At 38.9% G+C, this 70,726-nt stretch overlaps 8 protein-coding genes and 2 long non-coding RNA genes across 11 annotated transcripts in view; 5 read left to right on the forward strand and 5 right to left on the reverse strand.

Moving 5' to 3' along the window:
* Positions 1-10,421: 10,421 nt before the first annotated feature.
* Positions 10,422-13,579, reverse strand: LOC131012568 (uncharacterized). Its single transcript, XR_009097387.1, has 3 exons — positions 12,749-13,579; positions 11,306-11,384; positions 10,422-11,166 (listed from the first exon to the last, which is right to left on the reverse strand). It is a non-coding gene; the product is annotated as an uncharacterized LOC131012568 (long non-coding RNA).
* A 14,070-nt stretch (positions 13,580-27,649) lies between these two features.
* Positions 27,650-28,801, forward strand: LOC131007591 (putative pentatricopeptide repeat-containing protein At1g12700, mitochondrial). Its single transcript, XM_057934498.1, has 4 exons — positions 27,650-27,887; positions 27,936-27,988; positions 28,108-28,363; positions 28,617-28,801. Exons 1-4 carry the CDS (start codon positions 27,650-27,652, stop codon positions 28,799-28,801), a joined length of 732 nt encoding a protein of 243 aa, XP_057790481.1.
* A 908-nt stretch (positions 28,802-29,709) lies between these two features.
* On the reverse strand, positions 29,710-31,195 carry LOC131012567 (uncharacterized). Its single transcript, XM_057940549.1, has 2 exons — positions 30,951-31,195; positions 29,710-30,869 (listed from the first exon to the last, which is right to left on the reverse strand). Exons 1-2 carry the CDS (start codon positions 30,956-30,958, stop codon positions 30,299-30,301), a joined length of 579 nt encoding a protein of 192 aa, XP_057796532.1. The 5' UTR covers positions 30,959-31,195; the 3' UTR covers positions 29,710-30,298.
* Positions 31,196-35,600: 4,405 nt separating this feature from the next.
* Positions 35,601-36,161, forward strand: LOC131007593 (putative pentatricopeptide repeat-containing protein At1g12700, mitochondrial). The gene has a single exon (XM_057934499.1). It carries the CDS (start codon positions 35,601-35,603, stop codon positions 36,159-36,161), a length of 561 nt encoding a protein of 186 aa, XP_057790482.1.
* A 3,599-nt stretch (positions 36,162-39,760) lies between these two features.
* On the forward strand, positions 39,761-42,268 carry LOC131012565 (putative pentatricopeptide repeat-containing protein At1g12700, mitochondrial). Its single transcript, XM_057940548.1, has one exon. The coding sequence runs from the start codon at positions 40,188-40,190 to the stop codon at positions 42,021-42,023; it is 1,836 nt and encodes a 611-aa protein (XP_057796531.1). The 5' UTR covers positions 39,761-40,187; the 3' UTR covers positions 42,024-42,268.
* Positions 42,269-44,063: 1,795 nt separating this feature from the next.
* Positions 44,064-47,426, reverse strand: LOC131012564 (protein STABILIZED1-like). Its single transcript, XM_057940547.1, has one exon. It carries the CDS (start codon positions 47,239-47,241, stop codon positions 44,167-44,169), a length of 3,075 nt encoding a protein of 1,024 aa, XP_057796530.1. The 5' UTR covers positions 47,242-47,426; the 3' UTR covers positions 44,064-44,166.
* A 13,630-nt stretch (positions 47,427-61,056) lies between these two features.
* On the forward strand, positions 61,057-64,204 carry LOC131012570 (probable polyol transporter 4). The gene is made up of 2 exons (XM_057940553.1): positions 61,057-61,583; positions 62,502-64,204. Exons 1-2 carry the CDS (start codon positions 61,349-61,351, stop codon positions 63,863-63,865), a joined length of 1,599 nt encoding a protein of 532 aa, XP_057796536.1. The 5' UTR covers positions 61,057-61,348; the 3' UTR covers positions 63,866-64,204.
* Positions 64,205-65,937: 1,733 nt separating this feature from the next.
* Positions 65,938-67,845, reverse strand: LOC131012572 (uncharacterized). The gene is made up of 2 exons (XR_009097388.1): positions 67,724-67,845; positions 65,938-66,680 (listed from the first exon to the last, which is right to left on the reverse strand). It is a non-coding gene; the product is annotated as an uncharacterized LOC131012572 (long non-coding RNA).
* LOC131012569 (G-type lectin S-receptor-like serine/threonine-protein kinase At4g27290) lies at positions 66,112-69,152 on the forward strand. 2 transcript variants are annotated; one of them, XM_057940552.1, is made up of 7 exons: positions 66,112-67,387; positions 67,479-67,616; positions 67,697-67,815; positions 67,876-68,086; positions 68,158-68,395; positions 68,486-68,636; positions 68,715-69,152. In XM_057940552.1, the coding sequence occupies exons 1-7, from the start codon at positions 66,112-66,114 to the stop codon at positions 68,757-68,759; spliced, it is 2,178 nt and encodes a 725-aa protein (XP_057796535.1). In that variant the 3' UTR covers positions 68,760-69,152. The 2 variants fall into 2 exon arrangements, with proteins under 2 accessions (XP_057796535.1, XP_057796533.1); XM_057940550.1 differs by having other exon boundaries at positions 68,726-69,152.
* The window catches only part of LOC131012571 (lanC-like protein GCL2), a 3,257-nt gene continuing 1,542 nt past the window's right edge, over positions 69,012-70,726 (reverse strand). The window contains exons 3-6 of the mRNA XM_057940554.1: positions 70,220-70,331; positions 69,946-70,062; positions 69,537-69,854; positions 69,012-69,470 (exon numbers count right to left, since the gene is read on the reverse strand). Of these exons, the coding sequence (XP_057796537.1) occupies positions 69,132-69,470; positions 69,537-69,854; positions 69,946-70,062; positions 70,220-70,331 (886 nt within the window). The 3' untranslated portion in view covers positions 69,012-69,131. The remainder of the gene's footprint in view (positions 69,471-69,536; positions 69,855-69,945; positions 70,063-70,219; positions 70,332-70,726) is intronic.

The raw sequence follows: 70,726 nt of genomic DNA on the forward strand, positions 1-70,726 counted from the left end.
TAAATGACACTATCTGCATTAATAAATGATACTGCTATATTTATATTTAAATAACATTAACATTATTATAAATGATAATATATGATACTATCATATTATATAAATAACATTATATAGTTCCATAAATGACACTATTAATTTGTAAAAATTACACTATCATATTATATAAATAACATTATATAGTTCCATAAATGACGCTATTAATTTGTAAAAATTACACTATCATGTTATATAAATAACACTATACAGTTCTACAAATGACACTAACACTATTATAAATGACACTATTATTTTATATAAATAACACCAACACTATTCTTTTTTATAAATAACACTATATAAATTGCATTATCGTGTTATAAAAATAACACTATAGTTCTACAAATTACACTATATGAAAATAACATATAAAAATGACATTATCATGCTATATAAATAACACCATATAGTTGTATACATGACACTATTAACTTATAAAAATGACACTATGATTTTATATAATTATATAGTTCTACAAATGACACTATCATGTTATATAAGTAACATTATATAGTTGTACAAATAACACTATTAACTTGTAAAAATGACACCATCATGTTATATAAATGAAATGGAAATTTTATTAAAAAGAAAAGGAAAAAAGAGAGACCAGATACATAAGGAAACAAGCAAAATAACCCGCAAGAAACCCCGGGTAACCAAAAAAGAAACCAAGACTAAGAGAATATTTTAAGCGGGTCGCCCTCGTCTAAAACATCGTCCTCTTCATCGTCCAACCAATCGCCCCATTTTTTCTTCATTTTTGAAGAGGCCACAACCGACATAGCATGGGCTGCATCGGTAGAGTTAGAGGAGTTGATCACAAAGTTTTGCAGTATCTGTCCTCCAGACTGAGCAAACTTCACTTTATTCAGGAACTCCACAGGCGAAGAAGTGTCAAGACCAGGGCCATGCATATCATCACTGCGTGCTGAATTTTGGAAATCCGAAGACATGCCATTGATTATGAAACGACAGAGCCTGTGCTTGATAGAAGAATCAGAAACTCTCCCCTTCTTGGTGATAGCCCCTTTCGGACGCCCTCGTGTACGAGAAATGGGTCCTGTCGTCCCAGTCAAAGTTAGCACAGCGTTGTTGTCAGTCATAACAGCAAGCGGCTGAACAACCAGAGGTGCAGAAGTCCTCTTGTGTTCCTGCTCAACTATCTCAATTTGGCTCTTTTCGTCATCTGAACCAGACTGTTCTATATCCTTTCTACCCTGACTGTCCTGAGGGATGCAAGCATCTGAAGCTCGGCCTCCATCAGAAGGCGGCTTGTCCATGTTATCATCACCATCAAGAGAAACCAACACAGCAAAGGGATTGGATGAGGTAGGATCTGAAGACTGTCCAATCTCAGCTAAAGCTTGTGCAGCCCTTGCTGGAGATTCCTGATTTCCGGTGTAGGGACGAGGATCAACCCTATGGTCATCCACCTTGTAGTGAACACGTTCCCGGCCCTGATGTTCCGAAAAGCCCATCGTGGTCGTTTTACTCTTTCTGCATTGGTTAGCAGTATGTCCCACAACATTGCAAACGGAGCAGTAAAAAGGCAAATTCTCATATCGAAACTTGACAGTAAAGTCAGTGTCGCCACACTTAATATCTAAAGCCTCAGGAATATCAGCCGAAACATCTAACTCAACCAGAATTCTAGCAAAGTGACCCACATGAGCCTGTGCAGACTAACCATCAATCAAGATAGGCATTCCCACTTCTCGTGCGACCCCGGAAAGAACCTCTGGGTGCCAATATTCATGCGGCAAGTTAAATATTCTAATCCATACCTGAACAAGGGTAGAAGGCGTTTTGTAGGGATCAAAATTCGGCACCCAAGCCTGGAGATGTAGTATACCTGAGCGTAGACGCCAAGTCGTTTTAGTGAAAGCCGCTGCCTTATCCTCGTCGGTTGTGAAATTAAAAGTGAAGAAACCTTTTCCGAGAGGATGAATTGACCAACCGGCAGACGGTTTCCAAAGCTGCTGAAGTTCCTCCCAAAGATCCGCTGCAAACCGAGGTGAATCACCTTTGCGGAGGATCAGTCGGCCGTGAACCGCATGGGCGAAACGCCGGACTTGTCGTTGGTGGAAAGAAGGGTCCAAAACAAGGCAACGCTTGAGATCCACCAACTCCGGCCGGAGGATTGAATAGTCATGAGCGGGGACGTCCCTAGGTTTGGAAACTTGCTTGGTCGGACTGCCATCCCTAGCCTTCAGCTTATCTGCAAAAGAGGCATTTGGCTGAGGAGGAGGCGACACCTTCGGACCAGACGGGGGGGCCATCGAAGGGTTCGGAAGAGCAGCAACACCCGAACTTCGATCCAGAGGAGCGGTCTTGGAGTTCTCTCCTACAACGAAGGATGAGCGAGGAGTATTTGGGAGAAAATTTGTAGAGACGACCGGCAGGTTGAGCGCACCTCTGTCGCTCGGTGAACTGAGACCACCGGAAGCCAAAGATGGCGGCGGGAACCAACCAATGCTGGAGGGGCCATTGCCGCCGTTTGACGCCATCGGAATCAGCGGCGTGAGGTCGACGAGGTCGACTTTTTCAGCCGTTTCCTCCTGCAAAAAATTCGGCTCCTCCGCCAAGGCTCGCAGCCACCACTATGTGAATCTACCTGCCGTCACCGCCGCCTCCGTCTCAGTCGCGAATCGGTCCAGATTCCGCCGTTAGAAGAGGGCAGATCGGGCGAAGAGGTCGCGAGGAAGAGGTGGAGCACGCGAGGAAGAAGCTCGCAGCAGCTGCTGCTGCGCCGCTGTGAAGAGTGCACAGCAGCAACGGCCAGGCTGCGGTTCTTCAGCGGACGAGCAGCAGATGCGGCGGCGCGGCTGGCGTCGCTGCTGTCAATCCGCGGCGAGGTTGCACCGAGCGCGGATGGCGGGCTGACGGGAAGTCAACGCCGGGCTTGTGCTGATTGCTTCGGTTGAAAGAGAGAGAGAGAGTTGAGGCAGAGGTGTTGCTGTCACGGCGGCAACAATTCTCGCCGTTAGAAGAGAGAGGGACGACGGCGGTGGAGGCTGCCGCCTGTTGCGAGATCGGACATCATGTTATATAAATAACACTACACAATTCTACAAATGACGACACTATATCAAAATAACACTAACACTATTATAAATGACACAATATACTTGTTATAAAAATAACTCTATATAGTTCTACAAATGACACTAACACTATTATAAATGACACTATATAATTGTTTTTTTTTTTTTTTGATCGGGCAAAGTCATGTTAGATGTTAGTAATTAGTTCCCCATCCACTCCAAGAACCACCTTATCTCTCCATTCACCAAATCCACCTTATATCTCCAATCACCAATTCGCTCCCAAGAGGGATCGAACCCGGGTCACTTCACTTAAGTGAGGACCCGGTGGCCAGTGGGAAATAAAAGTAACACTATTAACTTGTAAAAATAACACTATCATGTTATATAATAACACTAACACTATGTAATTATACAAATGACACTATCATGTTATCTAAACGGCACTATATTTTTAATAAATGGTAGTTCAAACTTTAACACATTGGTGAAAAAACTATAACAAAATAACCAACAAATTCATAGAATAATAATTGAAACTCCAACAAACAAATACATCTTCACACAAACACAACTAAAGATGAGAAGTTAAGAAGGTAAAGCATAACTTCATTCTTGTATATTTTTTGTGGACGTCGTATACCACCAAATAATTCTTGCAATCAGCTAAGAATTAGAATAGTATAGCAACAAATAGGGTCGAACCACAGAGAATGGGTAAAAGCATTCAAATTCCTAAAGATTAAGTTTGGTGTAGCCACCACGCCTTAAATTTGAGAGATTGATTATAAACTAAGAAAAACAATAAATAAACTAAAATAGCAAACAAGATAAAAATCAAGAATAAAATAAACTCGTCTTCGAATAAATCCACACTAGTCACTACTCTGATCATAGACGCAAAGATAAATTAATTCTCATGGACCAACCAATTATAGGATACCGTGAATGCAGCAGACGTACCCCAATTCCACTTACTTTATCGATAGTTAACTGTAGACACTAGACCTAGATTTAATATTTTTAATAGCATTAACATGAAGGAACCCAATTTAGACAAATTACCCAAGAAACACAATTAATTATTCGTTTACCAATTTATTCCCTACTACCGGTACGATCGTTTCGTCACTAATTAGCCCAATTCCAACAATTACGGATTAGAAGAACTAATTGACACTAATCTGAATTAACTTAAGGTGATCAGGCTCAAGAAGAACTAATTGACACTATGCAAAATGATTATTTATCAGCTGGGCAGAGGACGGCGCGGCTGGATTCGAGCAGAAGCGGAGGACGGCGCGGCTGGATTCGCGTAGAAGGCGGAGACGGTGTCTGAATCGCGGGAGAAAACTTGAAGACGGAGGACCGCGCCGGAGGGTTGAGCTTTGGGCTGGTCTGGGCAGGGAACAGCGTGGCTGGATTCGCGCAGAAGGCTGAGACGGCGTCTGAATCGCGGCCGGGCGGAGGACGGCGTTTGAATCGTGGAGCAGAGGACGGCTTTTGAATCACGGCGGTAGGATGGCGGCTGGCGGTGGTTGGCGGGGAGGTGGGCAACTGTGTGTGTGAGGAGCTCCAAAGATTAGGGACTTAGGGTTTGCTGCCAACTTGTGAATTAGGTTTAACTTAAACCGTAATAAAATAATTTAATTAAAGTGAGAATAAAATAAGTGATGTGGATGTAAATTGCCGCATAGATATATATTTTAAAGCTAGAAACTCTAGAATTATAGGGATTTCAAATACTGAATTTTGACGATGCCACGTAGGACCTTAAAATAAGGGGAGCGCAAGAATCTATAATCGTATTATATATTGATGTTATATGAGTATATTGAGAGTTGAAAAAGTGATTGACTATATTAAAAAATAAGAGTAAGAAATAAAAAGTTAATAGTGGAGTAGTGTCCAAAAATGACAATGCACACTCTTATATGCCGGAGGAGGAAGTAGTCTCCAAAAATTCTAGGCTCACAAGAACAGTTTTAGATTTGAATATAAAGGGCATTTGTAGGCTTCTAGTCTCTAAAATTCTAGGCTCAAAATAAAATGCTAGCTAGGCATTTTCTTTTGAGAGGACAAATAAGCATATTTTAAATCAACTATTACTCTTTTTTTTTATTAAAAAAAGAATAATAATGATTTCTCATTTCTCCATTATGGTGATTCAATCCCTAATTTATTAATTGGAAGTGAAACACTTTACCAATTGAGTCGCGCTTCGTTACGAGATTAACTATATATAACTTTGCATTTTATAAATTCTTGCACATTAATCTTTTTGCAATAAACCGTATGCTTTGATAAAAAAAAATGACATTTTAATTTTATTTTAACAACTTAATACCAATTTGTAAATATCAGAGGGCCCACTAAACTTACGATATTAACTATATATAACTTTGCATTTTATAAATTCTTGCACATTAATCTTTTTGCAATAAACCGTATGCTTTGATAAAAAAAAATGACATTTTAATTTTATTTTAACAACTTAATACCAATTTGTAAATATCAGAGGGCCCACTAAACTTAATTGATATTACTCATGATTTTAATACCGGGGTAGACTCGAAACCGAATTAGGGACCACGGAGCCCAGATACAAGAGAGACGGCGCAGGAGGACGGGGGGGGCGCGAGGAGAGGAGGGAGGAGGAGGAGGAGGAGAGGAGGAGGAGGAGGAGGAGGAGAGGATGAGTATGGAGAGGAGGAGGAGGAGGAGGAGGAGGAGGAGGAGGAGGAGGAGGAGGAGGAGGAGGAGGAGGAGAGGAGGGGATGAGGAGGAGGAGGAGGAGTGAGGAGTGGAGTGAGGAGTGGAGGAGGAGGAGTGAGGAGGAGGAGGAGGAGGAGGAGGGAGAGGAGGAGGAGAGTAGGAGGGAGGAGGATGGAGGAGGATGAGGATGAGATAGTGGATGAGGAGGAGGAGGAGGAGGAGGAGGAGGAGGAGGAGGAGAGGAGGAGGATGAGGAGATGTAGTATGAGTAGGAGGAGGAGGATGTATTATTATTATTAGTATTATTATTATTATGATATTATATATTATTATTATTATTAGTATATTATATTATTATTATTATTATTATTATTATTATTATATTATTATTATTATTATATTTCTCTCTTTTCTATACTTGACTCGGTTACATCGATCTAATTAAATGGAATTATTTACAAATTAGCCCATATGACAATATATATTCACTTTCATATAATTAGAAAAAGCACACCACTACCTAATTTTCTAATACTAATTATGAGTTTAGATTGGTTAGATTAACTATATATGACTCTGCATTGAATAGGTTAGATATTAATTCTTGTACATTAATCTTTTAGCAATAAACTATATGATTTGATAATAAAAAAAATGACTTTTTAATTTTATTTTAACAACTGAAAACCAATTTGTAAATATCAGAGGGCCCACTTAATTAATTCATTGCCAAGACTAAATTGAACCGAGTCAAAATTATTTGGATTCAACAATTACCATTTAATATTCACCTAATAATGTATTCAAATTAACAAAAACGAGCCATAAAATATAGTGTTCTAATACTTATTGTTTTTGTGGTCGTGTTATAATAATCAAATCAATTTTTTTTACGACTTGGCAATTATGGAGGTGATATTCCAAAAGAGATTGATTATGTATATCTTGGGAATAAGAAATTCCACAATGCTATGAAAACTTTAGCAAATCTTTGGCCATCTTTCGTTCAATTATAAATCAGTTTAGTGGTAAAAAAAATGAGATGGAACATTATATAAATTTGTTGAAAAGATATTTCAAATTATTTGTCAAGTAATTCTTGTGAAGGTTTGCTACTAACTTTCAGGTACAATTCCATCCACCATTGAGGATCTATTAAATCTGCAGGAGCTACATCTCAATGACAACGAATTAAATGGTGAGCTTCCACTCTATCTACAACTTGACATCCCTTGCTATCTGCAACTTGGCAGAAACGCTTGCAAAACTTGATAAGATCTTTAGCCTATTTTATTTTCTCAGCTTGTTGGCTTGTTCTCATATAACTAATTTATGCTTAGTTAGACACATACTGCTGAAATGGAAAGTTTATTGAAAAAAGAAAAGCTGAAAACCCTTGAAAGCACAGGCGCAGACAAAGGAGTGAGCCTCAGGAAAGAGAGCTCAAAAAACAAAAAACCCTAACAACTGAAAAGAAGAAAAAAGAGAGAAAGGGAACAAAAAACCAAGAGAGAAAAAAACCAGACGAAGGACACCAGCAAGAGATCAACCAAAGAGATCGTCTCCATCCAAAGAATCTTCATCGTCCAACATGTCTCCCCATTTTTTCTTAGGCCGAATAGTGTCAGGAGGAGAATGAGACATTACACCTCCAGCCACAGCCGACATAGCTAGAGCTGCATCGGACTGAGAGTGAACCACAAAATTTTGCATGATTCTGCCTTCAGATTGAGCATGTTGCACTTTGTTCAAGAACTCAGTCGGCAAAGGGGTGTCCAGAACGGATCTCTGCAACACGGCACCCGCAGCAAGGCCAGCTGCTTTTTGAAAATCCGAAGACATACCATTCTTGATTATACGCCGTAGCCGGTGCTTGATAGAGGAATCTGAAACTTTCCCCTTCTTGGTAGTCCCCTTTGGACGCCCTCGGCCTCGATGCTCCACCAACGTCTCTGGCGTCACAATCTTAGCCCTATCTTGGCAGACAGTATCAATCTGTGTAACTGAAATAGTATTCGTAACCATCGGTTGTGGGGAAGGAGAAGCAACCTCTGTTATAGAGCCCATGGCAACCGTGGATGTTGCCGGAACCGCCGTGAGAGTTGCCCGTTCAGTCGAGGAATCACCACCATCTCCTAGGGTGTCGCCAAAAAACTCTGGCTTTTGAGAGGCCTTTCCCTGGTCAATCGCAGTGTCATCTTCAAGGATCTCAAACTGATTAGACGTTGCAATACCTGAAGTAACCGCTCTCGAGTCGTGATCAGCCTCAACCCCAGACTTCTTAGGAGCCTCCGCAGTCATCACCTTCTTATCATTAGTCTCCCTAGGTCGAGGCCGCCAGACCGAGCGACTCCTAGCTCGCTGACGTCTTGACCTGTTCCTGCGTCCCCTACCGCGCTGGCCAAAGGCCGGACTTGAAGGTTGAGTCGGAGAAGACGGTTCCATCTTACTGGCCTCAGACTCCGGGGAGAGTTCCCGGTAGCTATCTGTAGAATGCCCGATAGTAGAACAAAGACTACATAAGAGAGGCAGATCTTCATATCGAAATTCAATTTCGAACTTGTCCTCATCACATTTCACATCAAGGAACGAAGGGTTATCAATAGCAGCGTTAATTTCAACCAGCACTCTAGCAAAGTTACCCACTGACCCTCTAGCAGACAGCCCATCAATAAGAAGAGGGGTACCGACATGTCGAGCAATACCAGTTAAGACCTCCGGATGCCAGATCTCATGGGGCAAATTGAAAATACGAACCCATACCTGAGCCAAGGAGGACTCCAGCTTGTGCGGATTGAAATTCGGGGTCCAGACTTGTAGAAAAAGTATCCCAACACGCAAACGCCAAGCATTCCTAGCAAAGGCAGTTGCAAAGTCTTCTTGTGATGAGAATTTGAACGTGAAAAAACCCTTACCGAGGGGTATCACCTCCCAGTTAGAAGAAGGCTTCCAGATTGTCGAGAGCTCCACATAAAGGTCAGCGGCAAATCTCGAAGACTCCCCTTCTTGAGAAGGATTCGGCCGTGTATGGAATATTGAAAGGACTTGATTTGACGTTGCCGGAAAGCTGAGGAAATAGTAAGACATGGCCGGTCCTCCACCATAGTCGGTCTCAAGACCGCAAAATCGTGTGCCGGAACATCGGGAGGCCTTCCAGTAGCAGTCCTAAGGGATTCGGCAAAAGTCTTCCCTTTAGGCAGCGATCCCCGCGTATGTTGTTGCTCTTCCTGTCGCGTAGTAGTATGTGTAACCTTAACAGCAGGAGTAAAGGTGGAGATCGTCTCTAAGTTGCTCCCTAAGCCCGTCCGCGAAGGGAACTCCAGCCGGGGAAAATCAGAAACAAGAGTTCCATTGATAGGAGCAGTCGTAACCCTAGAAGTAGGAGGAATTGGTGAAATCTTCTCAGAGATTCCCGCTGAGCCCGTCAGCGAAGAGAACTCCAGCCGGGGAATTTCCGAGACCAAAACTCCAGTGGGATTATTGCCCCGAACCGAAGTGGAACCAACAAGCAAGGAATCCGTGGAGGCAAAACCCTGGGGTGGCTTCTCAGATTTAGTAGCCGCCGCCGCCCGAACAGAAATAATATCCGCCGCTGAAGCCCCAGGCGGAGGTTGCGCGGCAACGTTCGCCAAAAAGAAACTCCAATCGAACACCAACTCCGACTGCGCAGCAGAGACACCATGCAACACATTCGGCAAAACCCTAGCTGCATTCGTCATGGTTGAAGCAAAAGAACTATCCAAAGTTATCAACTGAGAAACCCTAGGTATAGATTGAAAATTTGCAACATCTTGAACTTCCGGGAATAAGGAACCATCCCGAACAGCCGCCTCGTCGACGGAGTGAAGAGAAACGTCCGTCAAGAGAGCGCGCGAATTGTTATAGTCGAAATCATGGGAGGAAAACATAGCCCCGTTAGAGACAGCACGAAGGGGGAGAACCCTATCCGTCATGTGTCTTCCCAACTGAGGGAACTCGTAGATGGTAAGAGCAGACGTCCCGCCGGCCAGAGAAAACTAAAGCCGGCCGGCCTAACGGAGAGAAAGAACTGCCGCCTAGAAGGCGGCGACAGTAAACCCTAGCCGCATGTAGCTCCCTCAAAAGAGAGAGAGAGTGCAAACTCGTTATGTTCGAGTGTTTCTTAGTTAGACACATACTCTAACAATAATAGTTGGATTTTCTGTTTTAAGCCATATTGGATCTTCTATTTTCGCAATGTTAACATATGATTTGTTAAATTATGATGTCATCAAGTATAGTTGGTGTGTCTTCGGATACATGGAAATATAAAATTTGTAACAAAATATCTTGTGTGCATTGCTAATTGATTTATACTTTAAAGGCATTTAGCAAATAATAAAGTTTCAGTGTATGTTTTCAAGGTACAAAACAAAATGTCTTTCTTATTATGCTCCATATTTAAAGTGATTGAAATGAAGGGTTCTTCAATTTTTAGGTCCAATACCATCTATCATTGGGAATCTATCAAATTTGTGGTTGCTAGACCTCTCTTCCAACAAATTAAATGGCGAGCTTCCATTCTCCATCTGCAACTTGATATATCTTCTGTCACACCCCAATTCTTGAAGGAATAAATACAATCGAGGTGCAACCAATTCATGAAAATAATACAAGGGAAAATCCTTGTTGAAACCGAATAGAATGTAACAAGTTGGGCTAGGCCCCTTTAGATCACAAGTTTTGTTTCATGCTTCTGATAACCAACATTCATTAGCATAAAACTATATGTAATTTGAAATAGAATATGAAAGTCTTAACTTAGGGAAAACAAAAGACAAGATATTATTTAGTGTTACAACGGAAGTCTTAATAAGAAGTTGAACCCTAACCTCAGCTCAGTCCCGTCAGCACCGACCAGCCAACCTGAAAATAATTGAAAGTATTTTTGGGCTAAATAGTAATGTACTCAGTGGGCATGCATTTTCTGAAACATTTCATATTTTCGTAAAGACAGTTTATCCAATCATAATTGACATAACTTAGAAGGTTTTAAATTGAAAGAACTTCTAAGCATGTTAAAATAATTTCTTTCATTTGTGCGTACATGTCACACTCCCTTTCCGTTACTCGCTGTGATCCCGGACCTTTTAGCCACCGACGGATCCATTTCTCCCATTGCATTTGCCCTGAGGACGTAACTCAGACAAGTTGAATTGACCTCGAGACGCTATCCAGGCAGGCCTTACATTACATTCTTTGGAACACATCCAGCAAGCACCCTTATAACGCCTCTTAGTTAGTGCCCGATGGAGATCAAACCCACCAGGCCAGCTAACGAGTGTACACAATTCTCAAATAACGTGGTAGGCCATAAGAGAACCTCAATTGATTCGTTGTGGCGAGCCTTAAACAGAGCAGAGTGCACATAAACATTTAATTGGATAAACAGTTTGCATCTCATTGAATAAATAATTTGCATTTCATTGAAACATTTAGAGCTTAATAACTCAATCATACTTTATACATTTGGAAAGTAAGCCCACCTGGATAGGCAAAGCCTGAAGATCATACACATATAAACCTGTCTTGGGAAAGCAACGCTAATCCCCTTGGTCACAAAGCCTACAAGAAATTCTATTCTTAATAGGTCTCGTGAAGCTAACTTAAGTCGTAGTGAAAGTGCTTAACATTCTATGATTCATCACGCCGAGTTTCCAAAATTTTTAATTATAAAAATTAAAAATTGAATTCTTGAGCTAAAGACACCAACAACTTTGCTCGAGTTTTCTTTGATAATTGGATTTAATTAAAAATCAATTTAAATCATAAATACTTTTATTGAAGAAAAAAAATGCTAATGCAATTTCATGACATGCTTAAACATATAATAGGTATTTATACTTAAAATATGCACATAATAATATGATATTATTATGCAAATTATTCATTAAAATAATTATTTAAACAAATAATAGTCCAATTAATTAAACTAGGGTAGCCCAATTTAATTAATCAAGGCAGCCCAAAATAAATAAAGCAAGGGCCCAAACAAAAAAATAAGTAAGGGGCCTAACTAAGAAAATTAATTTCAACCCAAACCAAACAAAAATTCGGCCCAATTGAGAAAAATGAAACAGGCCCAACTGCTCATCAGCCCAACTCAACCCCTTTCTTCTTCTCTTCCTACCTACCGTTCACACAAACCAACAAATCTCTCTCTCTTTCTCGCCTCTTTCCCTCTCACCGCTTACGCACAGACGCACACACCAGAGATCGGTGCGGTTCCGCCCTCTTCTCCGGTGAAGAGCGCCGCCGTCAGCAACGGCCGCCGCCCTCGCTATCCCCTCTCTTCTCATCTCTCTCAAACAGATCCGCCCCCTCCCTCAAAGTTCTCAACAATGAAATCCACTCACCCTCTCATCTCTCTCAAAGCCACGCCACCCCTTCGATTCCGGCGACCGCAGCAGTAAATCCGCCACCGTCGCCGACAGCAGCGGACCCCCGCCGCTGCCTCTCTGCTCCCTCGACACAAACACAGCAACACCGCAAGCCCTCTTATCTCCTCTCTCCCGTTTTGGACAGAGCAGCGGCAAGGCCGCCTCCTGAAATCCCTAGATCCCCAAACCACTGACCCTATTCCGGCGAACGCGCCCCCACGCCGTCTCCAGTCTCCTGCTCCTGGCGACGGTAATGCGCCGCCGTGTCCCTCGATTTCAGTCTAGAAGACTCGCCCCTCTCTCGATCTTATTGACAGCAACAAGCCGCCGCGCTCCAACCCAAAAACTACCGACTCCAGGATCTCCCTCCGGCGACCGCATCAGCCGATAAGGCTAACCGCCGCCGTCGTGCTTTGAATGTTACTGAAACTTGAGATTTATGCTTTCGGAGTTTCTTTACTGGTGTTGGTGTTTTGAAGAAAAGTCTTGAGTTCTAAAGGAAAGATTGCAAAATGTATTCAAAGCATGAAGTAAAGATGAGGAGAAAACCTGAAGAATGCTTGAACTGATAAGTGTTGTACTCGCTTGAGCCTTCTTGCGAGGGAGAAGTTGATAAGTTGATGAATTGTGAAATCTATATGGAGTATAATATAAAAGACCAGTTCAACGGTCATTTTTTCCCGGCAATTTTTTTGACAGTTTTCTTCCCAAAATTTTAGGATTATTTGAACGAACGTGGGGTAGATTTTTCATGAATAAGAATTTACATCTTCGTGAAGATGCAGCAATAAATTTCCATAAACTTCCATTTCCATAAATTTCTCATTTCAACATCACAAAACGAGCAGCACACCAACAAAAAGTATCTTACAAAAAAAAAAACAAATGAGATTCAATTTAACATAAAAACCTTTTCTTGAACTCTCAAAATAAAAAAAAAAAACTTTTCTTAAATGTGCTTCTTAATGTACGATAAGAATAAGCTGTTCTGAAATAAACACATTTAACTTTTGATTTTTCTAACGAATGACAAGGTAGACGATGCAAAAAATCGAGAAAAGAAAGAACTTTCAGAAAAGTGAAAGAAGACTCGAGAAAGAAGAGCTTTCAATGAAGTGTCAGAAAGTGTAGGCCTTCCCCACAAAAAATCTCTCCTCTTTGGGTGTGACGCACTCCTTTTCGCAGCGTATAAGAAGAAATTTCGTTCTCATGGCCATCACAATTCACGTTCACTGAATTTCGTTCTCTACACCTTCGTGAATTAATTGGACCTTCTGTTTTCTTGCTCTTCTATGAAGCCTCCGAGAAGAAGAAGCGAAGGAAAACAAAAAAATAGGGAGAAAAAAGATGATGATCAGGAAAAACTATCCACATAATTGAAAAGAGAAAATGTGCATATATGGACGAAGCGGCGCTAGATAGATGATAAAAGAAACTAGGGATTTTGATTGCATATAAAATTGTTGGGCTAATTAAGTTTGGGCCTTTGGACGAGAGAAAATAATTTTGTACATTTTCAATGCTTAACAACTTATTCATGTTTTATTCGGTTTGATCTGTTTAAATTTTGCACATCTGCACACATACACGGGATATATATATTTTTTAATCTTTTGATCGGTTTGAATCATGCACACATATTAATATTATTCATCGAATTCTTAGAAAGTTAAATATGACATTATATAATTCAAATGTCATATATTATACGTGATTAATTAGCAATGTTATATATATTTATATATATATATATATGTAAATAATTATTTTCATTCAAAAATATTAAATGTAACTTTATGGTGAAGGATTTTAAATTTAGTTTTTTTTTTTCATCTTTTGATGTCTAGAAGGAATTTTATTTTTAAAATTTGTATTTAAACAAAATGACTCGATAAGTATGATTTGAATATGCATTCAAAATAATATAGATGATTTTGTAAATCTTAGAATACATATATGATAATACTTATTATAATTTATATTTGCTTTGATTTTAGATGAATTTATGTAAATATATAATTATACACATTATCAATTAAAATTAATTAATTAATTAATATTTTAATTATTCAAAATATAAATTTAAAATTAATATGTTTTCATGTTCAGGTTCTTGATTGAGTAATTGTTGTGATATATTTTATTTTTAAAATTTATTCATATTTACATAATTTTGATTATATTCAATATATATATTAATTTATTCAAAATGTAATTTATTTTGATACTCACCGTGCATCGCACGGACGGGCGTACTAGTGTGAAGTAAAGTGGAAGACTGGGCTGTGTGCTCTGCAGTGGGCAAAGAAGGGCTAATTAGGTATGGGGCTGCATAGTTGTTGTGAAAAATGTGTTTATAATAGGACAATTAAAATCTTTCAAATTGGTTCATGTAAATGTTAATTACTAAATTTTAAATAAATATGCAATGCATTAGAATTTAAATAAATAAAATGTTACAAAAGATTTTTGCAAATCACTTGTTGAAATTAAAAGAAATTCATTTTGTTGGAATTAAACTCGTACCCAAAATAGTACTATATGAGTTAGATCAGCATATGAGTTCAAATCAGGGTGCGAGTCAAAGTTTAAGTGAAGGTGTAACTTGGTTGTACGGTACAGTTGAGTGTACCCAAGTCCACCTCATTCTGTAATGCTTTTGAAACTTGAGCAAATCTTTGGTCATGTTTCATTTAAATGCAAATCACTTTAGTGGCCCCATTCCATCAATATTTATGAGAGGGTGTATTTTTGAGTCTATCAATTTGAGTGTCAATAAATTGCAAGGAAATTTGCCTATACGTGTGTTCATATAAGATATGTGATTTGTCTAATTCCTTTGTCACTCCATGTGCAATATGAAATAGAAAAGGACGACTTCTCTAATTTTGAATCTTTGATTTCTCAACTTGCTAGGTTGTTCTCATTTAATTAACTCGTGCTTAATTTACTAAATACTTTAACAATAGTTAGATTTGTTGTTTCCAACCATATTGTAACTCTATTAATTTTAAGGATCAATGTTAGCAAATGCTATATTAAATTAAGATGCCATTGAATGTATGAGATATGCATGGGTGATATAAGAATAGAAGAGGTAATTTAATTTCTATCAAAATACTTCACGTGCATAAAATGTATTTCTTCATTGTCGTGTTTTTTTTTTTTATGTATCCAGATTGTCTCTAAAGCAATATCTATGTTCAGCTGCTGCATGGCGCTCGTTTATGTAAAACGGCCCCGAGTGTTAGTCATCTACTCTTTGCAGATGACTGTATAATCTTTGGCAGGGGAAATGAAACAGAAATAGAGGCTGTGAAGAGCATCATCAGCGCGTATGAAGGGGTTTCGGGACAACTTGTGAACCTTGAGAAATCTTCTTTTGCGTTTAGTAGAGGTGTGGCTGAGGAGAGGCAGGTGGCGCTTGCTGGTCAGTTGGGAGTCCAGAGAGCGGGTCAAAGAACTACTTACTTAGGTATTCATAGTATGGTGGGCCGTTTGAAAAATGAGATCTTCCAGATGTTAGTGGACAGGACCCGCAAGAAGACTAAAGATTGGAAGCGGAGATTTCTTTCGGGCGCAGGGAAAATGGTGCTAATCCAATCGGTTTTACAGTCCATTCCTTCGTATATTATGAGTTGCTTTGCTCTGCCGGCTCAGATTTGTCAACGTCTAAATAGTGTGGCGGCGAGTTTCTTCTGGGGTCAAAAAAATGAAAAGCGACGTATCCACTGGAGGAGTTGGCATAAGTTGTGCACATCGAAGGGAAAAGGAGGTTTGGGTTTTAGAGACATCTCCCTCTTTAATCAAGCCATGCTCGCTAAGCAAGCGTGGCGCTTTCTTATTAATGACAACACTCTTCTTGCCCGGTCTTTGAAGGTGAGATATTTCCTGAGGAATGATCTGCTTTTGGCTAGTAATGCACACAACCCATCCTATGCATGGAAAATCATACTAGTAGGCCATGATTTACTCGTGAAAGGTATTGCTTGGAAACTTGGTAATGGAGCACGTATTAAGATTGGAGTGGATTCGTGGATACCTGAGGGGAATGGACAGTACTCAGCGGCAAAAGTGGCGGATAGGCATGAAAATTTGAAAGCTATGGAGCTGTTGGAAGAAGAGCAGAATTCGTGGAATGAAAGCATCCTTGTTGATATCCTGCAACCTTGTGATCGTTGGAAAGTTCAAGCACAGTTCCGGATTAATCCAATGGAGAATGATAGGTCGTTCTGGCCTTGGGGTAAATCTAATATGTACTCGGTGAAATCTGGATATAAGTTGGCCCTTGATCTGAAGCAGCGGGCTGAGGCTTCGTCTTCTAACCCCTGGAGTTCCCTTCCAGCTTGGGTTTGGAGTCTTGATGTTATCCTAAAAGTGAAAATGTTCATGTGGAGATGTTTAGTGAACGCGCTACCCACGACTGAAGCACTTAAAAGCAGAGGCATTGATGTTGACTGTTTATGCCAAAGATGTGGAGTTGGAGAAGAATCGTTAGAGCATGCTTTGCGGGATTGTGGCTGGGTTAGTACTCTGTGGGCTATCTCTCCTCTTCGACTTCAACCTTTGAGTCAGGGAGAGTCTTGCTCGATTTTGGATTGGTTCGAGAAAATTAGAAGTGTTCCTCAACGAGAGGTTCATGCCTTATTCGCAACGCTCGCTTGGTCGACTTGGTATGCTCGGAACTTATTAGTTTTTCAACAAAGGGAGCTCTCTCATATGGACTGTCTCGGCATTGCAAACAGGGCGCTTTGTTCGAATCCGGTTAGTGTTCAAACACAGCAGCAGCAGGCAACTCATTTGGATTGTAATGGAGCAGATTTGTTCAAAATCTCTTCGGATGTTGCTGTTGATCAGAGCAAGGGGATTGGAATTGGCGCGGTTCTTTTTACTGGGGATGGACTGGTGGTGGGGTGCAGATACGGTTTTAAACAATGAGTATTTACGGTTGTGGAGGGTGAAGCTTTGGCCATGGTTGAAGGTCTCAAACTTTGCCATGAGCGTGGCTCGACAAATATCATTGCTGAAACGGACTGTCAACAATTATTTTGGCTGCTTCAACGTCAAGAAACAGACCTCTCCTATTTGGGTGATACTTTGAGTGAGATTTCTGAGATGAAACGGAATTTCCAAAGCCTTGCTTTCAGCTGGACTCCGAGGGAGGGAAACGCCATTGCTGATAGATTAGCTTCTATTGCTCTTAGCTCTTTTTCGCCCCTGTCTTCTTCTTTGGGATTACCCTTTGATGTGAACTCTGCTCCTTCATTTTAATGCATTATTTGGTTTGGGTCTCAAAAAAAATATATATATATATATCTATGTTGTCTTCTCAAACTTTCATGTACAATACCATCGATTATTGGAAATTTACCAAATTTATATTCATTACAATTCTCTTCCAATAAATTAAATGGTGAGCTTTCATTCTCCATCTGCAACTTCACATCCCTTGGTGTTCTTCTACTCTCAAATAAGTGAATAACAGTTTGGAAGGATCAAGAAATTCTTGAAATATTTTTGAGGTAAAGACCCCACAAATTCGTTCTCTGATATATCTAAAACTTGCAACTTAGAGAATGGAAGGCTGCTTCGTGAAGCCAACGATATGTTACCATCAAACTTGTTAGACTTCAAGACGAGCACTCAAAGCTCAGGAAGACCTTCCATCCAAAATGGAAATTCATCTTGTATTCTATTATTTCCAACGTCTAGACCCTTCAAAGTTTTGCAATTGATTAAGGATTTAGGTAATCTTCCTTGCAATTTATTACCACTCAAATTGATGGACTGAAGACTACACCCTTCGATAAATATTGATGGAATGGGGCCACTAAAGTTATTTGCATTTAAATGAAATATGGACAACGATTTGCTCAAGTTTCGAAAGCATTGTGGAATTCTGCTTTCCCATATTCTTAGAAGGATGAATTGGTTAGGAGCTTCCTTAGCTCGTCTGTAGCTCTGAGGAAGAGGAACATTTCTTCTTTCCATCAATTTTCGCTTCTGAATTTCTTCCATATCATGATCTCTAGACTCTTCTGAAGTGTTGTCTTCATAAGTGTCAGTTATTTCCTTGATCATGATATTTTTTCCTTTATCGGCAGGAGCCACCTTTCCTCCGATGCTTTCCACAAGAGCTTTTGAAGGAAAGTTAGTTATCATGGGAGATTTCATCATACAGTCTTTGACTGTTTCCTCCAATTTGTGATTGAGCCTCTTGATTTCATGAGATGCTCTGTCATATTCTGAGTAGGAATTTTGAGCTTTTCTTTCAGTCGACTGTTCTCCATGATCAGTCCATCAAGACAAGTTTCATCTGAAAAGTAGATGATCGTCTGATTCTTGATTCGTTCTTCATTGATCTCCTTTTCCATTTTCTGATTCTGCATGAGAAGATCTTCGAACATTTTCCTTAACTGAAAGTGATCAGTCATGAGCTGATCGAACTCTTCAGTTTCATCAACTGAGCTATCTCCAAATTCTGAGTGGTCTCCTATGAGCAACAAGGAGTTATCAGAATAAGAAGTTTTTGAATAAGAGTTTACCTCTGGCCCATTCATTCCGTTGTTGTAGCTGTTGTCGGCCACGTTTTCGGTGTCGTTGGCCATGAGGACTTGGCTCTCATCATCTGAGCTGGTGGAGTTGAAGGCAGATGATTCTGATGCATATTCGGAAGATCCTGCATCGTCAGCAACCATCACTTTCTTCTTCGCATATTTGCGTTCTCTCCTAGCTTTCATCTCTTTGCGCTCAGACTGCGACACTTCAGGGCATTCAGATCGATAGTGCCATTTCTTCTTGCATTCATAGCATTCCACATCTTTTAGATCAATAGCGGTTGACTTTCTTTCTTCGCTTCTATCAGTGCAATATCTGGACTTGCTTTCTCTTTCTTTTCCTGCTGCTTGTGGAACTTCCTGTACTTGCGGAATTTAGATTTCATCTTGTTGAATCTTTCAGTCAATAGAGCATATTGACTAAAGAAGTCTTCTGGTTTGAGTTCCGCTGGTTCCTTTGACTGCTTCTTGTTTTCTTTTGCTAAAACTTTCAGCGCTAGCTGCTCCTTTTGAGGCTGATGGAACCTCTTCATCTGATCCTCCAGCTTTCTTTGTTTCAAGGTTTCTCTGGATGTCGAACTCATTCGCCACGAGATCAGAGAAAAGCTTGTTCGTTGGGAGCTGATTGAATCCTAGCTTGTTCTGATGAGCAACTGCGTAGATCTGCCAATCTTCTCGCAGAAGTGCTCGTAGAATCTTTAAGTTGATCTCTCGTTGAGTGTACTTGTCCTTCAAGATGGATTGAACTTCGTTCAGGATCTGGTTGAATCTGAGTTCCATCTCGTCGACTGATTCATTTTTTAGCATGACGAAGGAGTCGAATTTTTGACAAGCTATTGATAACTTGTTCTCCTTTGTCTCCTCTGATCCGATGCACATTCCTTCAAGAATGTCCCACATCTCCTTTGCAGTCCTGCACTTGATGATCTTGGTGACGTGCTTGTCTGGAACTGTGCCGGAGATGATGCTTTTGGCGAGGTTGTCGAGCTCATCTTGCTTCTTTTCTTCCGTGGTGAAGTCAACTTTTGATCTGATCTGGACTTCATCAAAAGGATCTCTAGTTGTGTCTAGAGGAACCTTTTTTATCACCTCTGTGATGATGATGGGTCCTTTGGTGATGAGTTCCCACATTCGGCAATGTTGGGCGGTAAGGAAGCTTTCAAGTCGAAACTTTCGTATGCCGTATTTTTCAATAATAAACATAGGTAGTGAGGATACTCTGCTGTGGTTAGTCTCCATAGAAAGGGAAAATAGAATACAACAGATAAGAAAAGCAGTAAGCACTTTTTGAAAAAGAAAGGTTTTCGAGACCTTTAAGGAAGAGGATCTAGTTCTTTAGAACCTAATCAAAGTAAAATTGTTCTTGCGAACAACCTGCTCTGATACCAATTGTTAGGTCCGGACGGTCTCGAATAGGTGTATGGGGGGGGGAATACACCTATGGGCTATTTTTTTCTTTTCTTAGTGAAAACGAAACTTCAAATACAAACTGACTCAACCTGTTTACTGAAAAGAATTTTGTCAAAACATGGTTGACGACTGATACTGAATACTCTTCAGTAAGGAGTTATCAGTTAAGTCAAAGACTTTAATTGATACAAGTAAGGCTTCAGTCGAGTTTGATAAACAGAGATATGTTATGAATCTTACTGACTATCAGAAGATAGATCAGTTAGACTGATAACACACGCAGCGGAAAACTTTTATTTCGTAATAGCCTGTGAAATTAATCACGTTGTCAATCAGGTAAGTTTCTCTTTGCAATTAATCAGTTTTCAGTTTATGAAGGTAAAATCACAAGTAAATATGTAAGTACTGAAAGCTGTAAATAACACAGAGATTTTTACGTGGTTCGGAAAACACTTCATACATCCATGGTCAGTTGATCAGACCAACAACTTCATTGGGCAAGTGCTTACGGGTGCACTGCAAACCGATGCGTGTGTTTACGGGTGTACAGCAAACCTGAACGTGTGCTTGCGGCTGCACACAAACTGAGACAACTAAAGATCTTATCTTCAGTACCAACCTTACGAGTTGGATTTCTCACTCCTAGCACACACTGGGCACTAGGACCTCACGGAGACAGAACATTGGTCTGAACTCTTTTTTGACACAAACACTCAATTCGGTTGATTGAAGAGAGGTTTGAAAACTTGCCAACTAGACCACAAAGAACAAGTTCTTTGCAGTTAGTTTTACCTAGGCTTTGGATATACAGAGTTTGCCTAAGGTGTAAGAGAATGTATGTAATCAGCAGTGACTGATTTTTGGCTTTGTGATTCTCTTCTTCAATTCAAACTTTGGGGAGGCTTGGTTTTGCTGAGTAACGAATTCGGCAGCGTTTCAGCTTATGTTGTTGAATCGGTGAAGATTGAAGTGATCCTCGAGCGCTATTTATTGGAAACATCTTGAATAGATCCGTTGGCGGAGATGGTCTTCAAGATTTCTTCCATTAGAGAGTAATTTGAACTTGGGCTAAGACTTTAATCTTCGAGGTTCCTTGTTTGGTGAGAACGACTACTTTGAAGAGCAGGAGATGCGACATCTCTGAAAATGTAATGACCGAAAAGGAATGGCCTCTGCAGAGAAATGACGATTTTGAAATCTCTGCATTTAATGCGGCTGTACTTCTGGAGTGCGTGGCTTCCTTTGAACGTTGGAGGTTCAGTCCGAGGAAGAATGTTTAACTGATACTTGACTTTAGTATCAGTCCGCTGAATTCACGTGGCGCGTATTAAATAATCAGTCGAAACTGATCCTTCGACTGATAAGTCAAATATCAGTATTTGACTTTGCCTTAATCGTTATGTCAGTTGGCATCTTCAGTCTTCAATCTTCAGTCCTTCGTTCTTCAGTCTTCAGTCTTAAGAACAACAACTAAACTAGAGAAAGAACTCTAACACTTGAGTTTGAGCAGTTCTAGTCTATTACAATTGAAACCTATTAATTTTGGTATCATCAAAACTAGGATTATGATATTTCATTAAGTTCCCAACAATTTAAAAATCACTTTTTAATTGAATTTGAGATGAATATGAGTATATAAATTATATATGGATATAAATATATAAATTTGTAATAATTTATATTTATAAAATTAAACAGGTTGGGGTCATTAATCAAATTTAAGACAAGTACGGGTATATACATTTTAGACGGATACGGACATTTATCGACATACCTTCGTGGATTATTTAAATTATTTGGGTATGATTAATATACATTCTTGACGGATACAAACATTTAGCAAAATATGCCTAGATGATTTTTTTTTTCTAATTTTTTAATTTCTTATTTTAGTATTATTAATGTTTATTCTATAATATTCGAGTCTCTATTGAGACGGATAACCAATTATTGTGACAAATTATAGTATTTATATATTTAAAATATATGTGGATAGTTAACATGTATTACTATACATTTTTGTTATTAGAACGAGTAGTAAAATAGTTATTTATATATTAAATTTAAATGTATCGTTCTGATAAAAAAATTGTCTCGTTTATTATAACTATAAATCCAACTAAAGTAATTATCAGTCGAATTTCAACGAATTACATACTGATAATATGTATATACATAATGCCTTTTAATTTTAAATCGCCTAATTGATTTTTAAAAATTAATTTTTTTATTAATTCTATAATTTATTGACTATTTGCCTCTATTACATATTTTTTGAAGTGCCAAGATTTATTAAATTTATTTCATTTATACACTATAAATTTGGCAAACAAATTATCCTTTTTAAATCTTTAAAACATCAACAAAGAGCGTCACTTTCAGTTTTCGTTATATGTTATAGGACTAAATAGTTTTAGAGTGGATTTTTAAAATGGCCACTTTCATATTGTAAAGATAAAAAAATGTCCACTAAAATAAAAAACTTAAAAAATGTCCACTGTTACCAAAATACCCTTCACATTAAAAATTAAAAAAATGTCCACTTTACATCAACCCTTTAAAAAATCCCGCAATTCACAATCAGTGTGAATTCACAACCAAAATTTGGTTGTGAATTCACACTGATTGTGAATTGAGAATTCATAACCAGTCGAATTCACAACCAGAATTTTTTGTTTGTGAATTCACAACTAGTCGAATTCACAGCCAAAATTTAATTCACAACCAGTCGAATTCACAACCAAAATTTAATTCACAACTAGAATTTTTTGGTTGTGAATTCACAACAAATGAATTCACAACCAAAATTTAATTCACAACCAGATTTATGTTGGTTGTGAATTCACAATCAGTCGAATTCACAACCTGAATTTAATTCACAACTAGAATTTATTTTGGTTGTGAATTCAAGTAGTTGTGAATTTGAGTTTTTAAAGTTTGAATTCACAATTAAAACTGTAATTTATTTTGATTGTGAATTTATAAATTTGGTTGTGAATTCATAAATGTGATCGTGAATTCAAGAACATTAAATTGTGAATTCATAAATTTGGTTGTGAATTATAGTTTTAGTTATAAAAATATATGACACATGGATTGGCATCCCATAAAAATATACATTTTCAATACATCTCAATCCCCATTACACATACAAATAAAAAATAATTAAAAAAATTACAAATCAATCCACAATCTGATTAAATAAAAAACTGTACAAGTACTTAACCAATTAAAACGTAGTAATTTCATCCAATTTTCCCCCAAGTTTGCAACAAGAACAAAATTATTGATATATTCATGGAGAATGGAACAAATACGTGAAAACATGTATAGATATATTCAATTATTGAACAAAGCAATATCTGATTTATTTGAAGAAATCATTTGCTTGCATTAATTTGAATCGCACAATGCTTCAATTTGAATCACACAAAATCGAACAAGGAAAAACACAATCAGCCAACCACCCTCGTCAACAGTTAGCGTGCTTTCACTATTCCTCTCCTCATATTGAAGATTGAAGAGTACTAATATACACCAAAATTAACCTGCAAATCTCCTTCGCCAATGACCTCCAAATCTCATCAATCGACGAGCTTTATGCCAACGGAAAAAATCCTCCCCATTCAGAAAAATTCCCAGCGGTGGTTGTGTATCACCGCGAATTCCTGCTCTTCCTTATATCTAATAAATCCGATCGGGAAATTGGATTTGAAGTAGAGCAATTGACGGAGGCAGCGCGAGGCAGAGATGACAGCACGGAACCGCTCTAGATTAGGCGGAGGAGAGGTTGGCGCGGATGAAGATCTCGTAGGCGGAGATCGACCATGAGAAAGAGATAGAGCCAGATCTGCGGCGTCTTCTCCTCAGAAATTAGGGTTTCAGGCGGTCGATCGACGGCGCGGCAGTTACTGATTCGGAATTAATTTAGCAGTCTGGCAATCGATGTGGAAGATGTGACTGCAATTCGGAATCGTGCGCAGCTTCCCTCCTCGCTGGAATTCGTTCAAGCAAACCGCGCAATCGCGAGATTGAGATTGAGATTTCGCGGCGTCGGAGAAGGCTTCGCTCCCAAACTTGAAGATCGGGATGGATCTGATGGCGGCCTCGTTGAGGTCGCAGTTCTCGAGCGGCGGGAAATAGGCAGCAGCAGGAGAAGCGGGTGTTCCTCCGCCGCGCGCCGCCGCGAGAAGGAGAAGCGGCGCAGCAGGTCGATGCGGTGCCAGTTGAGGCAGCATTTGATGTCCACCTCCCCCGGCTCTGCTGACGGTGGCTTCCTCCGCCGCATCTGCCCGCGCCTCGCCGCCTTGTTTGACCTGGTCCGCCGCAGCGTCGCTCGAGTGGAGAGAGAGAAGAGAATGGGGGAGAGAATGCGTTGAGAGAGAAAGAGGAGAGAGAGAATGAGAGAAAAATGGTTAATTTTTATGTTTTTAATGTTAAGGGCATTTCTGTCTTTTCAATCAAAAAGTGGACAGTTTTTATTATTTTTATCTTAGTGGACAATTTTTATCTTTACAATATGAAAGTGGATAGTTTTATATATTTACTCTTAGTTTTATTTGGTATGTTATTTTGATTTTAATTGAATTATCTTTAATTTGGTTAATGTATCTTTTTTGCCTATATTATATCATTATCTCTTTTGTTAAAAATTACACTAATTCAAAAAAAAAACATATATATTTATGTAAAAATAATTTAAATAGCTAAATGGAATTAACAAATGAAATTGGATTAAAAAAAAGTGAAGAAAACCGAAAAAAAAATAAGACGCAAAAATATTGAGAGAGGGACAGAATAATTTGGAAACAATTTGCAATCTCTTCCTTAATTATCATTAAAGTTAATTAAGTAAAATGCTAATTACGTTATATTAATAATTATAAGTTTTTTAGCTGCATTGCCCCAATTATATATATTGGAGGAACAAATAATGTTTTTTCATTTTTTTTAAACTTCTATTACTTTATGTCACTATTATATAGGCAAATTTGTCTTTTCATTATAAAATGGCTACTTTTCATATGTTTTTATACTTGTAGTTTTAAAGGAATGTGTATTTATATATTTGGCTAGTCATATGTATTAGCACAAAAAAAAACATATGAAGTTTTTTCTCAATCTTGCCATTTTTGCTATCTTCGCAACCAACATCATTTTAGTAACGGGGAATTTGGTCACGTAGGATTTTGATTACCACTCATAACTAGCAAATGGGCCGAGTTGGGCCAGCTCGACCCAGCCCATCGAGCTTTGGAATACTACCAGGGTGGGCGGAAATTTGATTGGGCCGCAAATTAATTAGCAAGGCCAGCCTTGCCCCTCTTCTCCGAAAAAAATTCCATAAATTAATTGGACAATCTATAATGTATGAGTTTGTTTTCTAGGGTTGACAAATTAAAGTTGCCATTTATTATTATTTTATTTTATTTTTTTACTTGCTTTCTTGAATTGTTTCCCTCAATTTTTTTGAGTTAGGAGATAGGAGGCTTGAGATTCGCAGGCAGTACAATATATTCTTATTCTTACAAAGTTTGAATACTTTAAGAATGCGTTCTCTTTGGTTGTAAATTTATCATGAGAAAAATAAGGATAAAAAAAATTTCATTCTTTAAATCCTTCATCTCTTTTCCCTCATATTCTACAAAATAGAATATTCATCCCTCATTTTCACTACAAAAGAAGCATAATATTATCCATCCATTTTTGGTGTGATAATATTATCTCTCCTTTGTAGTGAAAATGAAGAATGAGTAAGGGTCAAATTCTATTTTGTATGAAATGAGGGGGAAAAAAAAAGGAAAGATTTAAAGATTTAAAGTTTGTTTATCCCTTATTTTCCCATGATAAATTTATAACCAAAGAGAAAGCGAAAATGTTTGGTTATAAAATTGTATTACAAAATCCGCAAAATATTTACTTGGTCAAATACATTGAACTCAGAGCAGCGCAAAATCATAAAGGATTAAATTTGTGGAATTATCTAATGCAAATTTTGATTTTTAAATTTCATTTCACTAAAATAGACTATTGAATGGAATAGATTTAACATAAAAAAATTATAATATTTATTTTAGATCGGCCTAAATTAGATGTCTTATGAAATACTTATTTTGTCCCTTAAAATTGTGGTGCAATAGAGATGACACGCGTTTTTAGAAAAAAAGTGTGGTAATTGTGTTTTGAGTAGAAATTGACTTCCACACATTTTGTAAATAGTGAGTGAGGATAAGGTTTTTCATTAGATATAAGTTTGTGAGACTATTTCCGAATAAGAAAAGACCATAATTTTCAAAGATGTAATAATATGGTAATAAGACCACAAATTTTCTGTGATGTATGGATTATTTATCTAAGCAAAGTACTACCCACAAAATTTTAAAAGAGAAACTATAATATTTATTTGAAATTAATATAAATTAGATGTTTGTAGTTGCAACTAGTCACTGCAAAAACAAACAAAATATATAATGAATTAAAGAATACTCCCCCCGTCCATAAAAAATATTCCTAGTAAGGGACGACAGGGATTTTAATAAGAATGATTATTGTATTGTGAGTGGAGAAAGAGCTCCACTTAAAAAGTAATGTTTATAATGATAATTAATTGTATTGTAACTGGAATATGACCCACCGTAAAAGACTAATTTTTGTGGACATCCCAAAATGGCAAAAAGAGACTATTTTTTGTGGACGAGGGGGGAGTATCAATATTCAATAATGACTTCAACTTGCAAAGTTTGAATAAATAATTAAATTTGTAATTATCTCATAATCACTCGAAAATTCCATCATACACCGCGTTAGTTGTTGTGTCATGCATATGGCCACTCTCATCACATAATACAATCTTTAGACCTCATTTTCTAGTCTCTTGAAATTGCCACATATAGTTGTCTATGACTAAACACAAATTTCTACCAAAGATTGTTAGAAACAATTGATAGAGTTGAGGTACATGCAAGGGAGGACTATTGAGCCAAATATGCTCAAAATTCTGACGGAGCTTCGATGTGAGTACGAGAAGCTACTTGATGCCTCACCGTTGCCCTCGTGATAAGTAGGAAGTGATGAGAGAAATGGAAGAAATGCAATAATATTTATATACTAATGTAATCAATATTGAGCTTTAACCTTTTGTAGGGAATTATGGTAAAAAGACGTGAAACTTCATCGACTTGCCGCTTTTGCAATACTCGCGCATCAAGTTAGTGTAGCTTATGATATCGGGCTTAATTCGAGAGTTCACTGTAAATTGGAAAATGTGTCCGACATTGTCAATGCTTACGATGTAGTCATTGATTGTCTATGCAATTGTGTGAGCACGATGAACATACGTATAGTACTATGATTAATGGGTTATGCAAAGCTGGAGGTAATCTCGAGGCAATTGATTTGCTCTGCTTATTGAAAAAGAAAGGGGAATCTGCAAACCCAATGTCTATGCTTAGCAGTCATTGATGGTCTATGCAATGATAGAAAGATGGACGGTGCTCTCCAACTCTTCTCCTCTTTGGGTGATAAGGAGATTTCACCTGATGTTGTGACATATAATTCAATAATTGATGGGTTGTGCAATATGAGAAGAATGGATGAGGCTAAAGACATTTTGAAGAAGATGATTGCTAATGATGTCTGCCCAAATGTGTGGACGTGTAGTATCTTGTGGATGCTTGGTGCAGAGATGGAAATGTGGAAGAGGCTGAGCATATTGATGCTTGGTATGCAAGGAAAAATGGATGAAGCCGAACGCATTTTCTGATTGGCAGTGAATTTTGGAATCAAGTCTAATATCATAAGCTACAAATTTCTTGATGAGTGGGTATTGCAAAAGGGGGCAAGTCGATGAAGTTTCATGTCTTTTTACCATAATTTCCCACAGAAGATTGGAGTGCAAGGTGGTTTCTTATAGCATAATGCTACATGCCTTATTTCTTGAAGGAATGTGAAGATGACTTGAAGTTGTGTAAAGAGATGGAAGCTCTACAAGTCTCTGCTCATATAATGACTTCTAGTATCTTGTTGGATGGTTTGTACAGAGCTCATTGCATTGCTGAAGCATTTTTTATGTTGCATACCATGGAAGATAAAGACATCATTCCCAACATAGTAACATACAATATTCTCATTGAGGGATTGTGCAATGATAATAAAGTCAAAGAAGCAAAAGATTTGTTCAATGAGCTTCTATCTAAAGGTACGTAGCACGACTCTGTAACATATAAATCCTTGTCAGTGCACTTTGTGAATAAGGGCAGATAGAGGAGGCTAACGTTCTGTTCCGTGAGTCCCCCATCCAAAAGTATGCAGCCCTGCGTCATAACATATACAATTCTTATCAGTGCACTTTACGAGGAACGATAGGTAGAGGATGCTAAGAATTTGGCGCAAATGGTAAACAACGGTTGCTTGCCTAATAGTGTGACATACAATTAATGTTTTTGTTTGAGGTCTTCTCAAAAGGAACAAGATGCATGATGCATTACCAATGTTGGAAGAGATGGATTCCAGGGGATTCACACTTGACAAAATTGCATATTCGATGTTGATTGAACATGTACAAAGAGAAGGTAGAGATATTGTTTTATTTGATAAGGTTAAGAAACTCGTACCAAAGGACTTCAATTCTAGTTAGGTGTTAAGTTGTGTTTGAAGGTCAAGAATTATTTTAATAGAAATTAAGGGGAAAGTACAATTGCTTGTTTGTTTATTTAATCTCTATTTTATGATTATTTAAAATGCTTCAATTGTGTAGTTGTGATGTTTCTTCAATAAATCTGCAAATTGAAGGTCTAGATTGTCTCATGTTTTACTACATTAATGTAGAAAAATAATCGCCACTAGATGCATATAATAAAGTGTCTCTGTCTCTTTCACTCTCTCTCTCTATCTCACCTATGACACACACATTTGCCATTTTGGAACTAAAATTTTCGAGAATTCAAGAGATTTTTAATGGACGAGAGAGAGAGAGAGATAGATGTTATTGCTGAGCTCTATCTGTGTGTTGTGTTGATGATAAAATCTCTATTTTTTTTTTATGATTTTTCCAAAAATTAAGGGAAATGTACACGTGCTTAAATTATTTGTTTAATCTCTATGTTTTGATGATTTTAAATGCTTCAATTGTGTGGTTATGATGTTTCTTCAAAGTCTGCAAACGGAAGGTAAAGTCACATGTTTTAATAAAACATATCATTACATAATACGATTTGAGATTGATGCAGTTGATACAATCCCAGCATAAGCATGGACGAGATCAACAATGCTGCAGTCATTCACTTCAATGGAAACAATGTTGCCAATATAAGAAACAAATGATGGTAATCAAAGTTTTGTTTTCAAATTGAAGTTTTTATAGCTCGTCTTTGTTTCAATGAGGTCCAACCACACTGCCATGATAGTGATTGAAACACGAGACACCATCGTTAATGAAAACCACTTAAAAAGCCTTAAAAGATAAAATACAATTCTCTTTATCCATATCATGTTCCACCATTATCAAATGAAATCACCTCAAAAAACAAAAACGAGAAACCATCATCAACGAAAACCACTTAAAAAGCTTAGAAAAAAGTGAAATACAAAGCATAACACCAATCCCCTTCATCCATCTCAAGTTCCACCATTATCACGAAAATCACATCAAGAAACAAAACACGAGACATCATCATCGACGAAAACCACTTAGGGTGCGTTCTCTTTGATTGTAAATTTATCCTTCCTTTTCCCACGATAAATTTACAGACAAATAAAACGCACCTTAAATGCTTAAATAAAAGTGAAATACGAAACATAACATCAACCCCCTTCATCCATCTCATGTTCCACCATCATTGATAAAAAAAAAACCCATCATCACTCAAAATCACTTAAAGCTTTAAATAAAAGTGAAATTCGAGATGTAATTCATCTCATATTCCACCATTATCAACAAATAAAACATGAGACGCCATTATCAACGAAAATCACGTCAAAAAACAAAACACGAAACACCATCATCATCAACGAAAATCAATTAAAGGCTAAAAAAAAAGCCCCCTTTCATCCATCTCATGTTCCACCATGATCAACAAAAACGCATGAATTAAAAACACGAGATGTAACAGTGACACCAGCGCCGCCGTCCAGCTCAGTGCAGGAAAGCATAGACGGCGGTGGAGATGTAAACAAGCAGAGCGGAAGTGACCAAAACAATCAACGCCGTGACGGCGTGGACGGCCGATCTGCTCCCACACGACAGCATCCCGAGCCTAATCTGGATCACGTTCACCATCGACAGCATCAGGAACAAGCACCCCATCACCGATCCGATCGCCGACGCCATCATCCCGAATCTGAGCACCTTGAGATTGATGTGAGCCCTAAAAATCTCGTCCACGTCCTTGCTATTGAGCAAATTGATGGCCAATTTCAAGCCCTGCGCCACCAGCGACGAGAAGAGGAAGAAGCTGAACGACACCACCTCGAAGACCAGCAGCTTCTTCGCCACGTCGACGCCGGCGTCGCAGGCGGAGGGGTTCTCGAGGCTGTGCTGCCCCGGCGTCGCCAGGGAGAGGCCGACGAAGACGGCGATGGTGAAGAGGGAGTTCACGTTCACCAGGCCGTCCAGGGCGGTCACGTGGACGCTCGTGGTGGCGGCCGCCGCCCCGCCGCCGGAGCGCGGCGGGGAGTAGGGTTTCGGGTAGTCGTCATCTGCAGAGCTGCGAAGAAATTCGAATTGAGCGAGGAAAGTCAGGAATAATGATGGGGAGATTCAAGAGAGAGAGAGAGAGAGTTCTTACGCCGACATTATTGAGGGTTGCGGAGGCGGCCGGAAAATTTGGGGGTTGGATTTTTTTCAGGTGGAATTTGTCGGTGAAGCTGCGGAGGAGTGTTGCTTGGAGAGGTTGTACATTACGGCGAAGGTACAACTTATATTTTCCTGGAGTAAAGCTTTTGCTTTTTTAGACTTCGAATTCTTGACTTGTCGGAATGTGATTTATTTCAACTAGATTCCTTTCTCTTTCTTCCCCCCTTTAATTTTGTAACGTGTTCTTTTCTATCTTCTTTATATAATACTCCCTCCGTCCACGAAAAACATGCCACTTTGCTTTCGGCACGGGTTTTAAGAAAATGTGAGTAAAGTTGGTAGTGGAGTAAGGGTCCCACTTTAAATGTGAGTGGAGTTGTGTGGACCCTACTACTAAAAATGGAAGTGGCATATTTTTTGTGGACGGACGAAAAAGGAAATTGTGGCATATTTTTGGTGGACGGAGGGAGTACAAAAACTAAATTTGACTAATGGCATTCTAGAGTTTTAAGTATTTTGAAATCTATTTATATTTCTTTACTTTTATTTTTTCACCGATCACATTTATTATCTCATATTGATTTTTAATCAAACTTCATCTTGATTAAAGCATGTATAAATACTTATGTGTAATATTTCATCTTACATATATATATATATATATATATATATATATATATATATTTATAGCACCAATTTAATTTGGACACTTAATTTTAGTTAGCCAAATAAATAATTATATTTTTATTAAAAATTAATTTAATTTATCTAATATTACTTTGGTCAATAATTACATTCATTGAATAATGTGAGTCTATATACTAAAATAATGAATTAATAAATTATATTTTTCTTATGTTATTTATATTTATTAATTCTATAATTCAACCGAACTACAATAGTTTAGCAAATGTAAAATCATTAGACTTCACAAATTGAAAATCTAAATAAAATGATACAATTTGAATGTCACGTCAATTTTTGTCATTCTATTAAAATATAACAGTATATATTAATTTACGTGAAGCAAATCATTTTTTGTAAGCATATTAAAATTTAAAAATACATAGTAAATCAATTAAAATTAAGATGATGATTATTCTATAAAATTAAACTATGAAGATGTGCGTAGGTTTTGAATTTATAATTTGTGTGTATAGTTTAAATCCGAATAGTGAAAACTGTTGCTATTTTGATGTCAAGGGTTCGATTAATACATTTTTTTATATAAAATAGTGACAACGACAACTTAAACGAATTTGGATCATTATCAAGACCGATTACTAATTATTATAGTAATTTATATTAATAAATTTGAACGAGTTTGAACAATTTATGATATTAGTTATATAAATTTAGGATGGCCACAAGTAGTAAAATCATCTTTAAACTGAATTTTGGATAGATGCGACTAGATATAAGTTCTAAATGGGTGCAACAATTAATCAATAAGCCTATATGGAATTTTTACCATTTTTTAATGTTCTTATTTATAAGTTTATTAGTATAAACTAGCATTTGCACCCCGTGTAATGCACACAAAACGTTTTTATATTTATATTATTTATATAAAACTGATACCATATTTGTGCTTTAGTTTTATTTTATGAATATTAACTAGGGTTTATTCCATCTAATTAGAGTATATAATTATTTTTTATCATTTAATTTCACTTTTATTAGCTAATAATAGGTTGATAAATTAAAAGTTGTGGTATACTCCCACCATCCCATAAGAAAGTATTACAATTTTCATTTCCGTTTATCTCATAACAAAGTATATCAAACTTCTATTTCGAGACATGACCTTACTTTCTATTTTTAACCATGACCACTCATTTCTACTCAAACATTATCTACCAATTTTTTTCTTAAAACCCGTATCATCCTCAAGTGATACTCTCTTAGAGAATCCACAAAGTTGGGGGCCGTGCCGCCTCGACGCGGCACGCCACGAACGCCCGCGCGCTGGCGTGCCCCCGGCTTGTGTTGGGTAGAATGTGTGTGTGTCGTGCCGGCTCGGTAGGAGTAAAAAGGTGATCGCATGTATTCAATGCGTGAAAAAAAAAAAAAAAAAAAAGAAGATAGAAATTGGCCTTTGTCGCTGCAGGAGAAAGAGAGAGGAGAGAGGGAGCAATTGCAGGAGAAAAATGGAGGAAAAAGAAGAAGTAAAAGAAAAGGAGGAAACCATGTGGGGCGGCGGGGGGTTTTGGTAGGTTTAACTTTTTATTTTTGTTTTTGATTTTGATTTTTTTTTTGAAAACCTAATTTTTTAATTATTATGTTTTTTACTTAATTTTTAATTATTAAGATGTGTTTAATTTTAAAAATCTAAATTTATTTTAATTAATGTAATATTGGAATTTTATTTTAATGAAATATTGGATTTTAATTTTGAAGAATAAAAATTAAATAAAATGAAAATGGAAATTATAGTGCCTCTTTATAGAGTCAATGCACTTAAGATGAGAGGTGCTGTGGTGAGGAACATCTTATAGCACTTCTTTATAGCGTCTCTCTATTGTGAATGCTCTTATAGAATGAAATGAGTATAATTTTTAAAAATTTTAAATTTTTGAAATAAAAGTGAATTATAATTCATAATATCATAATAAATTTTATTCTTATTAATATTAATATTAAAATAATAATTATAAGAATGGGACAATAGATATAAAATTGTGGTACAAGAATCTTATTCCCATGACTTTAACTTGCAACAAGCCGACCGGGGGCAATTTTGGGCCCTGTGAATTTGCCCCCAAAACACAAAAGACTAAGGAGCATCGAATGTATACGTAATACTATGTTGAATGAGAGGTTTATAACTCATTCAATAAGGTTTGTACCTTTGATTTGGGCCTATATTTTCTTAACATTGTGTTGGGTTTCTTTTTATGTAACATTCATCAATTTTTGTTCAAAATTGGTCCTTTTCACTTAGGCCTCTTTATATGTTTTCATTTTATAGCTAATTGTCCACCTTTTTCATTCATCTCTTCGAGACCTTCTGAAAAAATAGAGTGAGAATGAGTAGAGATGGCAATGAATATTGGATTCAGCCCAACGTCCGTGAATTCAAATCCATTTTTCACCGTCGGGATCTCAATTTTTTAGACCCGATGAATCTGGATCTGGATTTCAATTTTAAAAGCGGATCTGAATCTGGATCTGGATCTTAAAATTTTAGATCCGGATCCGACCTGTGGATCCGTTTTATTTAATATATATTTTTATATTTTATATTTATTTTAATAATAATATTAAATATATTAAAAATTAAAAACAATAAACAAATTATATTCAAAACTCAAAATCATATGGTAATTAATATTATTGATATGGTAATTAATTCACATATGTTTTAAACTTCTATTATTGAAATGAGTTTGTTTTGCTCTAAATATTTCTTTCTTGGTTTTTTTAGGATGTCGATGATGTTGAAAGTACCATGGATAATGGAGATATTTTTTCTTAGGAAATGTAATGTAATTTGATTTTGGAAGACTTGTTCTCATAGACTTTAGCATTAAGATTTGTTTATTTTGAATTTTTGATGACTTATTTTTCTATGTTGAGACTTTGTAGTGCATGAATGTGTTTTGTGCAATATTTTTTATGATGGAAACTAGATGTTGTTGATTGTGTGACTTTTTTTTAATTTAATTTAAAAACAGTAGATCCATGGATCTAGACCCGTGGATCTGACGGATCTGGATCTGAGTCCCAAGTTTTCAGATCTGTTGGATCCGGGGCAGATCTGGATCTGATAAATTCAAATGGATCTGGATCCGGTATTGATGAGATCCGATTCAAATTCGGTCCATTGCCATCCCTAAGAATGAGGTGAAAAATTAGAGTGAGAATGAGGCAGAATCACGCTACCATAATTTTGGGAAGAATTATCTCTGGTTCTTCATTCAATTAATCCACTTTCCCCATTGCTTCGTTTCTTGTCAAACCCAGATTCAATTTTGATAATCTCAGCCACCAAATTAGATGTTTTTGCATCTATCCCAGATTTGATTTGCCATCTATACGTGAGCCCAATGATGTCGTTGCTCTATTTCGAGATATGATGACTTGAGGAGAACGGAGCCGCTTCATTCTGTAAAGCTTTTCGCGAACTGTTGAGTACTGTGGTGAAGGTGAAACAATACTCTCTTGCCATTCGTCTGTTTGATGAAATGCTTCATAGAGATGCTCCTGTAAATTAGTTAGGACTGCAAACGAGCAGAGCTGAGCCAAATACTAGCAGGCTCAAGCTCGGCTCGTTAGATGTTCGTATATATGTATGATGTTCAAGCTTGAATTTGTTATAAATTTTAAAAAAAATCTTCTTAATTAATATGTTACTCGAGCTCGAGTTTGATTCGTGTACTAACTCGATTGAAGGCTCGACTGAAGGTTCGTGAACAGGCTTGCGAACATATTCACAAACAATCAAATTCGAACATGTTCGCGAGCTCGACGAGCCGAGCACTGTCAGGCTCGAGCTAGTCTCGATAAAAAATTTGAACTCGAAATTAGACTCGAGCTCGGCTCGTTTATTATCGAATCGAGCTCCGAACAAGCTTTTTTCGAATTGAATCTCGAATAGCTTGTGAGTAGCACTATTCATTTATAGCCCTAAAATTAGTACATGTTGAGTATTGTGATTGATTGCCACTGCCGACTGAAAAGGCCTAATTTTGGGTTTGCGATTTTAGGCATTTTTTTGAAGAGTGGGTACGAGCCTACTATTGTAACCTTTGACACTCTTATTAAAGGGTTATTGTTGGTTGGAAGGATCCCAGAGGCAGCTAAAGTGTTTTGGAAGTTGTTGGCCTACCAACTGTGCGAGCCCGATGAACATACATATAGTACTATGATTAATAGGTTCTGCAAAGCTAGAGATACTCTCGAGGCAATTGATTTGCTCTGCTTATTGGAAAAAGAAAAGGTAAACTGCAAACCCAATGTCTATGCTTACAGTGCAGTCATTGATGGTTTGTGCAAGGAAGGCAAGGTGGACGATGGTCTCCAACTCTTCTCCTCTTTGGGTGATAAGGGGATTTCAGCCAATGTTGTGACATATAATCCAATAATTGAGGGGTTGTGTAATATGAGAATAATGGATGAGGCTGAAGACATTTTGAAGAAGATGATTGCTAATGAGGTATGCCCAGATGTGTGGACGTGTAATATCTTTGTGAATTTATAGCTTTATCTTAAATGACTAGGATTTGAAATGGGAGACACTTCGATATCACTCACTCTTTGAAATGGGACTCTTCTGTTTACTGTTGCTTACATTTTTCTATTTGGTATGTTGATTATCATCTAATTTAACTGTATTTTGGCTTGGCTTTTGTTCTCCAAGTAGAATTCATTCGAGACTTAGGGCTTATATTATAAAATGTATAGTTCCATAATTCATTAATTTGACATGTTGAATTTAACAAGATTTAAAATACTGCAGAATGTGACTTTGAACTCTTTAGAAAACATAGGCTTTAAGCTTTTATGCTTTTATCATTTTGGATGCATTGTTTTTTGTTGCAAATTTCTCAGGAGAGAAGAAACGGTAAGAAAAGATGATCAAAGTTTATAACACAATTTTTCTAACTCATCTTCTCTAGATGGGGTAATCATGAGAAAAGAGTGGGAAAAATGGTGAAACTTATATATATTTTCCACCGTTTTCCTCCAAAGAGGCCAATGATGATAAAACAAAAAATAAAACGCGAGACACCATCATCAACGAAAACCACTTAAAGGCTAAAAAAAGTGTAATACAAAACTTCATACCAATCCCTTTCTTCCATCTTATGTTCCACTATTATCAACGAAAAATACCACTTAAATCATTTTAAAAAGTTAAATACGAAATGTAACATCAATCCCCTTCATCCATCTCATGTTCCACCATCATCGACGAAAATCACAACAAAAAATAAAACACGAGACACCATCATCAACGAAAACCACTTAATCTGAGCCTAATCTCAATCAAATTGATCATCGACAGCATCAGGAACAAGCACCCCATGACCGATCAGATCGCCGACGCCATCATCCCGAATCTGAGCACCTTGAGATTGATGTGAGCCCCCAATTTCAAACCCTGCACCACCAGCGAGGGGAAGAGAAAGAAGCTGAATGACACCACCTCGAAGACCAGAGGGGTTCTCGAGGTTGTGCTGCCCCAGCGTCGTGAGGGAAAGGCCGACAAAGATGGCGAAGATGAAGAGCGAGTTCACGTTCACCGGGCCGTCCAGGGCGGTCACGTGGACGCTTGTGGTGGCGGCTGTCGGCCCTCCAACGAGCCACGCTGCAGCTACTCTAAAGCCATATTATTGGGTTTATAGGGTGAGCAAAATAACTGAAATTGAATATTCGAATCGATCCAAATCCAAAATATTAAAATATGGTTCGATTTTTCGAATTTTTGGATTAGTTCGGTTTTATTTTTCAAAAGAATTAGATTTTTCTGATTGGTTCGGCTTGGTTATGTAAAAATCGAACAAAACTAAAAAACGAATTGTATTTATTTAATACTAATATATAAATATATAATATATACATTTTGATATTAAAATATGTATTTATATATATATATATATATATATATATTGATATTAATTACTTCCTCCGTGACGATGAAGCGCAGTCTGTTGGTAAGACGCTTCCCCTCCAACCAATAGGTCGGGGGTTCGAGTCACCCTAGGAGCTAGAGCGTGAGTGGGTTTTTTCCTTTCTTTGATTGTAACAAATTTTAAAAAAAAAAATACTTCCTCCGTTCCACTCTAATAGGCTCATTTTTTTTGGCATGAAAATTAAGAAAACTTACTTTTTAATAGGAAAGTGTAAAAAAGTGGTGTGGTTCACACCAATTAAGTACACATTTTTTACTCAAAATGGAAAATAAGCCTATTAGAGCGGGACATCCCAAAAAGGAAAATGAGCCTATTAGACTGGGACGGAGGGGGTATAATTTAATTTTACTTTTTATTATTTTTCCTATTTTTTCTTTGGTTTTCAATTTTTTTTTCGGTTTTTCAATTTGGTTAATTCGGTTCGGTTTGATTATTTTTTAAAAATCAAATATAAATTTGATTTGATTTGGTTTTAATAAAAAATCGAACCGGAAATCATATGCTCGCTCCTAATTAAAAGGGCAAACAATAGACTATTTTATTCATTAACCTTTTAACTTTCATTGGAGAAAATTTAATCGAAATTTAATTGTTTAAAGAAATTGTAAATGAGACTAGTTATCTGAATTCTCATATCAGAAAATTTGATCGGAATTTCACATACCCCCTCCGTCCCATGAATTTTGACACGCTTAGCTTTAGCACGAGAATTAAGGAATTGTATATTAGTGTTTTAAGGGCCAGTTTAATAGCTAGTTGAGATAAAGATGGATAAATAAAACCTAGTTAAAATATTATAGATTGGATAATATTAGTAATGTATTTTAGTGTTTGATAGATCAAGATTAAAATCTTGATAACATGAATGAGTTGTTTGATAGTTTAAATTAAAATTTAGATTAAATAATAAAATTACTATTTTAACCTTATATTAAATTAATTGAAAATTTTAAATAAAAAAATGAAATACTATTTTGTTGGGTCTTCATCTTCAACCTCCCGATTCTGCTACAAAATTTTTTTTGGTCTTCATCTCCAACCACCCCTTCCACCTAATCGGCGCCGCCTCTCTCTCTCCAGCGCCGCCAGCCCCACCGCCAAAAGAATTGGCACAGCACCGCCTCCCTTCCTCCAGCGCATAGCGCCACCTCCCCCCAACCCCCTTCAAAAAATTCATGTTTCCTGTCTAACGCCTCCCATCCCCAACAACCCCGCCTAATCGGCGCTGCCTCTCTCTCTCTAGAACCAACCGCCCCACAGTCAAAAGAATCGGCACAGCGCCGCCTCCACCCAACCCCTTTGAAAAATTCATGTTTCCCGTCTAACGCCTCCCATCCCCAACAACCCAAACGGCTCAGCGCCACCTACCTCCTTCCCTCCAACGCCGCCTCGCCCCTCCCTACCCCCAAATTCATGTCTCCCGTCTTCACAAGAAAACCACCATCAGTATGACGAGAATCAATTCTATCAATCAACTCCCCACAAACCAAATTCACAAAACCAATTCACAAATTTTCACGATTTTTTTTAATCAATTCACAAATATTCACAAAACCAATTCTCGATTTCTTTGTGGGCATTTTTGCGGTGGGGGTGGAGGTTTGTGGCAGCGACGACGATTCTACTTCAATTTCCAGCTAAATCCATGGCGGGTACCACCGCCTTCTCGAATTCCAACGAAGGCAGTCGGGATTCCGATAAGCAAAGCCTCACTCCTGGTACCTTACCTTCAAGATTTCTGCCGGGTTACTGGTGTAGGAGGCCATGGTTATTTTTATCTTTCAAAATTTAATCTATAACACTATTGACGTATAGAAACGGTAACTAGGGGTGGGGGAGAGTTGTATTTTCTAAGGTGAATAGTGTGTTTGGAGCGGGTTTGGCCTTTAATGCGAGCCTGGAATATTATTTGTCAAGCCTAGCAAACATAGAGAAATGGTGAGAAATATAGTGTATTTCACTTAATAACCCCTATCAAACATTGCCTAAGTGTGTAAGTTAATAAAGTATAAAAGTGATAAAGTAGGAGAGAGAAAGTAATAAAAGTGATAAAATAGGAAAGTGAATGTAATAATTATTACCTTATTTGGAAATGTGTCAAGATTCGTGGGACGGCCCAAAAAGAAAAACGTGTCAAGATTCGTGGGATGGAGGAAGTATTTTTTAGCAAAGTTTAAGTTCAAGCACAAAAAAACTATATTTATATATAAATTCATGTTCTAATTCGAGCCAAACTCAAAAATTAATTATGAAAGTCATAATCATATTTTTAGAGGAGCTAAATCTGATTACTTAAAATAAAATTGAGAGATGCTTTTGGAAGATGATAACATAAATTACAAAATACTGGATGAATGCGTTTTCTTCAATACCTAAACGCGATTACTCTTTAAACGGCCGAGATTCGATCAACAACATCCAACGGCTCACCATTAATCGGAATAACCACTTCTACTTCGCCTCTCTTCCCCTAAAACTGCAAAACTCGTCTTTCACCTTTCTTCTCAGAAATCCCTATCTTTTACTTCTTCAACAGCGACCTTCCCCAATTCTTCAGATTCCAATTGAAATCCTACAAAACTATCCCAAGAATGAGGTCGAACCACGCAGCCATATTTTTCGGTAGATTTTTGTCAATTTTTTCGTCTAAATTCTCCACTTTTGCCATCGGTTCTCCACATTATCAATCATTTCTTGTACCCAGTCTTAATTTTGATAATGCCAGCTGCCAAATTAGACACTTCTTCGCCTATCCCAGATTTGATTTTGGATCTATACGTGAGCCCAATGATGCAGTCGCTCTATTTCGGGATATGATGAGAACGGAGCCGCTTCCTTCTGTTATAAATTTCAATAAACTGCTGACCAGTGTGGTCAAGCTGAAACAATACTCTGCTGCACTTCATCTGTTCGACAAAATGCTTCAAAGAGATGCTCCCGTAGATCACTACACGTTGAGTATTGCGATTGATTGCTACTGCCGACTGAAAAGACCTGATTTTGGGTTTGCGATCTTAGGCATTTTTTTCAAGCGTGGGTACGAGCCTGATGTTGTAACATTTAACACTCTCATCAAAGGCCTTCTGTTTGTTGGAAGGATCCCAGAGGCGGCTAAAGTGTTGTGGAAGCTGTCGGTCTACCAACTGTGTGAGCACAATGAACGTACGTATAGTACTATGATTAATGGGTTATGCAAAGCTGGATGTACTCTCATGGCAATTGATTTGCTCTGCTCACTGGAAAAAGAAAAGGGAATCTGCAAACCCGATGTCTATGCTTATAATGCAGTCATTGATGGTTTATGCAATGATGGAAAGGTGGACCATGCTCTGCAACTCTTCTCCACTTTGGGTGATAAGGGGATTTCACCCGATGTTGTGACATATAATTCAATAATTGGGGGGTTATGCAATAGGAGAAGAATGGGCGAGGGTGAAGACATGTTAAAGAAGATGATAGCTAATGAGGTCCGCCCAGATGTTTGGACGTGTAATATCTTTGTGGATGCTTGGTGCAGAGATGGAAAGGTGGAGGAGGCTGAGCATATGTTGGTATTGATGAAGGAGATTGATGCTCAACCCAACATTGTCACATACAATGCATTGATTAACGGATATTGTATGCAAGGAAAAATGGACAATGCAAAACACATTTTCCAATTGGCAGTGAACTATGGAATTAAGCCCAATATCATAAGCTACAATAGCTTGATGAATGGGTATTGCAAAAAGGGGCAAGTCAATGAAGTTTCACATCTTTTTACCATAATTCCCTACAAAAGGTTAAAGCACAATGTGGTTTCTTATACCATAATGCTAGAGGCCTTATTTCGTGAAGGCAAATCTGAAGACGGCTTGAAGCTGTTCAAAGAGATGGAAGCTCTACATATTTCTCCTAATATAAAGACTTATAGTGTTTTGTTGGATGGTTTGTGTGGAGCTCGTCGTATTTCTGAAGCATTTTCGGTGTTGCATACCATGAAAGATAAAGGCATCGTTCCCAACATAGTTACATACAATATTCTCATTGAGGGATTGTGCAACGATAATAAAGCCAAAGAAGCAAAAGATCTGTTCAATGAGCTTCCATCTAAAGGTATGCTGCCAAATGTAGTAACATATACAATCCTTATCGGTGCACTTTGCGTAGATGGGCAGATAGAGGAGGCTAAGGATTTGATGATGCAAATGGTAAACAACGGTTGTTTGCCAGATAGTGTGACGTACAATGTTTTAGTTCAAGGTCTTCTCAAAAGGAACAAGACGGGCGATGCAATTCCACTATTGGAAGAGATGGATGCAAGGGGTTTCACACTTTACGAAACTACTTTATCAATGTGGATTGAGCATGTGGTAAGAGAAGGTAGAGATAGTGTTCTATTTGACAAGGTTAAGAACCTCGTACGAAAGGACCTCTATTCTAAATAGGTGTCATATTGTATTAGAAGTTGAAGAATTATTTTACCAGAAACTGAGTGCTTATTTGTTTGTTTAATCACTATGTTATGATGATTTTGAATGCTTGAATTTATAGCTTTATCATAAATGACTAGGATTTGAAATGGGAGACACTTTGATATCATTCACTCTTTGAATGGGACTCTTCTGTTTACTGTTGCAAACATTTTTCTATTTGGTATGTGGATTATCATCTAATTTAACTGTATTTTGGCTTGGCTTTTGTTCTCCAGGTAGAATTCATTCGAGACTTAGGGCTTATATTATAAAATGTATAGTTCCATAATTCATTAATTTGACATGTTGAATTTAACAAGATTCAAACTACTGCAGAAGGTGACTTTGAACTCTTTAGAAAACATATGCTTTAAGCTTTTATGCATTTATCATTTTTCTATGCACGTCCCCGACAACGAGGAGCTGTCATGGGCCGAGGTGCTCACAGTGCTTGAGTGGGCATCAAAGCAGGCTGCACTGTGCCAGCTCGAGGAAGTCGAGAGGCTGCTGCTGGAGGCCAAGGGGAAGCTTGAGCTCTGTCAGTCCAAAGGCTCAAGGGGGTTTCCATTGATCATCAGGTTTGTTTCAAATTTTTGGTTATTCATCATTTCATCTTGCTTGTTTTGCCACTACTTGGATAATTCTGTTTTCATTCATATGGAGTATATATATCATTAGGTATAAAAAAAAAAGGAATGTCAAGAATTGGTTTTTTTATTGGACTTGTGATTCATCTGTTGTTAATTTATGGAAATTTTGATGAATGAGTCTTTCAAGTATAGTTTGGCTTCGTTGATTATCATTCAAATTATTGAGTCTCAACTTCTTCGAAGAAATTATATAGGGTGACAAATTTTTAGGCCTACCATAGATATCATTGTCTTGTCGCATATTTTGAACACTACAAATGATAAAATTATATTGTTGATAATCATGTGCGACAAGAGCATTGAGACTTTTGCTCCAAAAACGTCATTTTTGTTGGAGGAAATACCACTGGGTGCTGGAGACATAAATGACAACAAAAATATGTGGATTTTATGGAAGGTTATTTATTTAGATTCAGATGAGCTCAATAATTTGTTGATGGCGCTCTTTGCATTTCTATATATGGTAACTATGAGAATTCATTCTTGTGTATAACAAATCCCAAAATTCGCAAAGAATATGTTTCAACAGCCATGTGCAAATCAAGGATACAAATTTAGAGCTGGCAAATGGGCTAGATTGGGTCAGCTCGACCCAGTCCATCATATTATCATAGATCAAACACAACGATACATAAATGAAAACTCGATAAATAATTATTATCGAAATATTTAAACATGTTTAAAGTCTTAATAGTATCCGACTCTTTGGACCCGAGTATTTTTGGGTCTCTAATTATTGAGCCCAACCCAATCTTAAATCTAGGCAGGTCGATCTGGCCCATCGTGCTAGGCCATTTTCGTCAGCTCTACTAGGCACTAAGTTTAATTTGAAAATAGATGAAATAATAATAATAATAATAATAATAATAATAATAATAATAATAATAATAATAATAATAATAATAATAATTATAAGTTGAATCGATACAAATCCAAGAAGTAGATTTCCAAGTATGTAAAGAGCAATTTAATTAGAAGTGGATTTCCAAGTATGTGGAGCAATTTAATTGACAACGAAGCGCAATTTGTGAACACTATGCTTCTCCTCTAACTAGTAGGAGGTTCGAGCCATTGGGAATATTAGTGTTAATGTGTTTTAATTTATTTAGTAAGTACACTTTTTTTCTAAAGAGCAATTTAATTGATGTTGTAAATGAAATACTTGAAGAAAGCCAATGGAAATATCTGAGGTAGCTCAAGACTAATTTAATCATAGGAGATGTCAAGATTCATGGGACAAGACAAATCCTAGGTGACACTATTATAAATTCTGTTTAATCCACCAAACCAAACAGCCCACGCCTCACAAAAGTAAAACTACTCAAGAAACAAATCAGCCAGTAACCAAATAAGAGCCACCAAATCCACAAAAATCATCAAATATCATAACATAAAACATGTCAAAATTCACAAACACCTTACATTGTTACACTAAACTCAGCAGCATTCAGGTGAAAAAACCTAACTTAGTTCTTCCCATTCTCAGCTGCGTGATCCTCTTTCCCTATCGCGACCACCACCTTCTTCAGCACGAACTCCGTAGGCTGATGCGAGTTCTCCACAGCCTTCGATATCCCCTGCCACCTCTCCCCGTGCTTCGGGTCTGCCGCGACGCATCTGTTCAGCACATCCCTCTGCATATCCTCGCCACCGTGCTGGAGCTCGAATTTGTAGTACAGCGCCCAGAAATCCCCAATATCCGGAGCCAGCGTCACAGCCCGGTTGAACCACGACCTCGCCTTGTCAACCTTCCTATCGTGCCAGAATATCTTCCCCACAGCAGCGAGGACGTGAGGGTCGTCCCCGCACCTCTTGTACGCGTCCCTGCTCTTCGTCTTCTGCTGGGGCCGAGGCACCATCTCTATGGACGCAGCCCAGAGGATCCCACTGGTCGGGCACTCCTGCAACGCCTTTGCCATCAAGATATCGGCCTCCTTCTTGTGCCCGTGTCGGGACTCAGCTCGCACTGCAGCGAGCCAGAGCTCAGGGTTCTGAGGGTTCTTCTTCCTAGCCATGGTCAGAACCGCGCGAGCCTTACTCAAACCAATCACTTTCTCCTCCAAGTGAGCAAGTGAGAGCCATAAAGGGATACAGTTTGGACAGTGCTTCAGCCCCAACTCGTACGCCTCCTTCGCCTGCTCCAAGTTAGTAAGACGCTCCTCCAACTGCCCGAGCATCAACCAGAGCTTGAAAAATGAAGGGAAAAGCTTCAGCCCTTCATCCAACAACCTCCTCTCCTCTGCAGTGTTCCCCAATTCTCTCTCAACAATCGCGGATTTCATCCACACTCGCTCCGTCCCTCCCCTCTCTCGAGCCTTTGCAAGAAGCATCCTCGCCCTCTCTGGCTCGTGATTCTCAAACTCAAGCTTGAACGCAGCAAGCCAGATCTCCTCCGAGTTAGGGATTGCAGCATATGCTTCTTGAAGAATTGCCCGAGCAGCGGGCACATCCCCAGCAAGCCACTTCTCCTTTGCACCCATGAGCCACAAAACCTCCGCATGTGGTATGTAAGTAACAGCCTTTCGCAGCAGCGCATCCAGAGATTCCCGGGTACCGTGGCTCTTCTCGAGCTGAGCAGCCTTCAGCCATATGCTCTTCTTCGTCAAGAACACGGTGAGAGCATGGGCGTAGATGGCCCTCGCAGTCTCAATCGAGCCTCTCTTCTTGCACTCTTCTGCATCAGCAACCCAAGTCCTCTTCCTATCTTCTTCCTCCACCCCGATTTCAATCGTGTTGTGAATTATCGCCTGACATGTAGCAACAGAGCCAGCTCTCTCAGCTGCCTCAGCCTCCTTCATCCACATTTCTCTATCAATCTCAACGCCTTCCCTCTGCAACGCCCGAATACCCCTCTCTATAATCTTCCCAACCATGCTAGTATTACCATTAGCCTCTTCCAACTTGGCGGCAGTGATCCATATCGCAGGCTCCTTCGAGAGCTTCTCCCTCGCCTTATTCAGCACCTTCTTCGCATTCTCATACGTTTCTAGTCTAGCAAGAGCCAGCCACAGCTCCACGTGCAACGGGCAGCATTCCACAGCTCTCTGCAACAAAAGCCTCGCATCTTCCTCGTTAGCAAGCTCGACCACCGCCTTCCAGAGCCTTACAGAATCCGGGATATGCTCGAGCCCCTTCCTCAACACTCTACTCTTATTCACATCATCCAGCTCAAGCTTCGCTGCCTGCATCCACAGCTTCACCGAATTCGGAATCGCCTTCACACCCCTCGCAATCACAGCCTTGGCATCAGCATGGGAGGCTAAGCGACACGCCTCGAGCCAAACATCTTCGCTTTTTGGACATTCTTCGCATCCTTTTCTGATCAACTGCTGAGCTGCCTGCAGCTTCCCTGCCACCTCCTCCAACCTAGCTGCTGCAATCCAGCCATGAGGGTGCTTCGGATTCGTCTGCGTTACAGATTTGAGCAACAGCCTCGCCTTGTTTATATCAGAAACCTCTGCATCACTAGTGATCTTCATACTCTTCAAATCTGTCAAATAACCTTTAGGATCCACCACTGTCAATCCAGATACAGAATCAGACAATCTATCAAGCTTCAACGACAACACAGTTCCTCTCCCTTCACCAACTGCAGTCAAATCCGTGACCGGCGTCTGCGCCCACGGCGTCTCAGTCCCACCGGCCGCTCTGCTCTTCGGGTCCAAGGCGCTAACATGCTCCTTCTCCTGCCTCGCCTTCTCCAACAATGTGTCCGGGACCGGAACGAAGCTCTCGAATCGTTTCTTCTTGTTCCTTAACGAGTAATCGCCAATCTCCGGTATGCTATCCCATTCCTCAGTCGATAACGTGTACAATTTCCTCTTCAAATCGGCAAACTGCTCCGTGATCTTTGGGTTCGAAGCTCGATACTTCTCAATCTCCTCCTTCAGCCGCGCCTCCCTCCGATCCTTCCGCCGAGAATCCATCCTCTTATCAATCGCCTCCCACACCGCATCGGCTTCCTTGTCCTCGTCATCGTACTCCGCGGAAGCAAACAATCCAGCGTCGTTCCCCTCGAATTCGTCGAATTTCTGATTCTCGTCGTACCCCTTCTCCTCGCTCTCCTCCTCCTCTTCCTCCTCGCCGGCTCCCTTCCCGCGGCCGCGGCCGACGCCGGGGGCCCCTGGAGCACCAATCGCCGCCGCGGATCTGTCAGGAAGGTCGGGCGCGGCTCGGGCCGGACCGATATCGGACCGGGTGGTGAAGCCGGTGGCTCCACGGCCTAGCCCGGCTACGTAATTCGGAGGCGGCTTCGTGTTGAGGAAGTCGGTCCTGACCTTGGGAGCCACGGGCGCCTGCATACCGCCGAGGAAAGGGATGTGTAGGGTTAGGGTTGAATTTGGGGAAACCCCCAAATCGGACAGGAACACGGCGTCATTTTCGTGATTAGAGAGGAGGCGCGGCGACAGGTAGAGGCGCTGCTGAGAAATTGGTATGAGGTGGTTGCGCTGGAGGTGGAGGCTGAGGGCCTGTAAAGTGGTGGTCGAAGGATTAAGATTGACGGTTAGGGTTTTGTGGAAAGGGGATTGGACAAACACCATATTTAGGGTTTAAACCGTAAAATTGGGGGAAAGGGGAAAGAGAGGCGGCCAAATTCGCCGGAGAAGAAGGCTTTTCCGACGTAGTAATCGGAGTGTTTGCGAGAGATAGTTTGTGTGTATCTATAATCGCATATAGCCGATTTTTTATTTCCTTTTTCTTTTATATCTTTTTTCTTGTCAAAATATAATCGTAAATAACCGACTCTAAACTATATATTGCCATGATTAACTCAATTATTAATTACACTACTAGTTACATGTATGTGACTATATGTATTTAATTTGCTCAAAGAATTTTTTTTTTTTTTTTTTTGAGAACAGAACACATCACATAACTCACGAAAAAGAAGAGTTTACATCAGCTGGTAAAGAGGAAGAAAAAACAGCAGAACAACTAAAAGAAAGACTAAACTTAGCAAGACGATCAGCAATCTCGTTCCCTTCACGCGGAGTCCAGCTGAACTCGCAATCTCTCATCATCGCAGCCTCCTTAAAGATCTCAGAAAGGGTGTCTCCAACATAGGATAAATCCGTATCTCTTCTAGACAGACGCCAGAACAAAGGTTGACAATCCGTCTCAATAATAGCACTCGAAATTCCACGCTCCTTACACAGCAAAATGCCTTCCAACACAGCAATTGCTTCCCCTTCCAAAGCAGAGAAAACTCCTTGTCTATGGCCGTACCTGCAACCCTCAATCTCCCCGTCTTCGTTAGAAATAACAGCCCCAAACCCCATCCCTGCACCTCCATCCAAAGCAGCATCGCAAGAAATCTTGAGCTGCACATCTTGGTTACACGCCAAAGTCACAGGTTTAGCAGCAGCCGACCCCAAACTCACCCTTCTAGTCCAGATAGCTCGCTGCGCCACCCCAACACAATCGTCATGAGATAAAACCTTTTTCCTGAAAAACCAGCAAATTTCGAGCGTACCACAGAGACCACAGCAGAGAAGCAAAAGATTGGTGAACTTCTTTATGAGGATTCTGCCGTATTCTTTCAAACCACTCCTCCAAAGAGAACAAACCATCCGGCGGGATTGGCTGTATTCTAAGAACCGAAGTTTCCCAAAAAAAGGAGACCCATGGGCAATCTCTAAGAGCATGCTCAACAGTTTCCTCCGAGGCTCCACATCTGCGACAAATCGGATCCATGTCAATAGAACGTCCCACCAGAGCTTGAGAAGTAGGGAGAGCTCCCGAGAGACATTTCCACAAAAACAGCTTGACCTTTGGGACTACCTCAAGACCCCAAATCCAATTCCACGGTGGATTCACCAACCGAGAGGGAGAAGCCTCATGGCGTTGGCGTAAAGAGCAAGCAAGTAAGTACCCAGATTTCACCGAATAAGAACCAAACTTTCCAGACGGCCAGAAGGGAGTATCCGGTCTAGACTCCATCGGTGTCAGATGAGCGTGTAATTTGCCGAGTTCATTAGCTGGTAAAATGCCCTGAAGTCTATCACTGTCCCACGTAAAATCATCCATGGAGAAGAAAGAATTGAGCTTTGAATCTTTCCATTGCTCTTGAACCTCAGCCACCTTAAAATTCCCATTACAATCCGGAAGCCATGCATCTCTACCAATACGAATTCTATCACCTCTTCCCACTTTCCAAGCAATACCTTCCACGAGAAGATCACGTCCCACTAGAATGCTTTTCCATGTAAAAGATGGGTTATGGGCATTTCTAGCAAGGAGAATATCCGATCGCGGAAAATAGCGAGCTTTGAGAGAACGAGACAACAAAGAATGAGGATTATGAAGAATGCGCCAAGCTTGTTTAGCCAACATTGCTTGGTTAAACAGACTTAAATCTCTGAAACCAAGACCACCCACACTTTTAGGAAGGCACAAATTCTTCCACTTTTTCCAATGGATACGGCGTTCTTCATTTTTTTGGCCCCAAAAGAACGCAGCTGCAATACTATTCAAGCGTTGACAGATTTGAGTCGGAATAGCAAAACAACTCATGAGATAAGTGGGAATGGACTGGAGAACAGCTTTAATCAGCACCATTTTACCTGCACCCGAAAGAAACCGTCTCTTCCAATCTTTAGATTTCTTCCTCGTTCTATCTACAAGTAACTGAAAAATCTCCACTTTAGAGCGACCCACCGTGCTTGGAATACCAAGATACTTCCCCTGATTAAACACACAACTCACTCCAAGCTGAGAAGAAAGAGCTTGTCGCACATCCCCAGGAACACCCGTACTAAAAGAGATAGCCGATTTCTCAAGACTGACTTTTTGTCCAGAATCCGCCTCATATTGCTTAAGGATTCCCTTCACCACTTCTATCTCATTCTGATTGGCCCTTCCAAAAATAATGCAATCGTCGGCAAAAAGAAGATGAGACACCCGGGGGGCAGTGCGACAAAGACGCACACCATGGAGCAGCGAACGTGTCTCAGCTCGCCTCAAAAGTCCGGATAACGCCTCCGCACAAAATAAGAACAGGAAGGGGCTCAGCGGATCACCCTGTCTCAAACCTCTGCTGGGCTCAAAGGGCTGACCTGGATAACCATTAACAAGAACACGGAAAGAAACCGACGTAACACAACGCATGATCAAGTTAACCACAGGAGTAATAAAACCCAACTGACAAAGCATAGATTCTAAGAAATTCCATTCGACCCTATCATACGCCTTAGCCATATCCAACTTGAAAGCAAAACCCCCCCTAGCTTTTGCCTTACTAAGCTTCATCGAGTGGAAAATCTCAAAAGCTAGCAAAGCATTATCAGTGATTTGCCTACCCGGTACAAACGCAGATTGACTTTCATGAATGATAGAAGGAAGTAAAACTTTCAACCTATTTGTGATAACCTTAGAGATAAGCTTGTAAACGACATTGCACAGGCTGATAGGCCGAAAATCAACAGGAAGAGTGCATTTCTTTTTTTTCGGAATCAAGCAAATGAAAGTAGAGTTTAACGCTTTTGGACTCTCACCATGGTTAAGGACTCGAAGGACCAAAGGGATAATATCGAACTTAAGAAAAGACCAACAGGAAGAGTAAAACAAAACAGACATACCGTCGGGCCCGGGAGCCTTTAAAGGATGCATCTGTGAGAGAGCCTGATGGACCTCCTCGCTCGTGTACGGGGCCGCCATCTGCCTGTTCATTTCATCAGTGACTATGGGGTCAATAGAGCTAAGCGTCTCCCTGGGATCATGAGAGGGCCCAGCCGTGAAGAGCTCACTGAAATAGGACCGAAAAATCTCATCCATGTCTGTGCTCTTTCTAATAATAGTTCCATCAGCCGAATGAATCTCACGAATATGATTTCGCTTCTTCCTTCCTTCCGCGACCTTGTGGAAGAAACCCGTGTTACAGTCTCCCTCAGCCAACCAGTCGGCCCTAGACCTCTGTTTCCACATAAGTTCTTCTTTGGCTAGTAACTCATCAAGATTCTTCTCAATGGCTCGCTGCTGCTCCTTCGTATCAGGCTCATTATGGGCTTTCTGTAAATCTGCCAGCTCGTCCCTGAGCTTTGAAGTCAGTTTTCGAACGTGCCCAAATTCATGCTTCTCCCAAATTTTCAGCTCCTTACCCATTGCCTCAATTTTTTCCTGAAAGTCGCTAGTAGAAGAGATAGTCGCACCTCTGGCCCATAAATCCTCACAGAGAAGCTTACAGCGTTCATCTTTCATCCACATCGCCTCAAACCGAAAAGGTTTCGATCGATTTTGGTTATCCTCCGCCGACTTTGTAAGAGTAAGCAAAATGGGGCAATGGTCACTAGACTTTCTTAAAAGATGAGTCACTTCATAACCCGGGAAAGCATCAATCCAAGAGTAAGATCCAAAAATCCTGTCAAGCCGTTCCAAAATATTATCAGATCCCGACTGATTATTGGACCAAGTGAAAGGCTCCCCCACGAAACCAAGATCCATGATAGAACAATAATCAACCACTTCCCGGAATGCCGCCAACCGAGAGTCCGGTTTTGGATTACCACCTCTTTTTTCATAGTGGTAAAGAGTCTCATTAAAATCTCCTCCAAAGATGAATCTATCTGTTACCAGAGGTAGAAGCTGCTTCATCAAATCCCACGTGAGAACATGTTCAGACGTGACACTCCATCCATAAATCCCTCCCAAGTCCCAGCTCGGATGAGTACCATCGTCAATAGAAGCTAAAATATGATGGTCCGAGAAAGATTTGATTCTGACCTGGCAGTTATCAGACCACAGCAAACAAAGACCACCCCGACAACCTCCATCCGTAACAACACAATCCACAGCAAAAAACTGCTCGAACCCAAACTTACCAATAATGGGATTCCACTCTTCGACACATAACTTTGTCTCCATGAGGAACACCAATTCGGGACGCTTTTGTTTGGAAAGCCAAACCAACTGTTGAATTGTCGATTGGTTCCCAAGCCCCCGATAATTCCAAAAAAAGCAATTCATTGTGCCCGGCGGGATTGCTCCGAAGCAATCTCCGCCGATAGTGCAGAAGAGGAGGATAAATCATCAATGATCGTGCTTTTAAGCCTTTTCTGAACAAGCTCGATAGCCACATCTTTGACAGGAGAAGCGGTACCCTCCACCTCGCGTGGGTACCGTTTCCGAAGGGAAGAAGGAATAGGTCTTGTGAGAGAATCCTGAGTTTTGGAGTTTGATTCACGTGGACGTCTCGTCCATGTTTTGGGACTGGCATTCAAAACTGAGGAGAGAGAAGTTTGAGTAAGATTAGGGTTGCTAGGAAGGGAGCTTTTAGAAGGTTGTTGAATATTAAGGAGACCGATAAGGTCATGGGTTGGAATGAAGGGAGCTTCTAAGCTAGAAGCAGTATCCAGAGAGCGGTGTGAGAGATGTGAAGTATTTGTGTATGGGAGTTTGGGTAGGATTGAAGAAAGTTTGTTTGCAGGACCATTGTTATTAGGCAGTAAATCCGAAGCATGCTGGTAGTGGGTAGAGTTCATCGTGCTTGTGGTTTCAGATAACATGGGGGGAGCCGGGATCTTGCTGGGAAGAGGGCTGAACTTAATGATCGAGTTTTGGTGGGTTGATTGTAGGAGTAGAGCAATATCTGGCTGAAAAGAGCTTTGAGGAGTAGATGATTGGTTTAAGGTATTTTCCAAGGGCAACTGGATAGTGTTTTGGGGGGTGGAGATTTGGGAAACAGAAGGAGTTCTTGGAGTTATGGGAGTGGAAGTTTTCACAGTAGGGCGATTAGAATGATGCTGTATCCTATCTTCCGAATTTGTACAGTTTGGTTTAATGGGGTGAGAAGGATCTGTAGCAGGCTGATTGAAGGATAAGGGTGGAGGTCGAGGACGACGGGAGAGGGGATGTTGGGGCCATTTTTCGGCTGAGTTTGGGTGATGTTGGTGTCCTGGAGGGCGGATTCGTTTGAGGGGTGAAGCTTTTAGAGCCGGGCCATAGAGGAGATCATCGAAAAATTTACCGCTTTCATCATCTTCAACTTCTTGCTCACACGCCCGAGTATGGTGACCCAACACACCACATTTATAGCAAAATATGGGTAAACTCTCATATTTCAAGGGTATCCACAAACTTTGGCCTTCAAACAGAATTGTAATGCCTCTCAAAAGCGGTTTAGTAACATCAAAGCTCACTTTGAATCTTGCAAAACAACCAGAGTAGTTTGTAACCAAGTCAATCTCCTCAACCGATCCGACTTGAGCAGCAATATTTCTGAGGATCATCGGATGGGTTAGGCATCTCATGGGGAGGTCATATGCCCGAACCCAAAAGCTGCCCTTAACAATGTTAATATGTGATGGCTGAGCTGCTCCATCCAATGGTGCAATGGCAAAGAGGTGGCCATCAAAGTGCCAAGGTTGTCGCTTAAGAACCCAATCACGATCTTCACCGTTAGCGAAATTGAAAAGAAATAGATTCTTTCTCCATTCACGAGCCTCACACTCCACCTTTGTCTTCCACGCCTTCTTCATGATATCCATGAGATGAAATCCATTAGGGTTTTTCGAACAAATCAGCCGCCCCATCAAGCAGTAAGAAAACGATTCAGATTTTGAATTATCATTAGAAAGAACATTCGACAGGTCAAGAATGGCAGTCTCTCGTTCAGTTCGCTCATCCGGCTCAGGCCCCGACCCTTGATCCCTTGAAGAACCGCCTTTCTCCATACCTGCAAGTCACAAACAAAACAAAAGGCCAAACAGCAACCACACACACCAAAACGAAGAAGAGCAGCACACACAGAAAAACACAGAAGGCAGGGAAAAGGAGAGGAAGAAAGAGATGGGCAGACGGACTCGCCGTCGACGAGAAACTCACAAGGAGAACAGAAACCCTAGACTTCTAGAGGACCTCTTTTAAACTCAAAGAATTTTCATTTTAACCAATCTAACTAATCAATAGATTTTTTCCAATTTCTTTTTTTTAAGTAGATAACTAATGATTTTTATTATTCCTTTGCTCGAACACGCAACTTAATTATTATTAAGATTATTTTTATAAACAACCTACATCAACCAAATTTTTTATAAAAAATTTATTTCTCTCTCTTCCACATACACATCCTATAATTTAACAACCTTTATGTTTTGTCAATAACCTACTACAACCTAAATATTTTTTCTTTTTTTATTATTTGCTGTCATATTTTTTAATTATCAAATGCCACATGGCATTATGTCATTTAATCTTAAAGGTTGATGAACTTGGTTGGTCTGCAACCTTTTGAAGAACCGGTTATCATGTTAGTTAATATTTTATTATTTTTTTGATTTAATTTTTTTGTCATCTAGTGATGACCGATTGTTCTTGGTCATTGATATATATAGCCTAAAAGGGAAAAATTTATTAATTGAATTGTATGTCAATCCTTAGTAATTTATAATTTTCTTTTCTCGAAGGACTAAATAGCTTATAATTAATCACATTGTATTCGTCGCTAGGATTGGTAAAACAGATTATGTTAATCGATTATAACTGTAACTGAACAGAATTTTTAGTCACTAACACTTTGGTACAACCAGGTTGACCCGCACCCATAATAGTATCATTTACACGGTTCGGGTCAAATACATGTTCGGATCAAGATGCGGATCAGAGTCTGAGTGTGAGTGAAATCCGATTGTACCCAAGGCCACCTCATTTTTAGTTAATCGGTTAATCGATAATCGATTTTCACCGGTTCAGTTTCGGTTATCGAATTCTCTAAAATTCGGTTAATCAGTGTTATCGATCGGTTAAACCCGATTAACCGAATTAATAATTAAAATACTACTATATTTTATTCAAAAAATTAAAATTTAAGTAAAGTAATCGAAAATAATTACTCCTACAAGTTTTTATAAAATAATTTTCTATGTTATGTAAATATAAATAATGAGGTGGTGGAGTGGATAAGACTTTACCCTTTTTTTCTACACAAATTCTCATGTGCATCCGGGAGCACGGTGCACTCAGGTGTACAGTATCATTTCGATAACATGATAGTGTCATTTGTAAAACAAAATAGTGTTAGTGTTAGTGTTAATATCATTTAGTGTAAGTGTTAATGTCATTTTGCACCTGGATGCACAAGAGACCACCTCTTCTTTCTAAGGGCACATGTTTGAATCCCTTAAGTAGCAATTGAAACATATATATATATATATATATATATATATATATATATTAAAAAATTAAACAAGCCGATTATTTGCTGTTAACCGTAACCAATCCGATTAATCGGTTCGGTTAGCGGTTAGTGAAATAGCCCTTAGTCAGTTTCGGTTAATCGAAAAATCGATTTGATTAAATCGAACCGGACCAATTACCAGCCTTATTCATGAAAGCATATACTCCCTCTGTCCCAATAGTAATGTCTCACTTTTTTTTTGGGATGTCCCAATACAAGTCTTTCATTCATTTTTTGATAATATATTCTCTCTCTATACCTAATATTTAAATAATTTCCACCAACCCATTTTATCTACTCCCTCTGTCCCAATATTGAAGTCTCCTTTCTTTTCGGCACGGGTATTTAGGAGAGTTAAAGTAGATGTAAAAATAGTAGGGATCACATAATTAGTGCTTTAATTAATGTTATTTTATTTCTTAATTAAATTAACTAATAATGCTACCTAGGAACAGGACCAGCTGTTCCACCGCCAGAAATCAGAAGCCGGCCATCACCTTCTTCCCCAAATTCCACCGGCCGCCAGAAATCAGAAGCTCCTCCTCCAGTTCCACAAATTCCACCGCCACTGGCTTCCCCAATTTACAGCCAGCCGTTACCACCTCCACTTCCTCCACTGGCTGTAATTGCTCCAGCTCCACCAACTCCAGCATCATCGGCAGTGGCATACTCAGATCCCTAAAGTCTCTTCGTCTCATCTCAGAGCCACCGCCAGAGCTACATAATCAGATCCTTAAACTCCCTTCGTCTCATCTCAGAGCCGCAGCCGGAGACACCACCATTTTCCCCCAAATCTGCAAAATCAAGCTCAGAAATCCACCGCACCACCACGCCACCCAAAATCAAGCTCAGAAATCCACCGCACCAAATCTGCAACCAAAATCCCTAACCAAAATCTGCAGCCCAAATCTACAACCAAAATCCACCATCTTTGCTCTGCCGGCAAGGCCATCATTTTTCCCCAAATCTGCAACAAAGCTGGGAATAAACCTTCCTAATCTGCAACTCTACCACCTCTATACTGTCGTCATGCCGCCGCACCGCTTTCGAGGAAGAGAGTAGAGAGAGAGGCGGTGGAAGGTAGAGTACATACAGAGAGATAGGGTTTCGCCTTTTGCAGAGGGCGGCGCCGCCGCTAGAAAAACGGGCGGCGGCTGGCTGCACAGATGTGTCTGGGAGAGGGAGTCGGTGGAGGCGGATGAGATCAGAGGGTTGAGGCGGTGGAGAGATAGGAGGCGGCGGCGCCTCGCCGACGCCAGGAGAGGGCAGAGCCCTGGTCACCGGAAAACAGGCGGCGAGGCAGGGGCCTTGTCGCTGCGGTCACCGGGAGATAAGAGGAACGGTGGTGGTGAGGCGTCCGAGATAGAAAAGGTGAAGAGAGAGAGAGAGAGAGAGAGAGAGTGACAGATTTGGGAAAGAGAGTGAGAGAGAGAGAGTGAGATTAAGTTAGAAAGAGATAGAGAATTGTTAATTAATTGAACTAATTGTATTTTAATTTATGCTAAAAAAGGAAAGGAGACTTGAATATTGGGACGACTCAAAAAGGAATAGGAGACTTGAATATTGGGACGGAGGGAGTACTTTTTACACATTTCTTAATATTCGTGCCCAAAAGTTATGGGACGCTACTATTGGGATGGAAGGAGTATTTTAAAAAAAATAAAAATAAACCGGTTATTTGTGGTTAATCATGACCGATCCGGTTAATCGGTTCGGTTAGCGATTAGTGAAATTGTCCTTATTCGGTTCCAGTTAACCGAAAAATCGATTGGTTAAAATCGAATCGGACCAATTGCCACCCCTATTCATTGCACTTCCACCAAACATATATTTCTCAAAAAGTGGATTTCAAATTAAGATTTCACAATTTTAGAATTCATAATCAAAGGTCGCCACCAATTAATTAAGATTGAGATTTCACAATTTTAGAGTTCACCGTCAAAGGTCGCCACCAATTGATTAAGATTGCGTCGAGGAAAGACCGTAATTTCAAGTTCTCAACCAAATGGTGGTGGCCTTCGCCGATGAACTCTAGAAATGTCGAATCTTAGTTTATGATCCAATTTGAGGTATCGATTTTGAAAAAAAAGATAAAGATGTCTAAATACTTCCTCCTAAATACACAAAATTTCATTTAATTCTAGTTTTGTACATTAATTTAAATTGTTTCTTTTTCTTTCTAAACCAATTTAAATTATTCTTTCAATTGCCCAGCCTCAAATTAATATTGAGATAGACGTTTGAAATTTACATGACTTAAATGGTCATGTAATAATCAATGTAATTGAATGTCTATATCATTTTAGTCATCACCTAGCCATAATAACATTGATATTCATGTGAAAAATTAGAACAATTAAAAGTTCATACATTTAGAGCCATAATTTTTCGTTCATATGCAAAAAAAAAAAACAAAAAAAACAAAAAAAGACCGAAAAATTGTATACTTAGGTGCAATTAACCTCTTTCCTTTTACATTTTAACACAAGTTAATACGGGGGATATAGCCTTGACACCGGCATCACGAAGTAGATCTGGTTCGGCTGTACAATCTGTTGGAGTTGCAGAGGAAGACGGAGTCCAACGCGTCTCGAATTGAATCACTTGTGACACCGTGAATGGGAGATTCGAACTGAATCACCTAAGACACCGTGATTGGGAGATGAATTGTTATTCACAATTTAGACTTTTCAAACTGATTTTTTTTTTAATAATAAATTCCAACAAAATTGTCATGTAAGTAAAAATAATCCACTGTTAGCTTTACATTGTGTATATCTATCGAAAAACTGTCACAACTCAGTCACTGAATCTTTTGGGCGGCTATGGAACGGGCACAAACAAGAAAGAAAAATGGAACAATGTGTACGATCTTGTACCTTAGGTTGTGACATTTTCGAAAAAAATGCTCTAACTATGGCCCAAAAAGTAATATTTATCTTATTAATATTGTAAAAAAAATATACATTTTTTAATTAAAAAAGTAAAAAAAAATTATACTTTTAGAAATTGTGACACTTTCTAATAATATTGTAAAAAAATATTGAGTAATAGTAGAAAAAAGTCTCAAATTGGAGGTATTATTAAGTTGATTATTGGTAAGAGTAAAATCATACAAATTGTATGTGGGAAATTGTATGTGGGGTAGTGTCCAAAATTTAAAAATTTGTAGATAGATAAAATTTATGAGTTTCTTATCATATAGTTGAATATTTATCAAATTAATGATTAAGATCTTAACAACACATTTTATCTAATGGACATTATATATGTTTATATATATATAGGTAAAATTTCTAGCGAAAAATCTAGATTTTTTTTTCAAGTTTTCTATTAGTATAGAAAGAGTTTTTGGAACTTACACTTATTTTACAATATGTTTGTTTTTAGTTAATTGACTGTAAATCCATAAATTATTAATGAATTTAGGTTTATCCACAATTTTATAAAATTATAGTGTAAATACATAAGTTGTAGTCTATCTTTAAATTTTCTCCGAACTAGCATTTGCATCCCGTGCAATGCACGGAAAAATAATTTTTATTTTTATATTTATATAAAATTAAGTACTAATTCAATTATTATACTTATAAATATAATAAAAAATTAATTCTAGTTGAATATATTTGAATTGAATATTGAAAAAAAAAAAAAGAATTCGCAATTATAAAATTTGATATTATGAAAAACAAAAATAAAAAATAAGTTAAAAAAATTAAAAATAAAGTACTAATTAAAAAGAATTAAAAATATATTTATTCAAAATAGATGAGAGAGGAGAGAGAAATTTATAAAACTTTAATATTTAAACAAATTGAATGCATAAAATATTTATATTAAAGCTCTTATTGTGATCTTTAATTTGATATGCATATTAAATATTTTATAATTAATCGAATTTCACAGTTTCGGAAAGAAATGTAACAACAAATAAGAAGTTAAAGAAAATGAAAATAAAAATAAAATTATATAGTTTAAACAAAAATCTTCAATTTTATTATAAGTACAAAATTGCCACTCAATTTTAAAATTGATTTCAAATTGAAAACTTCCTTTTTAATATAGTATAGATAGATTTTAATTTCTCTCGAATCGAAAGACGTGGCGTATTTAAAGTGAGTGGTAAATTTACCTATAAAAAACACATCGTTACTAATTTTTTAAAGGGAAAATTGCATCTAAATACACATACTTTACCAAAAATCCATATTTGACGCGAAGTTAGGATTTTACATTTTAATACACCAACTTTCGTTGTTGTCCAAATTTGACACAACTTAATTCTTAAAAATTCAAAAAATAACCCCTTTTTGTAAATAATTATACAAAGACCCACTTATGTTATAATTTGGGACATTTAAACCAAAACAAGATATTTCCTTATGATGTTTTCTTTTAAACCATTTTAGGCGTGGATCAAAGATTAAAAGAAAACATCATAAGGAAATATCTTGTTTTGGTTTAAATGTCCCAAATAATAACATAAGTGGGTATTTGTATAATTATTTACAAAAATTGGTTGTTTTTTGAATTTTTAAGAATTAAGTCGTGTCAAATTTGGACAACAACGAAAGTTGGTGTATTAAAATGTAAAATCATAACTTCGCGTTAAATATAGATTTTTGGCAAAGTTTGTGTATTTTCACGCAATTATCCATTTTTTAAAAATAAATTAAAGTAAAAACTCTACTCATTGTTCCCTCTAAAGGCTAATCTCCCTTTCAAATCTTTCTCCCATTCTCCCCAAAATCAAACCCCAATTTTGTAATTTCATCATGTGAAAAAAATTACTGTATGTAATTTTCTCACAATCACCGTCATTGAATAGTTTTTGTTTTGTGATTTTTTCTTTTCTGGTGAAATAGCACTTTCAGGCATAACCTTTTAATAATGATATACTGTATTTTGTTTTGTGCATTCGCACTGAGAAAAATGATTCTAATGTAAAATTTGACGAGTGCATTTATACTGTATTTTATTTTTATAATAATTATTACGATTTTTCTTAACTTCTCTGAATTATCTTTTGGCAATTCCCCCTTTTTTTTCTTTTACTTTTTTGAGGTCAATCTTTTTGTAATTTCCAAAAACTTTATATATAATCGTTAATAATGGTAGAAACTAGAAAATGAAGAATAACTAAAAATTAATTGTGAAGAACACTCTCAATTCTTTTTTATCTTTTATATTTTGTATTATTTATCTTCCTAGAATTACAAAGCTGCAAGTAAAAAGGAATTATTATTATGGGAGTGAATCATGTAGATCTCACCCCTTATAATAATATATAGATTCAAATATGGATCACGCAGTGTGTACGTGGCACACTAAAATGTGATATGTGGCAGAGATCTTTCAAGGCAAAATACACGTAGGGGTAAAATAGAAAATATGAATTTCAAATATTAAAAAATATATATCCGGTTTTTAATTTTTATTAGTTTTTTATTTTTTTTTTATCTAATTTCGCACCCTCAGTGAAAAATATGCAACCTAAATATGTACTATATTGTTAAATACAAATATGCATGTTGTTACATACAAATATGTATTGCCAGCAAAAATAGTGCAATACATATTTATGTGTAATCTTATACATATATATATTTTTTATATATATGCATAATTAAGGCGACGAGCGACGAGAGGCACTTGACAAGTTACATAGTGCTATGCATATATGAATTTATATATATACATATTTATGTTCAATTACATGCATAATTGAGCGGTGAGCAAGAGTGAGAGGAAAGGATCGTCTAGTGCTATGTATATTTGTATTCAATTATATACATATTTAAGACAGTGGCTGTGCGAAAAAAAAAAATCGATAAAAAGATTAAAGAAACACACATATTTTACATTGTCCTGCTATACAAAATTCGGTAATGGAAAGATGACAAAAAATTACGAACTTTCAACTTTTTCCAACAATGGTAATTCATAATAGTATAATTTTCCAATCGTGACTATCCCCAACATATTTTATCTGACTAGATAAATCATTTTTCCATCATCAAATTTTTTATAACAGGATATTTTATATAAAAAAAAATTAAAAATCCAGAATTGCTTAGGAAAAATGAATGTCCGAGATATTTTATTAAAAATGCTAAAAATTCATGACATAACTCGTTAAAAAATTACTGTGTAGCAGCATATCACAGCTGGTTGCTCGGAAAGCTCCATCAAACCTTGGACAAGTAAAAAGTCAAGAACGTGTGATGGCATTCTGCAAACCAAATAAAAAAATAAATTAAAAAAAGAATTAACAAAAATGGGATTTTCTTACATGAACCAAAAAGAAGTTCCCCACTTGTCAATTAAAAGTCTTCATCACTCCCAATTTCAGATCTGCAAAACAAGCCCTCTTCTCCCCCAACCCCCACACCTGTCCACTGTTTCAAGAATCTAAGCTGAGAGCTCTTGAAACCGTTGCAAAGTTCCGTTTTTTCGGTTGGAATCGGCGGTTTGGGGAGATGGGCCTGCCCAAAATCCAAGAAAATGGGAACGTGGAGATGGGCTTGCCGTTGGGAGCCAGCAACAAATACACAAGAATGGATGATGACTCTGAGCTGAGAAACGGCGACGTTTTTGGTGAAGATTATGATGCGGCGGAGCACCACCGTCAGATGCAGCGGAGCAAAACCACTCGGAAATATGTGTTTGCTTGCTCTGTTTTCGCCTCTCTCAACAGCGTGCTTCTTGGCTACGGTAAGAGAATCTTCAATTCTTGATCCCACATTTTTGTTTGATTTCAACTTCTCTCTCTCTTCAAGAAATGGAGTTTCCTGTGATGGGTCAAAGTCAAAGTTCGATTCTTGATTTAGAATCGGCTTCATCTAGAGCTTGATTCTTGATGTGGAGAGTAATATCATAATGAAGAGTTATATATGTTTCTCCTTAACTAGTTTATTTTTGAATAAACAAGAATTCAAATTTTGCCAATATGAACACGATGTGTGAGTTGTGATAAACACATCTTCTCAGATAACCTTAAATTGCGCTCAACATATGCTTTTAGTGAGAGTGTAGAGAGAATCGGTATATTGTTTGAGTTTTTTCATGTAATAAGCATCAATTTTATATTTACAATTTTATTGTGTACAAAATTATGTTAATTAGTAGTATTTCTGTAATAAAGTTATCATGTATATTTATATATATGGTGTGGTTGTTGACTTCTTGTTGAGAACTACATTTTTTGCGAGAATGTGAGAACAATACATTTTCTTATAAAATTAATGAATTCAATGCATTTGAAATTAATGAATTTTTTGCCTCCTCCAGGATTCAAATCAAGATGTTGCATTCATTTATCAAAATGATGTGTGCATTGTAGATTTTCACGATCGAAGGGCTCTTCATTCTCATTTTATTTGAGGATTCTCATTTGAACCTCTCCTTATATATATATACATATCATATGTAAGATGGCTACTTAATTCACAAGATGATCCTACATTTGGTTTGATATGAACTTCTGTCTCTTCAAAAAATCAAGTTTTCTGTGATGGGTCAAAGTCAAAGTTTGAATCTTGATTTATGTGTCTGATGATAGTGAAAGAGAAATGCTATTGTTTTGATAGATTCATGGCTGAAACTGAGATTAAATAAGCTGTTGATTTGCAGATGTGGGAGTGATGAGTGGAGCAATCCTCTTCATTCAAGAGGATTTGAAGATAACAGAGGTGCAGCAAGAGGTCCTCATCGGAATCCTAAGCGTAATGTCCCTTTTAGGCAGCCTAGGCGGCGGCCGGACCTCCGACGCTATCGGCCGGAAGTGGACGATGGGGCTGGCCGCCATCGTCTTCCAGCTTGGGGCGGTCGTGATGACCTTCGCCCCTACGTTCAGGGTCCTGATGATTGGGAGGATCCTGAGCGGCATTGGGATCGGATTTGGGGTCATGATCGCGCCCGTCTACATTGCGGAGATCTCCCCGACCATCGCACGGGGCTCGCTCACCTCGTTCCCAGAGATCTTCATCAACTTAGGGATCCTCCTCGGATACGTCTCGAACTACGTGTTCTCCGGCCTCCCCGCGCACACAAACTGGAGAGTGATGCTTGCCGTCGGGATCCTGCCGTCGATCTTCATTGCATTCGCGTTATGCATCATCCCGGAGTCGCCTAGGTGGCTTGTGCTGCAGGGTCGGATTGAGGAGGCGCGGTCTGTGCTTCTGAACACGAATGAGCACGAGGCGGAGGTCGAGGAGAGGCTTGCCGAGATCCAGCTGGCGGCTGGGCACGGCAGCGGTGACGGGGTCGAGCAGAAGGCCGTGTGGCGTGAGCTACTCAGCCCGTCTCCAGCTCTTGCGAGGATGTTGATCGCGGGGTTCGGGATCCAGTCATTCCAGCAGATCACCGGCATTGACGCGACGGTCTATTACAGCCCAAAGATCTTTCAGGCAGCCGGCATTGACGATAAGTCGAAGCTCCTCGCCGCGACCGTCGCAGTTGGGGTGACGAAGACTGCCTTCATAGTCGTAGCTATTGTGTTGATTGACAGAGTTGGGAGGAAGCCTCTGCTCTACGTGAGCACCATCGGCATGACAGTGTGTTTGTTTAGTGTCGGAATGACTATGTCGTTCTTCGGGGAAGGATCATTCACGGTGGCGATGGCCATTCTAGGCGTCTGCGGCAACGTGGCCTTCTTCTCCGTTGGGATAGGCCCCGTCTGCTGGGTCCTTACGTCGGAGATCTTCCCGTTGCGCGTCCGTGCGCAAGCATCGGCTCTCGGGGCCGTCGGGAACCGGCTCTGCAGCGGCTTCGTCGCCATGTCGTTCCTCTCCGTCGCGCACGCCATCACATTCGGGGGCACGTTCTTCCTCTTCTCAGCGATCTCCGCGGTCTCCGTGGTGTTTGTGTACCGGTGCATACCGGAGACGAAGGGGAAGTCGCTCGAGCAGATCGAGCTGCTGTTCGAGGATCGGTATGAGCTGCAGGAGAGCGAGGTTCAGCTTGGAGACGCCGAACGTCTGGTGCAGAAGGAGTGAGCCGCGTATCTGGAAGAACGATGTTTTCGACTGCACGAGATTGTCGACACACCGACCACGAGACGAAGGCCGGATCCTTTCGATCGACGTTGGAGGATTCAATTTGTGGGAATCGGACAAGAGAAGGTGTTGGTTTTGTAGGAAAGTGGTTGTGGTTAGTGATTGCAGGTTCTGAACTGCTTGAAAGAAGCCTATTTGCATAGCTCATTCTTTTGCTGCATATAGTTTTTGAAGGTGCACGACGTCGTATCATTTAGGTTTGAAATGTGAAACCGATGTACTAGATTTGTTCCTTGTGTTACTGCAATAATAATCCTACAAAGATGCAAGATATATTAATCCTGGCTTCAAAGTCTTCAATCTGGTTATTGAATATGCCCTTACATATACCTCAGAGTGTAAACGGATCAAGTAGCGACCAACTCAAACTCAAACTCGATTCAATAAAAATTGTGTTAATGGGCGAAAGTACTCATATTCATAACTTATCTATCAAAACTATCCACTCATATAATAAATATACTTAATCTACCCAAAAGTAAAGTGATGTTGATGGGCTTGCATTTTTTTGTATAAAAATTCTTATACAATTGTACTTGTGTAAGATTGTTAGTTGAAAATTGTACAAAATCTGAGAAAAATGCATTCATTGTTAACTTGCGTCACTTTGTAAGCTTAATATACTGTAGGTTTGAAAATTTGAAAAAAATAGGCCACGTTTGTGTTATAAAAACATTACAGTAATACGAAGTCGAAAAAATACAACTTATATATATTATAAAATAAATAAAAAATTCTGAAGTTAATGGCTTAACTAGCCGCCGTCACTAGCAGCGGAGATAATTTTCCGGCGGCTAGTGACGGCGGCTAAGAGTTATCGGCAACTAGTGATATATTTACATCCAGAAAAATAATCTACATCTAAATATATCACTAGCCGCTGGAAAATTATGCCCGCGGCTAGTGACGATGACTAAGGGTTATCAACGGCTAGTTAAGCCATTAGCTTCAGATTTTTTTTTTTTCATAATGTACATAAGTTTGTATGTTTTCGTCTTCGTATTAATGTTTTTATAAAACAAACGTACTCTAATTTTTTCAATTTTTTTTCAAACCTACAGTATATTAGGGTTACAAAGTGACGTGAGTTAGCAATAAATGCATATTTCTCATATTTTTGTACAATTTTTAACTAACAATCTTACTCTTTTCTTACACAATTGTACTTGTGTAAGAAAGTGTAAGAACTTTTACAAAAAAACAGTGCAAACCCATCAACATCACTTTAGTTTTGGATAGATTGAGTATATTTATTATTTATAAGGGTGGAGAGTTTTGAATCTGATAGATAAATTATGAAAGTGGGTAGTTTAAATTTCAACCATAAAAAATTTAACAAGCGTGAACTTAACTCAACACGGTTTGCGTCTTCAATAGAACACGAAACAGTGTGAACTTCTGTCTGCAAATAATGAGGTCTACAGTTCAAGCACCGCTCTTCCTCCCTCAAGTCCAAAGAAAATCAACACGGTTGCCCCCTAAAAAAAAAAAAAAGAAATCAGTTGATTATTAGGATTAAATGGAAATTTAAAATATATGTTGTTATAAAAAATCTTAATAATTCAATAATCGAGGATGTATGTGTAAATAACCAAATCACTAACCAATAAAATTGCAATTATCCCCTGTGACCGTGAGTTTTCTTCGAGTCTATAGTATATGTGTGTCGTTTTAATTGACACTCCAATGATTTGTGTATTTTAATCTTATTTTGAATTGTTTGTAATGCTTTTAAATGAATTATAATGTGAAAAAACTTATTTTTGAATAATTTTCAAGATTCTAAACAATTACTCCCTCCGTCCACCAATTCAAGGCCTAGGGCAAGTGTAATTTACACTTGCCCTAGGCCTTGAATTGGTGGACGGAGGGAGTATTATGGTGTTATTATAATTTTATTTCACTTGGAATTTATTTTAGAATTAGAAAAATGCAAATTCAGGTTTTAACTCGAGACCCCGTGGATCTAATGGATCTGAATATGAATTTTGATTTTTTTTTTGACCCCATCATTGTAAAAATTAAAACCATCTTTTTGGACACGATGCATCCGTAGTGTTGTAGAACTCTCAACAATTTACTGTTTCCAGCAGCCACGACTTTAGTTTGGACAGAGACATCTCTAAAGCTATATTGGTACTTTACCACCATCATCAATTCGTCTAAGTTTAAGGTGTCAGAAAGAAATGCCTAACTTCCTCTTAGCTATTGCTTTTTGTGGGTTTGTCTTCTCATCAGCCGGAAACGACACACTTCCGGCCAACGGGACGTTATCCAACGGCCAGACTTTGATCTCGCGAAACCGGGATTTCGAGCTCGGCTTCTTCTCCCCCAGCTCGTCCAAGAACAGGTTCTTGGGGATTTGGTACACGAAGAAACCGGATGTCGTTGTTTGGGTTGCGAACCGGAACGATCCCGTCATAGATTCACAAGGAGTGATGATGATAAACTTACAAGTGACAAGAAATGGCGCATTAGTCATAAGCAGAGATGGAAGCATACAGTGGTCGTCGAATTCATCGAGGGTGGCAGCAAGAAATCCGAGCTTACGGCTCTTGGACACCGGCAACCTCGTCCTCGCGGACACGGCGGTGGAGGCTGACTCTTCGGAGGGAAGCTACATATGGCAGAGTTTTGATTACCCGAGTGACACGAGGTTGCCGGGGATGTACATGGTGCAGAGCCTCGACGCGGGGCAGGATAAGTATTTGACGTCGTGGAGGAGCTCCGATGATCCTTCTCCGGGAGATTTCACCTACAGGATAGAGAATAAAGGGTTACCTCAGATGGTGATTATGAGGGGCGGTGTGAAGATATACCGGAGTGGCATGTGGAACGGGGTTTACATAAACGTCCCGACCTTCTACAACAATGTTTTCAAGGGGCAAATGGTCATAGACGAGGGCAGAACAACGTATGTGGATCCTTATAACGGCTCGATCCTCACAAGGCTAGTGATGGATCAGTCTGGCTCGATCCGTCGTTACACAATGAACGACGAGAGAGATGACTGGAATCTAGTTTACACGATACCCAAAGATCCTTGTGATGACTACGCCAAGTGTGGTCCTAACGGCATGTGCAGAATAGAGAGTGTGCCGATATGCGGGTGTTTGGATGGCTTCGAACCCAAGTTTCGGACGAACTGGGAGTTTCAAGACTGGTCCGACGGATGCACTAGGATTAGGCCGTTGAGTTGCAGGAGCGGAGACGGCTTTCTAGAGCTTAAGGGGGTGAAATATCCAGATATGCTACGATTTTGGTTGAATACGAGCATGAACATCGGTGAGTGCAGAGATGCGTGCTTGAGAAAATGCAACTGCACAGCGTATGCACAGCCGTACATAAACAACGGAGGCCACGGCTGCTTGATGTGGTTCGGGGATCTTATCGACACTAGAGTGCTTCCGGGTGCAGATACGAATCAGAATATCTACATTCGCCTGCCAGTTTCTGAACTAGGTAACTCCATTTTGTCTCAGTAGTTCAAGAACTCGTCTTAGCCTAGTGTAGTTAGGTATCGCGATTCATATTTTTCTTTTCCCCTCCGTAGAATCTATACGTAATGCAAACAACAAGAAGGCGAGGCATGCAAAGGCAATAGCAATATCAGTTGCTATGGGAGTTCTGATACCTATCTTAACCTGTGGAGTTATAGTTATAGTTCTAGTGAGAAGACGAAAGAGACGAGGTAAGAGCATAACATTCACAGAAGCAGTCTTAATAGTTAATACTCAAAGACACTGAACCATTTTTTTTCAAAAACTGCAGAACGAAGAAGTGAGGATATAGAGTTACCTCTATTCAGTTTCGCGACAATTGCAGCTGCAACGCACAACTTCTCCGAGGAAAGCATGATCGGAGAAGGAGGCTTCGGCCCTGTTTACAAGGTAAATTTCATGCTAGATATCTAAAAGGTGCAAATGATAATATGTGTATGCATTGAGCAGGGAAAATTGCCAGCGGGCGAGGAAATAGCTGTCAAGAGATTGTCGGGAACGTCCAGACAAGGTCTCGAAGAGTTCATGAACGAGGTTATTCTCTTTGCTAAACTACAGCATACCAACCTAGTCAGACTTTTGGGATGTTGCATTAAAGGAGATGAAAGGATGCTAATCTACGAGTACCTGCAGAACAGAAGCCTCGATTATCTTATTTTTGGTATGGCTCAAGAATTTCTTCGTTTTCTACCTTCATCGAAAGAAACTGAAGTAAAGTTTTTGATCTTACAGATCAGAACAGGAAAACAGAGCTGACGTGGCCTAAGCGGTACAGCATTATTCTGGGAATCGCACGGGGACTACTGTATCTCCATCAGGATTCCAGATTAAAGATAATCCACAGAGATCTCAAGACGAGCAATATTTTACTAGACGAAAATCTGAATCCGAAAATTTCAGATTTTGGCCTAGCAAGGACTTTCAGAAGCGACCAGTTTATGGCCAGAACGAGAAGAGTTGTCGGAACATAGTGAGCTCTCTCTCCCTATCCTATGAAATCACGAAATCTAGTATCTCGTTTTCAGCATAGCAGCTTATGACTTTATCAAACTTTGTTTAGTGGCTACATGGCACCGGAATATGCAATTGATGGGAAATTCTCGGAGAAATCAGATGTCTTTAGCTTTGGAGTCATGGTTCTAGAGATAGTTAGCGGAAAAAGAAACAGAGGGTTTCACCATCACGATCACGATCATAGTCTTTTGGGACATGTAAGATGCAAAACACAAGAATTCATTCTCTTGCCATATATAAATATAAATCTTTTTGCTTTTTTTTCATGCGAATAGCATTTGTGCAGGCATGGTTGTTGTGGAAAGAAAACAAAGTGCTAGAGTTGATGGATGAATGTTTGAAAGATACCTTTGTCGAACCGCACGTGAAGAGATGCGTACAAGTCGGCTTGTTGTGCGTCCAGAAACTCGCAGAAGACAGACCAGCCATGTCGTCCGTGGTTTTCATGTTAGGATGCGAGGGAGAAGCTGCGCCCGAACCCAACGAACCTGGATTTTTCATGGAAAGGAGTTCCAACGACGTTGAAGACCAAATATCAAGCAGAAAAGGGTCAGTCAGAGCGACGATAACAATGACCGAATTGGAAGGCAGATAGATAGAGAATTAGAAAGTGCACAAACAGTCTCAATTCATACATGAACTGATAAAAGTATTTGTAACATGTAAAAGGGACGTATTATTAACAGATATTATCAGAATTCGTAGGCAGGAAATCTAGCATTCTTAGGCTGAACCATATCGAGGAAGAGATGAGCCATTCCTCCAACACCTTCGAACATCGAAAAGGGATTATCTCCTCCATGGATCTCGCCCGTCGACATAAGAATGTGAGCTCTATCAAGCAAGAAGCAAGCAAAAGCTTTGGCTCTGTATAGATACTCGATAATCCCAGTGAGCCGATAGAGGGCGAGGAACACATAGGCATTCCCACTGATGCCATGACAAATCCCAAGCCGTTTCAGTAGGCCACGGTTCCAAACCACCTCCGCTGCATCCATGGCAGCTTGTAAAAACTCTCTCTCCCCAAACACCTGTATTATATCACTGAATTATTTAGATATTATCAATAGAAAAAATTAAGTGAACTAAAGCATCACCTCAGCAGCCTTGACGAGCGTGAGGGTGATCCCAGGAGCTCCGTGACACCAGTGTACTAGAGCATCGTGTTGCTTATCTTCTTCGCCAGCAGGGTAATTCCCACTGGGAAGCCTATTGCTGATCATGTACTTAAGAGTTCCCTTGACATCTTCGAGTTCGTCCGATGTGAGTTCAAAGTCCATCAGAACATGCATGATTCCAGCCAACCCATGAGCCGCACCCCAATACCTTTGACCGTGCCATTCAAACATCAACGGGCACCCTCCCCGTTTTCCTAGTTTCCTCCCGTTCCTGATAATCTCTTTCGCGATAGCACCCTGCCATGATCCAATTATAGCATTGTTTCTTAAAATTTTAGCCTTTTTCTTGAATATAACACTAAATGAAGAATTCAAATGCATGACCTACCGTGGAGGTCGCCGGAATTGTATCCCTACCGAAATTTTTATTCAAAAATAAACAAGTCCACAAGTATCCAGCTCTACCGTACAGTAACTCATCCTGGTGATCTTTCGACAGTTTTATCTGTTTTCCACAATGAAATTCATTCGCTCAACTGATGCAGTTATAACAACTACGGTTTTATGTTCGAGTCCAATGTCATACGATCTTTAGATTTTTTTGTTAGTTAACCAAAAAACAAAAAAAAAAACTATTAAAACATCCACAAGGAAGTTTTTACCTCTTTAAATTGGGATATATAGTAATCGGACAACTTGCCATCGCCTACGTACTCTGCAGCAACGGCTCCCAATGCACATACTCCAGCTCTCCCACATAAAAAAGTTACATCCCTGAGTCCGTTCATACCTAATGATTATGGCGTTGCACAAACTACCACTTCATGTTCGACAATCCATTTATATTGCCTTGACTTTATTAGAAAACACTTAAGGGAACAAGAAACGAGATCAAAGGAGCATAATGTACAGCATCCCTACACTGAATTTCATTTTCTAACATCTATCCCACCATTTTCTATTGCTTAAGTCAAGGCCCCCGAATATATATGTCATTATATATTATACTATTGTTTATTTGTATACTCATACAACAATTAGAAATGATGAAATGGTAAGGCCTTCTTAAAAGTTATTCTATTCTTCTTGAGGTCTATTGTTTAAATCCTCTTCAATATACTCCACTCTCAAGTACTTCTCTCGTCATTTGAACTTTTTTTCACATCAAC

Source organism: Salvia miltiorrhiza, chromosome 2, assembly GCF_028751815.1.
Source record: "Salvia miltiorrhiza cultivar Shanhuang (shh) chromosome 2, IMPLAD_Smil_shh, whole genome shotgun sequence".
Lineage (NCBI taxonomy): Eukaryota > Viridiplantae > Streptophyta > Magnoliopsida > Lamiales > Lamiaceae > Salvia > Salvia miltiorrhiza.

What these genes read in the sequence shown, in the direction of transcription:
- LOC131007593 (XM_057934499.1), top strand. Translation starts at nt 35,601, where the DNA reads ATGTTGAGTATTGTGATTGATTGCCACTGCCGACTGAAAAGGCCTAAT.
- LOC131007591 (XM_057934498.1), top strand. Translation starts at nt 27,650, where the DNA reads ATGGACGGTGCTCTCCAACTCTTCTCCTCTTTGGGTGATAAGGAGATT. An exon ending in GCTGAGCATATTGATGCTTG is followed by an intron (nt 27,888 to 27,935) that starts GTATGCAAGGAA and finishes TCTGATTGGCAG; the next exon opens with TGAATTTTGGAATCAAGTCT. An exon ending in ACAAATTTCTTGATGAGTGG is followed by an intron (nt 27,989 to 28,107) that starts GTATTGCAAAAG and finishes TATTTCTTGAAG; the next exon opens with GAATGTGAAGATGACTTGAA.
- LOC131012564 (XM_057940547.1), bottom strand. Translation starts at nt 47,241, where the DNA reads ATGGTGTTTGTCCAATCCCCTTTCCACAAAACCCTAACCGTCAATCTT.
- LOC131012569 (XM_057940550.1), top strand. Translation starts at nt 66,112, where the DNA reads ATGCCTAACTTCCTCTTAGCTATTGCTTTTTGTGGGTTTGTCTTCTCA. An exon ending in CCTGCCAGTTTCTGAACTAG is followed by an intron (nt 67,388 to 67,478) that starts GTAACTCCATTT and finishes TCCCCTCCGTAG; the next exon opens with AATCTATACGTAATGCAAAC. An exon ending in GCTTCGGCCCTGTTTACAAG is followed by an intron (nt 67,816 to 67,875) that starts GTAAATTTCATG and finishes TGCATTGAGCAG; the next exon opens with GGAAAATTGCCAGCGGGCGA.
- LOC131012570 (XM_057940553.1), top strand. Translation starts at nt 61,349, where the DNA reads ATGGGCCTGCCCAAAATCCAAGAAAATGGGAACGTGGAGATGGGCTTG. An exon ending in CAGCGTGCTTCTTGGCTACG is followed by an intron (nt 61,584 to 62,501) that starts GTAAGAGAATCT and finishes GTTGATTTGCAG; the next exon opens with ATGTGGGAGTGATGAGTGGA.
- LOC131012565 (XM_057940548.1), top strand. Translation starts at nt 40,188, where the DNA reads ATGAGGTCGAACCACGCAGCCATATTTTTCGGTAGATTTTTGTCAATT.